At 43.0% G+C, this 61,341-nt stretch overlaps 1 protein-coding gene across 2 annotated transcripts; it reads left to right on the top strand.

Moving 5' to 3' along the window:
* Positions 1–22,648: 22,648 nt before the first annotated feature.
* Positions 22,649–60,685, top strand: LOC115314824 (monocarboxylate transporter 13). Of its 2 annotated transcripts, XM_029973920.3 has the most exons (6): positions 22,649–22,968; positions 38,640–38,799; positions 46,934–47,158; positions 54,374–54,517; positions 59,521–60,381; positions 60,482–60,685. In XM_029973920.3, exons 3-6 carry the CDS (start codon positions 46,948–46,950, stop codon positions 60,640–60,642), a joined length of 1,377 nt encoding a protein of 458 aa, XP_029829780.2. In that variant the 5' UTR covers positions 22,649–22,968; positions 38,640–38,799; positions 46,934–46,947; the 3' UTR covers positions 60,643–60,685. The 2 variants fall into 2 exon arrangements, with proteins under 2 accessions (XP_029829780.2, XP_040358057.1); XM_040502123.1 differs by lacking the exon at positions 38,640–38,799 and having other exon boundaries at positions 22,738–22,968.
* The last annotated feature ends 656 nt before the right edge of the window (positions 60,686–61,341 follow it).

Raw genomic sequence — 61,341 nt, forward strand, 5'->3', positions numbered from 1 at the left:
TGCCAGATTTGAAGCACGCTGCAGCCGGAGCTATTTATGGCAGATATGTTATACTTTTTTAAGAATGATCTATGCATAGCATAGGTAAGTGCCGTCTTAAGATGTGATTATTGTTATTCAACGTGAGTTTCGAAGAAATGTCCAAACATGTATCTGCATGCGATTATGACCTAAACTTGATATTCATTTTCGTCTAAGTTGTTTGAGGTGTCGCATTTAAATTAACACCACAGACAGTACATATCATTGCCATCTGCAGAATACAAAATAATATATTTATTGTTTTTTCACGTTAAGGAATAAATTAACTCATGGCAGAAGATTTCTAGTAGTTTCAAGTTCAGCACGTCATTTAAAAAAAAAACTTTTTTTTTTTTTCGCTTCACGTTCCTGGGACGTGTTTCTTTTAGCCTGTACACATTTTGGTAAAAGAAACTTGTTTCGAAGTTCTGAACCTCTGAATATGCAAGAATAGAACACTTCCGACGAATTCTTGATAGTTGTTTTTTTCTCCTGCTTTTTATTCCCGCATTTATTCTTTTTTTTTTTTTTTTTTTTGTTACTATCGGCACAGGTGTTTAGGTCGAAAAGACAGCTTTGAACTTCCGAACCACTAAGCATGTGACGAGCAGTGCCTTCTGACAACGAGTTTCTAACAATGACCATCTACGCAACCTTTTATGCAGTGAAGAGCGACAGTAGCTATACATATGCATAAATAATTTCAGATTAAAATAAGCACCGGATCGGATTACTACCAGTGTGCAAGGGGTGGCGAGCTAGTTTACCAGGTCGCTTCAAGGTTTTTCTGAGCCTCAACCTCCTGCTCGCCCCTGGCCGTTTCGAATGGATGAGTCTCGTAAAACAGTGTGTTCGTGCAATCACTACTGCGTGATAAAGACCCCCCCGGGGCTGGCGGTCACAATTCTGCACTGGCAAATATTCTAGCACGTCCGGGACACTCGTCGTCTCATCTAATTGCCTGACCCAACTTCGCAGAATCTAGATATCACACCCTTACTTTTCTAAACTTGATTTTGTGAAAACCAGTGAGTCGTGAAAACGTTATTTGAAACTGAAACTGTAGAAAAACTTGAAAATCGGACTTCGAACTTTGAAAACTTGGATTAAAAAAAATTCAAAATCTTCGAAGTTTTTTTTTTTTTTTTTTTTTTTTTAATTTAGCGTTAAAAGAGAATCGAAACTTTCGAACTTTTCGAACTTTATGCAAAAAGAAATTCGAAATCTTCGAATTGTTCGACCTTCATGTCTATAAAAATTCGAAGCGTTCGAAGTTTTCGAAATTTTTTTACAAAGAATTTCGAAATCTTCGAATTTATCGAACCTGAAGTAAAAAAATATTCGAAATATTCGAATTTGAAATTTCAGAAACCGTGAAAGCTTCGAAATTTTCGAATTCGAAACTCCGCTGTGGACAAAAGTTGCGAATTTTTCGAAATCGAGCCTCGGTCGGTGCGAAAATATCGAAATTTTTCGAAATCGAACCTCACTTCGCTTCGCAAATATCGAAACCTTTCGAAATCGAACCTAGGGTGGTTCGCGACATCCCTACTCCTAATAATGTTTTAAACTGCATTTTTGCCTATGGTTCAGTCATTTGGATCAATATTAGTAGTAGTAGTAGTAGTAGTTGGCATTTTTAAACTTTTTTGTATCACTGGATGTATTGAAGCGCACCTCTTTTTGCTGACTTCTTCGGTTATTGTTTCTGAACATGTTCTAATGATGGTCCATAGTGTGTTTTATCTGTTTTTGTATAGTATTGTTGCTTTGTGCTGTATATCTGTTTGAGTGCTTTTATAGCAACTCCCCTATGTACTGCCCTCTGGGCCCTTGAGGATTCTAAAAATAAATAAATAAATAAACTGTTGAAGAGCTGATGGGGCATAGAAGGCTGAACGGTCTAAGGTGCTGAAGATGTTGTAGGGCTCAGTTTATTAGGCTGAAGAGGTTTGAAGTGCTGAGGGGGTTAGATAATACATGAGGTTGAAGTGGTATTTTCAGTTGAGCAGTCTTGAGCGTCGGTGTTTTTCAGATTACGGATTGTTCTGACTTTATCCAATACATCGGGAACGTGGATAAAACACATTCTATAAGGCTTGACGCTTTATTGAATAAAAAAATCCGCTTGAAAGTGCAGACAACAGGACAATGCACATGTGTTGAGCAGCAAAAGGTCAAAGTATGAGTGCGGTGTCCTCACTGGAACTAGCTAGGAGAGATCTGCGTGTATGTGGAAGCTTTCACATAGACCCCATCACTGCGGTATTCGGCTCTCGATCAGACACCTCGCTCGTGCGGTGGAAGTTCTACAGATCATGGACGTCTAGAGTGCTTCCTACCGTAAGCATTTTTTAAGTATTTGAGCTTTTCCCTATTCGGCCTTGAAAGTCTGCCTTCGAAATATTAATAATTTAAAGGACTACGCAGTTCAGTTTTATCACGTAACTCTTCAGTGTAATATTGAATGATATGTGCAATTAAATGTCTATATTATTTTATAAATTTTTAAAATTAATATTTGGCTTCATAGTTCATGACTCCGTTAGTGCTGGAGAAAAAAATAATAAGTAGAAGTCGTATGACTATGTTCCTAGCCCCAAACTGCACTTCAAACATAATCAAATGATCGAAATTTCTTAAAGCAGTAAATAAGGACATACAGATATATAGTCCCGCCAAAGCTAAGAATACAGCTATATATGTAACAAAAAAAAAAAGGACACAACGAACAACACATCAGCCCATTCCACATTAAGCGCCCATATCCAAATTCCTAAGATATAAAAAAAATATGCACAGTACATTTATATGTAAAATTGATGACCGGTCAAGCGCCCATCCCCCATTTTTTCGCGATTATCTCTAAATTTTGGGTGGGCACTTGCCCGGTATTTTACGGTACGTATTTGTTGTGTTATGAAGGTCGGCGGTTTGGAAGTATGCCAGGGTACATCTCCCTGACGTTTGGAATTTTAAAATTTTTTAGCAGGTCAAGCATTTGAACGTTGAGGTATTGTTTAGTTCCATCATCAGCAGTGCCGAATATCATGAAAAAAAGCTGTTTATGCAACTTGACGAGTCCTCGGTACACTTTCAAGGCCACCGATGACGCGAGATTATATATATAAAAACATAAATCGATTACACTAAAAATAAACAGTAAACGCTTCTATGCCAGGTTAGGAATGTCATATTTGTTCAGTGTAGTATCGCTAATTTCTAGGTATGCAATATAATTTAATAGCTCAGGAAGTGTATGCTTAACTATCTGACGTCCAAAGCTAGTGCGTTATTGGAAAATATGGGATGAGTGTACCTGCCACTTTTCATAAGCTAAATCGTGCTAATAAAGGTCGGTGTGGTAGATAAATATTTTGAACTTACCTTTCATGCCACACTAGTTTGATTTTTATCAATTGTTGGCTATAAAAATTTCATAGATCTGTTATAGAATACTTGTGAAATAGTGGTTATGACGGGGAGATTGAAGAAACATTAGCTACGGCTTGGAGAATTTTTTTCTCTGATATTCTTATCATACCTATATAAGTTAGACCACTTGATTCCCAGATACGGTGCGTGTAATAAAAGCATAGATAAAAAAAATAATTTGCAATTGCGAAGTCCTATGGGTGTTTGAAAAATGTTTTTATGTTTATTTATTACGCGTCTTATGTTTATAATTTACTAAGAAAGTGAGCAACATGCTCATTTTAAGCCATTATATAAAAGAAAACATAAATAATTTTCACCTATTATAAATATAGTGAATGCAATCAGTACCGTATTTTAGAAAGATGGATGTCGAGTTGATTTCCTGACACTAGTTAAAATATTTCATCCTTCAGCTTTCCAGCATTGACACGGAGGAAATTACCTGCGCACTAGAATTTTTAATATAGATGGTTGAGCCTGTTGGTTATTAATTTACGATAAGGAAAGCGGGACATTTAAGACAAACAGACACGACAGGCTTTCGTTAAAATGTTCAACAAAACGTTTAATGGCTCGACTTCGCCTCCTGAATCTCAACGGCCTCTCTTGTCTGTTCGCCTTATATGTCCCTCTCTCCTTATCGCAAACAGAATTTTAATTTTATAATTCATGTAAATTTGAATTTAAGTCTTGTAAATATTATGAAAATTTCTCTTAGAAATAATTATTTTTGCATCGTCGTCATAAATAAGATATTCTACACTAGAATCAATGATAATAATGTTGCTTAAGAAAAGGAAATAAAGTGATCTAGAATGCTCCCTTGGTTAACGGTATAATTAATTCAGAGCACAGATAATCTACACTTTTTAAACACATATTTGTAGGAACGAAAAAAATAATCAAGGTGCAGGTGATCTGGTGTCTGTTGATCATAATGTTAAAATCCTGAGACTGGGAAAGAAACTTGAAAGGAAAACGTTTAAGAAGTCACAGAAATAAGGAGACAGGCGAACGTCTCAAACTCAGCTAACAAATTTATTCCGTCCACAGCTTCTCTAGCCCCCCTCTAAAGGTCATAGCAAAAGCACACCGATAAGCTTCTTTCTTTTCAGGACAACCACAAAGAAGATACACTATACCTCAAGAGCTCGCCATTGTACTCGGTTAGGACGTTCTTAACCAAACATTAGAGAACAACAGCAAAATGTCCAAAACCTAATCCAGAATTGCAGGCTTCATACAGGGTCCTCTGGAAAAAAAAAAAAAAAAAAAAAAAAACAGAGAAAGAACATAAAAAACGAAAGAACTACAGCGGAAAAATGGTAATACATTCACGTTTTGAGAAACATTTTGGACCGGTTTCCTAGCTGCTTTGAATATTGACTGATGCGATTTCCCGACGTATTTATTGTAAGCGTTTTCTGACTACACGTTTCGTGTCATTAGATTCTTTGCATAGCATTTCTGTTCCTGACCAGTCAACCTCATAATTGTTACATTCCTGAATAAGTGTAGCCAACTCCGAAGTCGATACTTTGTTTTTCACGTCGCGTTTGTGCTCAGTTCGTTTATCATTGAAGCATTTTGAAGTCTGACTTACTTACTTGGAACCACAGGCCAACGGTATCTTGCGAAAAGGGCAATTTTTTCGCAAGATACTGATTTTTCACGGTGCTCTTTTTGACGTCCTCTATGTCCGTTTTGAAAAGGTGTCAATCTAATTAACTTAAAGTCCGTAGTGAAAACGGTGTCGAAACCAAACGTTTTCCACACGCCTTCAAGTTGTGTGATATGTCATGAAAATATGCAATAACAGCTCTCTGGTTCCTTGATTCCTGCTTTTTCTTCACATATTTGATCTGTATGGACAGTTGTCTTTTAATGAATGCTTCTTGATACCCCGCATCTTCTAGTCTCCTCTACTGTCTCTGTACTGCTTGATTCATGTAATGGGTGCACGCCCTATCCAGCGCATCTTTCCAAAGAATTCTAGAAGTGGAAGGTGAAAAAATATGTGGAAAAATAAGGCTCCTCGGTCGCGCCCATATTAGTTGAAATGTACCTCAACACCTCGGACAGAGTTATGTATGACAAAGTTGAATGAAATGGCACCAGATGAAGGGTTTGTCAAAAGGTAAGTTGATGGCATCACTATTTGCACGTTTAAGGACGGTTTATAATAGTCTCTAGTAGGGCTGGACAATTAATCGATTAACCTACCGATTAATCGATTAATGCTTTAATTTGTTTAACCAGTTAATCGGTAAAATTTTGACGAACCAAAATTAAATAAAAATGAAATGCTTTCACTATGCAGACATGGACGAGCACACCTATATGAAGTGAAACATTTAGGTGAAATATTGACTTAAGGTAAACTGTAAGGTGGAAATTTGTAACTTCAGACAAGTGCAGAAGGCATGTCCCAGCGACTTCAAGGCCGTGCGAGTGTCCATTTAGCGCAGCAGAGACTAGTGGGAGCAATCAAAGGAGGTCGCAGTTTTCGGAGAATAACAACGAACATTTTTGCCTTATGGAGCTGAAGTACTATTATTTGAGTGTGAGTGTTTTTTAACTGTTCTCAACTGTATATTGAAGCTGATTCATAATTGAAATTATAGCGTCGTTTAACAGATATTCAGCAAAAAAAAAAGAGAAATAGATGCAATTTTTACTTTTGAACAATATCATTATTCATGAAAATGAGCGAGACCGATTAATCGATTAATTAATCGATTAAAGGCAGGCGATTAATCGGGTTAAAATGTTTAATCGACGCCCAGCCCTAGTCTCTAGAAGCTTTGGTAAAATCGACGGCCCTTTAACTACAGTTCACGGGGGAAAGACCCAAAGAAGAAATGCTACAGTTCTTGGGTATACGTGGATGGTTTGTGCTAGGAGTGCGGGACGATGAAGCAAAAACCAGCCCTTTTCAAACATAGCTGTCATTCAAAGATTGTCAAGGCCTGAGTAATCAAGCCTCTAGTTAAAAATGTGCTGGATAGGTCGTGCACCTTTACATGAATCAATCAGTACAGAGAGAGTGGAAGAGACTAGAAGATGCGAGGTATCACGAAGCCTTAATTAAAAGACAACTGACCATGCAGGTCAACGATGTGAAAAAAAGCAGGAATCAAGGAACCGGAGAAATGTTATAGCGCATTTTCATGACAAATCACACAACTTGCAGGCGTGTACGAAAAAGTTTAGTGTCGACACCGTTTTCACTATGAACTTCAAGTTCACTAGATTGACTCATTTTCAAAACGGACACAGAGGATGTCAAAAAGAACACCGTGAAAAATTAATATCTTGCGAAAATTGCGTAGTATAGGAGATGCCGTTGGCTTATGGTTTCAAGTATGTAGGTCGGACTTCAAGAAGTATCAATGGTATACTAACTGAGCACAAACGGAAAGTGAAAAACATAGTGTCAGATTTAGAATTGGCTACATATATTCAGGAATGTAACAATCGTGCGGTTGACAGGTCAAGAACAGAAGCGCTATGCAAATAATGTAATGACATAAAACGTGTAGTGAAATAAACAATTAGAATAAATACGTCAGGCGATTGCCTCAGTCAAGCTTCAATGCAGCTTGAAAACCAGTCAAAAATGTTTCTAAAGATGTGAATGTATTATTTTTTCACGCTGTACTTGTCTTGTTGAAGATGATGAAAATAATCCCTGGAGAAGGGGAGCAAGAGGGACAAAGGGCAAATACAAATCTCCAAACACAGCTAGTTGACTGGTGCGCGACCGAAAAAATCCGCCTGGTCCGGATATTAAACCCGGAAACTCTCCATTACAGGTGGAGCGCTCTACCAATTGAGCTAAGCAGGGGTTAGACGTCAGTAGAGCAAATGGTTTTTATCAGCTGCCACCAGTCTACCACCAACAATAGTGAAGTTTGTAATTTAAGGTTATGATTATAATGCAATTAAATGCAAAAGTGCAAGCGAGCTGGACAAGAATGATGAAAATATTCTCTGGAGAAGGAGAACAACTGTGACACAAGACAAACACAAATCTCCATACACAGCTAGGTAACTGGTGCGCGACCGAAAAAATCCGCCTGGTCCGGGTACCGAACCCGGGACCTCTCCATTACAGGTGGAGCGCTCTACGAACGGGGCTAACCAGGGGTTGGACGTCAGTAGAGCAAACGGGTTTTATCAGCTGCCACCAATCTAACACTTGTGTTCTTTTTTTTTTCCGTGTGGTTTGTTTGGAGCGTTTAAGGGGTTTCTCAAAATGTGAATGTATTATTATTTTCATGCTGCGCTTGATTTCTTTTTCAATGCCCTTTTTCTATTTTTCAAGAGGACATTGTATGAAGCGTGTGGTTCTGGATTAGGTTTTGGACATTTGCAGTTGTGCTTTTGTGTTTGGTTCAGAACGATGTCCTTAGAGAGCACAATGGTGAACTCTTGCGGCATAGAAGGTCTTCCTTGTGGTTGTACTGGAAAGAGAGGAGCATATCGGTGTGCGTTGACGGAGACCTTGGGAGGAGGTTATAAAAGCTGTGGACGGAATAAAATTTGTTAACTGAGTTGGAGACGTTGCCTGTGCCCTTATTTCTGTGATTTCTTACATTTATTTTTGAAGTTTCCTTCCTAGCCTCAGGATTTTAACATGATTATAAATATATGTAGTGGTTCCGAAAACAAGACTAACGGGAGAAAAAATAGGAAAGAGGCCCTATCATAAAAAAAATTAAAGTATGCCGTCGTTGTGAAAATCGTATGCTTTGCTGAATTCAAGGGACACCATTAGTTAAGAGCGTTAAATTCTAACGCATCTTTTTTGTCCATTAGTGAAATCTAGATGACCTGATTTTTAGAAGGCCGAAATAAAATTTTGTTCATAAATTATTTTTATAAGAAATATTGATAATTCTTAACTGCATAATTTTTAAGCCTTTAAAAAGGATAAGAATGACTGTAGGGTGATAGTTGCTCACACTATTTATATAATTTGTTTTGTACAATAATATTACTTTTGCGATTGGTACATCTATGGAAATAAGGCCAGACATTACGGCAGATTGTAAATATTGTCACGGGTGGTGACCAGAATAACAATAAATAAAGAGGAAGAAATAAACGTTTAATGTGGCGAACTTGTGGCAAAAATAAAAGGATACAAAAGATAATAACAGAGCGTCGCGGGCGTCGAAGTCGGCGTTACAGCAGAGTCAAACGCTGGGGCGAAAACTGACTCCGCTCACCTTGCAGAATCCCTTATCTACCCTCGTGGGTTTCTGGATTGTTCGGCGTAGAAGGTTCGGTGTGTAGAACATTCTAACCTCGAATCAGCAAGACGGTTCTCGAATTCACTAGAACATCAAATTACACTTTCAACAAAAATGTGTAGCCGCGGCCAGGAATCGAACCCTGGCCTTCTGCGTGGGTGGCAAGCGCGATAACCGCTAGGCCACGCGCGCGCTGCCTACTTGGCCAGCTGCGCGCGCGGCATTACTCCCCCTTTAAAAAGTGCATCGTCCCGATGCAACCCTAAAACAAAACGAAGCAAATAAAACAGAACGGTAAACTAAAGGGTCATTTGGAACACATAAGGTCCACAGTCCTATCGAGCGTAGTACCGCTTCAGTCGCACGACGTGGACGACCTCAAGACGTGGTGGGCGGCGTGACGATGTTCGTGTTCCGTCGGGCATCACCTCGTAGTTCAGCTCGCCGAGGCGACGAAGTACCTTGTATGGTCCAAAGTACCGTTTCAGCAGTTTCTCACTGAGGCCGCGGCGACGGATGGGCGTCCACACCCACACCCTGTCTCCGGGCTGGTAGTGAACGTCCCTGCGACGAAGGTTGAAGCGGCCCGCGTCGACGCGTTGCTGGTCTTGTATCATGAGTCGCGCGAGCTGGCGGACTTCTTCGGCGCGTTGAGCAACCGCCAGGGCGTCGTCGCTCTCATTGTCAGATGGCTCATGGGGCAGCATTACGTCCAGCATGGTCGTTACCTTCCGACCATGTACCAGCTGGAAAGGTGTGAATCCAGTGGTCTCTTGAACCGCCGTATTGTAGGCGAACGTGACGTAGGGCAACACCTCGTCCCACGTCTTGTGCTCAACGTCGACGTACATAGAGATCATGTCGGCGATTGTCTTGTTGAGTCGCTCCGTCAGCCCGTTGGTCTGCGGGTGGTATGCGGCGGTACGACGGTGGCTGGTGTGACTGAGCCGGGGAATTTCTTGGGTCAGCTGTGCCATGAACGACGATCCGCAATCTGTAATCAGAACTTCGGGAGCGCCGTGCCGGAGGACAATGGAATCGAGGAAAAACTTGGCGACTTCAACCGCAGTCCCCGAAGGAAGGGCTTTCGTTTCTGCGTACCGCGTGAGATAATCTGTGGCGACGATTATCCAACGGTTTCCCAGGGGCGACGGCGGAAAAGAACCAAGTAGATCCATTCCGATCTGCTGGAACGGTGCAGTTGGTGGAGGAATCGGCTGCAGGAGACCTGCCGGCTTCGTCGGCGGTTTCTTGCGTCGCTGACACTCGTGGCAGGATCTGGTGTAGAGGTGGACGGTTTTGGGGAGCTTGGGCCAGTAATACTTTTCACGAATACGGGCCAATGTTTTGCTGTATCCAAGGTGTCCGGACGTCGGGTCGTCGTGACATGCTTGAAAGATCTCCTCTCGAAGGTCGGTCGGGATTACCAGCAGCCACGGCGAGTTGTTGTCCCCGAAGTTCTTTTTGTAGAGTACACCTTGTCGAATGGCGAAGGTTGGCAGGGCTCGTGAGAAAACACGGGAAACGGTACTCACGCGCCCTTCCAGGTGCTCCATTAAGGCGCGCAGCTCCGGATCGTCTCGTTGACGTCGTGCCATGTCATCGGTGTTCACTGCCCCTAGGAAGCACTCGTCGTCATCGTCGTCGCCGCTGCCGGGAGGTGTTTCGACAGGGGCCCTGGACAGGCAGTCAGCGTCGCTGTGCTTGCGACCTGACTTGTAAACCACAGTCATGTTGAACACTTGTAGCCGCAGGCTCCATCGAGCGAGGTGTCCTGACGGGTCCTTGAGGTTCGCAAGCCAGCAGTGCGAGCGGTGGTCCGTGACTACGCGGAACGGGCTTCCGTACAAGTACGGACGAAACTTCGTAATTGCCCAGACGACCGCAAGGCATTCATTCACAGTCGTGGAGTAATTTCTCTCTGCCTTGGACAGTGTCCGACTTGCGTAGGCGATGACTCGCTCGGTGCCTTCTTGTACTTGAACTAGTACCGCGCCAAGTCCTGCGTTAATTGCGTCAGTGTGAATCTCGGTGTCCGCATCCTGATCGAAATGTCCAAGAACCGGAGGCGTCTCGAGTCGTCGCTTCAGCTCGTCGAATGCTTGCTGCTGTTCCTCGGCCCATTCGAACCTCTCGGCGTGCTTCATAAGGTTTGTGAGTGGTGCGGAAACCTTTGCGAAATCCCGAACAAAGCGCCGATAGTAGGCACAAAGTCCAAGGAATCTTCACACGGCCTTCTTGTCTGTCGGCGCTGGAAATGACGCGACGGCGGGAGCCTTCTCTGGGTCGGGGTGAACGCCTTCGTTACTAACCACGTGACCTAGAAACTTCAGCTCGTCATAGGCGAACCGACACTTTGACGGCTTGAGGGTGAGTCCGGCGGTCCGTATGGCTTGAAGAACAGCACGGAGTCGTCGCAAGTGCTCGTCGAAGTCGCTGGAAAACACTACGACGTCATCGAGGTAGACGAGACAGCTCTGCCACTTCAGTCCTGACAGCACGGTGTCCATGACACGCTGGAAAGTTGCTGGCGCCGTGCATAGTCCGAAGGGCATCACCTTGAACTCGTACAGCCCATCCGGTGTGACGAAAGCTGTCTTCTCTCGGTCCCGTTCGTCGACTTCGATCTGCCAGTAGCCGCTCTTCAGGTCCATCGATGAGAAGTATCGAGAGTGGCGCAGCCGGTCTAAAGTGTCGTCGATGCGGGAATGTGGGTAGACGTCTTTCTTCGTCACCGCGTTCAGCTGCCGGTAGTCCACGCAGAACCTAAGCGTTCCGTCCTTCTTCTTAACCAGTACGACTGGAGAAGCCCAAGGACTGCTTGATGGCTGGATTATGTCGTCGTTCAGCATCTCTTAGACTTGCTCCTGGATCACCTCCCTTTCTTTGACGGAGACTCTGTACGGCGATCGTAGCACAGGGCGCGCGTCGTCCTCGGTAACGATTCGGTGCTTCGCAACGGCAGTTTGGCGCACCCTCGACGACGTCGCAAAGCAGTCGCGGTACTCGGTGAGGAGGTTAATCAGCTGCCGTCGTTTTGGGGCCGGAAGCTTAGGGTCAATGTCAAGCTGCGCTGGCGACTTACTGCCTTGCTGAGGTGGTGATGATTCTTCAGCAATCGCGGCGATTTCGGCGGAGTTCCGAAGTTTCTCGACGTGGCCCACAGCGGCACCTTTTGTGAGGTGTTGCGTTTCATTTTGGAAGTTCGTCACGAGGACCATAGTCCGCCCATCCTGAAGTTCAGCTACTCCTCTTGCGACGCCTATTCCTCTTCCCAGGAGCAATTGAAGCTTGCCTTCAAGGACAACTTCGTTGCAGGTAGCTGTATCGGCCACGACGGGTACGACAACACTTGATCGCGGTGGCAGGTTCACGTTGTCGGCAGCGACTCGGATGGCGGCTGACGCTGTTTGGGGTTTCTCTGAAGGTGGCACAGGGGTTCGCAGCGTCAATCTGTTTTCACGAAGGTCGATGACGGCGCCGTATTCAGACAGAAAGTCCATGCCGAGAATGACGTCCCTGGCACAGTCTTGTAGAATGACAAATTTCACAGGGCACGTCTCCCCATGGATCTTGACGCGAGCGGTGCATCTTCCGACTGGTGTGATGAGATGCCCTCCGGCGGTTCGTATTTGAGGTCCATCCCGCGGCGTCGTCACTTTTCGCAGGCGGCGAGAGAGCCTCCCACTCAAGACTGAGTAGTCCGCTCCGGTGTCCACGAGTGCCGATGCGTCGAGGCCGTCAATAACAACGTTTAGGCTGTTGGACACCGTTGCAGGGACGTCGGTACGATGCTGGGCGTCGGTAGAGTGGGAGCGCTCCGGCGTTATTGGAGGCTGTTTGCTTCCGTCGTTTTCGGCAACGTCACCTCCAGGCGTTGCCGCACTTAGTTTTTCCGGCGACGCAGGGGAGATAGGCTCTCTCGGCGGGGTCGTTGCGCTGGGGACGCTGAACGTCGTGGTGATGGGGAGCGGGCTTCACGGCGGAGAGACGACACTGGAGAGGGCGAGCGTCGGAGGTACTCCTCAATGTCGCGAGGGCGTTTGTCGTATCTTGGGCGCGGGTCGCTCGGGTGGAACCCGCGCAGCCCCAGTTGTCTGTAGGGGCATCGACGGTAAATGTGGCCGGCTTCACCACAGTGATAGCACAGGGGTCGTCGATCCGCTGTCCTCCACACGTCGGTCTTTCGTGGCGCTGCCTGTTCTGGGTGGGCGTGCGCCCGATCTTCCTGGCGTCGCGGAAACTGCGGCGCTGGAGGTTCACGTCGGGTTGGCGCGGTGTACGGGTAGGCAGGGGGCGGTGGTCGTCGGGTAGCTGCGGCGTAGCTCAGCGTCGGTTGTTCGGGAGCGGCGTTGACAAGAGCTTGTGGCTGCAGCGCCTTCTGAACTTCTTCCCGGACAATGACGGCGATTGAGGGCGAATCCGGGCTTGCGGCAGCAGGAAGAAGCTTCCTGATTTCCTCCCGCACGACGTCCCGGATGATGTCGCGGAGGTCCGGGCCGGTGCAGCTGGAAGTCGAGAAGGCAGCGACGCCGGGAAGTCGCTGTTAATGGGAGGCCCGTGCTTGAAGGGCCCGTTCGATGTTTGTGGCTTCCTTGACGAAATCTTCGACGGTGGCTGGGGGGTTGCGGACAAGGCCTCCGAAGATGGTCACTTTCACCCCTCACATCAGGAACCGCAGCTTCTTCTCGTCAGGAGCGTTTGGGTCGGCGCGGTTCATGAGGCGGAGAACGTCCTCCACGAAACTTGTGACGCTCTCGTTTGGCCCTTGGCTTCTTGCTTGAAGAAGTTCCACGGCCCGCTGACGTCGCTGCTGGCTGGCAAACTTGCGTCGAAGTTCCGTCTGGAAGTCTTGCCACGACGAAATGGACGCTTCGTGGTTCTCGAACCAGATGCGTGCAGTGCCTTCCAGAGCAAAGTAGACGTTCTGAAGGCACAGCTCCGGAGTCCAAGCGTTATGGCGAGCAACTCGTTCGTAATGTTGCAGAAATCTTCAACGTCCTCGTGGACCTCCCCGTGGAATGGCGTCGGAGTCCGCGGTGCGACGGGAAGGTATACGACGGCGGCGGCGGACGGGTTCTGCGACGACTGGTTGTCCATCGTCGGCCTCGTTGGCTGCCTGGTCCGGGGTGGCAGAAGTCCGTGTTCCGGGGGTAGGTAGACCTTGGGTGCGGCGACTGGTCCGAGTTTCAGGTTCCGCGTTGAGTGGTCTTCTCACCGGGCTTGGAATCGGGCTTGCACTGCGGGCCCTGGGAGGGGAACGCTGCACGGGCATGCGGTACCCCGCACCTCCACCAAAATGTCACGGGTGGTGACCAGAATAACAATAAATAATCAGACAGAAATAAACGTTTAATGTGGCGAACTTGTGCCAAAAATAAAAGGATACAAAAGATAATAACAGAGCGTCGCGGGCGTCGAAGTCGGCGTTACAGCAGATTCAAACGCTGGGGCGAAACTGACTCCGCTCGCCTTGCGGAGTCCCTTATGTACCCTCGTGGCTTTCTGGATCGTTCGGCGTAGAAGGTTCGGTGTGTAGAACATTCTAACCTCGAATCAGCAAGACGGTTCTCGAATTCACTAGAACATCAAATTGCACTGTCAACAAAAATGTGTAGCCGCGGCCAGGAATCGAACCCTGGCCTTCTGCGTGGGTGGCAAGCGCGATAACCGTTAGGCCACGCGCGCGCTGCCTACTTGGCTAGCTGCGCGCGCGGCAATATGTGTTACACAAGAAGAAATGATATGAGTAAAAAGTGTCTTGGGGTTAACACTTCGGCGGTCAATATTGGAGCCAAAATTGATGCTTTAGTTAGTAATCGTGCGCAAAAATTGGAAATTCATCGGTAGGAAAGAGACAGTTTAGGCCAACTATAGTTATATTCTCTCTTGCATCACTAAGTACCAGACCCAACGTTTACCAAACGAAAATAAAAAGCATCTGATCAAAAAGAACAACACTTTTTCATACAATGAGTATTTAATGCGTATATTACACAATACTTAGCTAACTTTCTCAAAAGTGCATCGAGTCTTTTTCAAAGCAAGTCAGAGTTCTTCCTACAGCCGGAACCAAGGGTTGATTATAGTAGTCTCTTTTGCACGCCTATAGTCCTTTCCGAAAATCGCCGTCTGTGCGTTGTTATCCATGTTTGCTGGGCTGACAGCCTCCTGAGCACGCGCTATAACTCTGTCGTGCAGTGTACCAGACGCTGCGCACCCGTCCACATCAGCTCAGTGACTCAGCATTTTTCGCCCGAATGATAAGCGATAGAAAGGACTATACTTGCTTTTGCAATACAGCTTTTTCACAGGGGCGCGGACATTTTGAATGTCGCCACTTCTGGTATGCGGCAAAACATCACTTTGATCTCTCCACGCGGCTGGAATGTGTTTACCAAAAATGCGTGATTGCATTTGCATTTACCGAATATGCGCGATGCAGTCTACCAGACGCTGCGCACTTGTCCACAGCAGCTCAGTGACTCAGCATTTTTTGCCCGAATGATAAGCGATAGAAAGGACTATACTTGCTTTTTCTATACACCTTTTCCACAAGGGCGCGGCCATCTTGAATGTCGTCACTTCTGGTATGCGGTAAAACATCATTTGGATCTCTCCACGCGGCTGGAATGTGTTTACCAAAAATGCGTGATTGTCACACGTTCTAGTTTTTGCCGCACCGATATTTGCCCGCATATTCCAGGTTGAAATGATCCATTATTTTTTTATCCCGCAGACCAGATACGGAACCCACGTTACTGAGAACGACGGAAACAGAAAACGGTCCATAAGGAAAAGCTTTGTGAAAGGTGATGAGACGTGCGTACGCAGGCGTAGGGACTAAAAACGCTTAATCGACTAAGGCGGTTCTATAGTATGATTCATACCAAGTCCGACCAAAGCCAAGGCTACTTTCCAATAGAGCTAGTCAAGCATCTCAAAGTGTATATCATCGTGGTGCTCGCCTTCTTTGTGCGATTTCCATCACCTGCTGAAGCAATCGCGCGTAGAGAATGCGGCGTGATCCTGCGCCCTTTCTGCGCGCGATGGGCTTAGCCGATGCATGGACAACGCACGAAGAGGACAAGCGCCATGATGAAATACTTTTGGCACTGCTTAATTGACTCTATCTGGTTGTAGCCTCCGCTACGCATTAAATATGCGGAGCGCAAGTTCGTCTGCTCTTTGCGCAGGAGTTGCGGTGACGCCAGAACGACGCCGAGCTCTTATTGGCTGATTGAAAAAAAAATAGAGGGTAGGTTTTAATGCTAGGTGCCTTGAGGTCAACGCATTATTTTGTTCAATTAGCCAATAAGAGCTCGGCGTCGTTCTGACGTCACTGCAACTCCTGCGGAAGAAGCAGACGACTTGCACTTCGCATAGGCTGAAGCGAAGCGGAGATAATACTATTCTGGGTACATTGACTGCTCGGTAGAAAGAAGCACCTTGGTCGTGTTTATAATAACAAAGGTATGCAAGAAACAATTGTTCTAAAATAGGGCGCCCGTTTTTTTTCTGTTTTCCTTATTTTAAACGAAAGACAAATAAGAAAAAATCTTCATGTTCCTTAAGAAGCTCTCGTTTAAAAAAAAAAAAAAAATCACATTCCATGTTTTTGTTTTCGGGGGGAGAGGGGGGGGGGGGGTGGGGGAGGCTTGTACCCATATTTAATTTTCAATTTAACCGTTTTTGTTCTGGGCACTGAGAGCCGCGAGGAAAGCTAAGGCTAACACCGCTTGCATTTTTCTATACAAAATACCGTAATGAGCTTGCAGCTCGCTTTTTGAATGAGACAACACGGAGACATTCAGTTACAACTTCTCCCTTTTAATTTAAAGGCTGAAAATATTCGCATATTATTCCCACAAAAAACGAAACGCTCAGACAGGGCCATTGATATTTTGAAGAGAACACAGACCGAGTACGAAATTGAGCCCTGTCCATGAACAGCGACTTCACTGAGATTTAATCGGATCAAGTTCAACGTACCTTGAACTTGATTCATAATTAAGACCATGCACACAAAAAAGAACCTAAAGGATTACTTGATTTAAAAGCAGTTGACTGTGCTCGTGCAGTTCATTTCTAAAGCCTGCAGTGCAGAAGTCTGACAACTATATCAGTTTTTGGCACGATATTTTATTTAACAAGATGAAATCGAAAATGTTTTTGCACTTCAAATTCACTTGGGAAGACTGAAAATGATAGGACTTGGAGGTGTGCTGCCATCCTATGCAGAAAAAAGTTTGCAGCGCTGCCAAAGTGGTCTGATACCCGTGTTTCCCCCTTAAAGATAAAATGGTTCTTCAAATATGCTAGGGTTTACGACCTCAATCAAATATGACGTCATTAGTCCCCAAAAGCAAGCTGTGGATACATCGCATCCTCAGGGAATAGCTTTAATATTTTGATTATGCTAGCCTTCACATATTCAATACTGCGGAAGCGCCTCTTCAGTTTATGGAAAGCCTGAAGTTGCATTTGAAAGATGTAATAGGATAAACTGTACCTGCTGAACCCTAGTTAATTCTGCAAAACGCCGAATGACACGCTGTGATAGTAATTTATGCTTATTTTAAATACTTTGACACGAAATATCTTTATCTCGCGTTTTGCCCAGCCACTCTTTGTAGAAATGGCAATTTGTACAAATGAAAGTGTTTAAATAAAATTCTATAGAGCACAAAACTCCAGTCTAGCGACGGGTTTAGTCACGTTCGATGCAACCACTAGAGTGTCTCCGGTTGCCCTTTCTTTATGTACGTCATGATGTCGAGCAACGAGTTACTAAAATGTAAATCGTTTATTGTCGGCATTAATTTTCATCACATGGGCTGATAGCTAAGCAAGGTGTGTAGTTGGAGGAGCCGGCGCATGATAATATTGCCGCTCGCGCAGCTCGCCAAGCAGGCAGCGCGCTCGAGGCCTAACGGTTATCTCACGTGTCTTCCACGCAAAAAGCCAAGGTTCGATTCCTGGCCGCGGGTGCACATTTTTGTTGACTCTGGAACGTGAAGCTGTGGTAAATTCGTGAGCAGTGTGGCTGATTCCAGGTTAGAATGTTCTACGCGCCGAACCTTCTACGCCAAATGTTCCAGAAGCCCACGCGTGTACAAAAGGGCGAGGCAAGCCGCAGTCAGCTTCGCCCCAGCGTTCGATCCAGCTGTTACGCCGACTTCGACGCCCGCGACGCTCTGTTGTTATTCTCTTTTTCCTTTTTATTTTTGGGCACAAGATCGCCCCATTAAACGTTCAGTTTAGTCTGCTTTTCGCCGCCTCATCAGTTGTCATTCGTGACAATATTAAATAAAACCGTGCTAAAACAAAAGAAAAAGTAGAGGTCATACACAAACACAGCGCTATCTGTCGACTGTGATTTTCTTTCATTAAAATGTATGAAAGCAAGTCTCTAGGACTTTTTCTCTCCAACAGCTTGTAGTTATATGCTAGTCTTTACATTAACCTCTGAGGTTATTCCTGAACTCTGACCTTGTTGCATCCTTATTTGTTACATATAGTCAACGCTGTGTTTGTGTGTGTCTTAAATTGTTCTTGTCGTTTTGTCCTTCCTTGTGCTGTTTTATTTATTTCTAAAAATTAAAATATGGGACAAGTCAAACTATGGTGCTTCTACATTTCATCAGTGATTTGATAAAAAAGGTTCAGGCTTTGTAACCATTGTAGATTCCGTAACCTCTCTGTATATCTTCTACTTGAACGCCTGGCACGTGCCAACATTCAGTAGGATCTAGATCTACTGGTCCCTTCGAGTAATTTTATAGTGGCAATACACCTTGTGTAACCATATCAAAAAGAGTGGTGAGATTTGATACAGGAGAACGGAAAATAACAAAACAAAATAGGATGTTGTGTTAGTGTGACTGCTCAGATAAAGATAAATTCTAAGTGATGTATGGTGCTGAAAATCATAGACGTCCACGTCAATGCCATTGCTTCAGCAGGATACAAACTCTGCCTTTCTTCTTTATATAATGGTTACTCTTGATCGAACTATGAAACATTTGAACCACCTTTCTTATAAAGCGGTCAGCTTGTACACACCAAATGCTTTTTTAGGGTAGAATAAACATTACGTCCAATGACGTCTTCCGAGAAATAGTATTTTTTTATGCATGCACTGACATAATCTGAAGGCCGGAGCATAAACAACCTATCGCGTTCGTTATCGTCCTCCTTCCTCTTATTTTATTTATCATTTGTAATAATTCTGTTCCTTTCGCACTTCCTTCGTCTTTTGCTTTTTCGTCTGTGATCTAGTAGCCCACCAGTATAGAACTTACCGAAATTTCTTTTATTTTTAGCCGTGCTTTTATTAGCTGACTTGGAGGTTTGTGCACTAACGTTTCGATAACCTTAGTAGACATTGACGTAAAGTGCCTTTTGTTATTAATTTTTTGGATACCGGTTTCTTTGAAATTTTCCGGAGCTGATTGGTAAAAAGAAAGAACAGCTACCTTAGCCATTGTTTGTGATATAATTGCCCTTTAAGCACCGGAATAACATATAACATCCGGAAGGACGCTCTGCGCCGCACCTGCATATAATGCGTACTTCTAATTAAATTTTCCCTCAGATTTACGCAAACGTAATTTAGCCTTGCTAATTTAAAATAAATTTACTTTTTTTACTGGGAAATAGTATAGTATGATCGTAATATCCTTTGCTTTATGCTTTTATGTCATGCATGGGTAAATTACTTCCAAAATGTAATTTAATTACAATTACATTTACTTAGCTTCAAAAGTAGTTTAACTACGATTCCAATTACTAGTAGATGAAATGTAATTAATTACAATTACAAATTACTTTTTAAAAGTAATGCAATTACTTTACAATTACTTGTATCTGTGAGCGACCCGATTTGGTTCATGTAACTTTAAACGAGTTGTATAGAATTCAACGGATTTGTTCATTCCTTGCCCCAATGTTTGAGGCCGTTTAAGCATCGCTGAATAAATGCCACGTATTGTACGTTCCTTTTATTAATTTTGTTAAATTCATGATAGAAAATTATAGTTTGAATCAAGGAAGTACTACGCTCTTATATGTTTAATAAATAATAATAAATTATTTCATATGCTGGAAGACGCCAGATTGCTAAAGAAAAAACTTGTGTTGAGACTGTTAGTCAGGCAAATAGAAATGAGACAATTAGTCATATATGAATATCTTAATAGTGTTATTATGAAACTAAAATTCTCACGCTCTAATACGACCGATCTCACATACAAACATCTTGGTATTGTATTAAAACTTGTGTTTGGGCGAGTTGGTTCATACTGATTTAAAAGGTTAAAAAGCGCAACACAACGAGGACAATGAAGACACGAAGACGACAGGACGGGCGCCCGTCCTGTCGTCTTCGTGTCTTCATTGTCCTCGTTGTGTTGCGCTTTTTAACCTTTTAAATTGGTATTGTAAATTATTTACATTGAGTTGAAAATATAATGACTCAGAAATATATAAGAATTAACCAAATCGGGGCTCCCGAATCATTGGTGTCAATATTCCCAGGTGGAAGGTCAGTCTCCCAAATGCTTATGCAAATAATATCCGAAGTAAAACCTACAGGAAATAAACTTGAAAATAATAAAACGATGTAAATATGTGACAGTACTGGAAGAGGGACGTAAAAAAACTATCAAAAAAGAAAGACAGGTAACTTTATAGATAATTAAAATTCGCAACCTCAGCTGAAAGCTGAAGCTATTTTTTTATCTTTCAATATTTTGGCATGTTTGCGCCATTGTTTTCTGCTCGCACCACAGACGGCGCTGCATGGCGCCGTTGAGGTAGGCTCCAAAGAGAAATGTCTCTCAGCTCGCAGTGTAAGCAACAAAACAACAAACAATGTAACTCTATTTATGTTGTATATGTGTGTGAGTGCGTGTCTTTGTGCGAGCGTTTCACCGAAATCTAGGCCGCTTCTGCGGGCGCTGAGGCTTTCATAGAGGTTCTGCCGGCGCCACACAGTTTAGAAAAAATAATTGTAATGGTGCCTGAAATTTTGCAATTACTGACGCTGACAAGTAATTAAATTACAATTACAATTCCTTTTAGCCGAAATGAATTAATTACAATTACAAGGTACCAAGAAGAGTAATTAAATTACCGTAATTCAATTACTGTAATTGAATTACTACCCAAGTATGATTTCTGTGTAAGTTTTAAAAACAATGCCCTATAATTTCTGCTGAGAGTGAAGCTACGTAAGTAAATTTGCTTACGTAATAAACAATACAATCACTTTCATTTTTGATTTCGGGGTCAATAACACCCCTGATAAAGTGGCATAGAAAGTAGTAATGTAAGCCTGTAAGGTAGCTAATGCAGGAACAAGAAAGCCTGGATTTAGACTTGTAGTTAAACAAAAGCGCAGGCGTTTATCAACCCAGAGCGCTGTTTACTATATCACCAGACAATGAACTGAAAGGTATAAGTTTCTACATTTACCTGTAGAAAAATTCTGAAACGTCTCAGAGAAGATGTTTAGCACAAAATGCAATGTTGCTTTCAAGTGAATTGCCTTGCTTTTCAAAATTTAGACGTAAATGGAATGATTGATTTTCCGGATAGCACTTCTTCCTATTTGAATAAACCATTTTAGATCAAAGACAGTGCGATTTTAGTTTAAAATTCAAACATAATTTACACAAATACTGTTTTTTGTGTGTTTTGTTATCTTAAAATACAGTTGAGGATCTTCGACCTGAATTAAAATTTAAACAACGTAGGCCACATTGCAGTGCCCATCACACGTGGAACATGTACCTCTCGCCGTTCCACACATGTCTTCTTTGAGGTGTGACGGGGAGGCGTGCTTTCGCACATCTCGATCACTTTTCACATTCTGTAAACGCAGATAAAAAGATAGCAGCAATAGCAAGAGTAATTGTATTTATAATATTACTTCCTTTAATTTTCGTTGCGTGCAATATTTATGCGCACCGCAGTTTGTCCTCATTGTGGTGCACATAGTATAACTTGCATTCTGTAAGACACAAAGTCAATGCCACAAAATATATAACAAACGAATATCACAAACAAAAAAAGCTTCAACAATCCCGCCCTGCAACATGGGAAATATATTCATTCGCGCGCATGTAAAATAACTTCAAGAGGGCGAATGAAAATAATATTGTTATGTTCATGGATATCATTAAACATAGGTTGAATATTTATTTCTGAAGCAGATAAAAATACAAGAGGCTAAGACGTCAATGTGTTCTTTTTGGTACTTCAGAAAACATGGAAGCGAAATGACCCCAATAAATCCTTCGAACTCATATTACCGGAAACGTAGTTTAGAAGAAAAATATCTATATGTCCTCTGCACACTTCAAGCTTTTGTAGTACATATCTGTAAGGTAGAGTGTCAAAACGATAATGATACGCCCTTTTAAAAATTGTGAGACCTTACAATCTGTGTAGGTGGTTGGCCAGCGAAGCTGTAGAGCACCACCATAAGTGATTTGCCAAGAGACAGGCAGAAGCACTTCACCAAATGTTTATTTACAGAATACATATATCATTTTGAAACGGTAGTGGTGATTGCTTTGTGATCACTATGATGTACACTAATGGGTTTTATCAGAATTTCGGTGAGATGCTTTGCTAAATTAAAATCTTTATATATGTTTTACGTATATAAAAGCTGATGTTTTTATACATGTAAAGCATTATGTGTACAGATTTAGCAAAGAAATTCACCGAAGTTATGATGGAACTTTAGCCATATACAGCGTCGCTGTAAAATAACCTGTAAATGTCTGGCAACCCTGAGTCTAATGTTGCTCGGTGCCACGGTCACAGATGCACCGTTCAGCAGGCTCGTTGTCTGCGCTGCTGTAGGTTCGAGATTAGCCACGCTTGCCAGAGGAGCCAGCTATCGTTCCGTTGAAGCAAGAGATTCTACGGACCTGCACTTGGCTAAAAGAAACAGCTCTCTCTCTCTCTCTCCCTCTCCCTGATAAGAAACACTTGTCGTCCCGTGAACGCAGCGCGAACGGGAACGTCCGAAGCGCCCTTGTCTCTGCACGCGGAGCGGGGGCGAAAAGGCCATGCAATTATGCGCCGACGGCGGCTCGCTTCACGAAGGCTAGGGACGAACATCTTTTCCTTCTTGCCGCTGACGGAAGTCCATGGTCGATGCCAGATGAGCGGGAGCAGACTTTTCTTGCAGCCGTTTACGACTGCTTTCGCGGACCACCGTAGTTCACATTGTGAGGTAAGAGCTGCCGTCGCTGGCTGTGCCCCCATTGTCAGGGATTTGACTCTGTCGGGCGAAATAGGAACGTTTCCGGATTGTGAAAAGTATGGGCTCTAATTCATGTGCATCTTACTGTCGCACTTGGCAAGTGGTTCCTTTGTAGTTGCTATTACCAGATTAAGGTGCCAAAGAGAATATGTAACAGGTTTTGCCAGCATTTAATGGGATACTTGTCCAGTAAATAGCGGTGGTAAAACACGCCTTGCAAAGCCAAAAAAAAGGAACACAAAAAACTCAGAAAAGGAAAAAAATTTAATGCGGGTCGCACTTGTTAATTAGAAGGCTTGTTTAAAATAAAATGCATAAAACTAGTGTTTGTAAATTTTTAGTGCCTTTATTTCGTTACCATTTACGTGCATTATTTAATTTAATGTTTTTCCGGTAAAGCTTTTTGTTTGTGTATATTATTGGTTCTCTTTTGCCTTTTTTGCGCATGCATTGTCTCCGATAAACCAACCGACCCAACCAGAAGGGAAAAAAAAACAGATGATTTAAATGATATGTGTTTGACTACGTTAATTTCATCCACATCTTAAAAATACTGTAGATTTTTTTTATTGAAGTTTTGAGTCTTCACCATTCAGTACTTTTGATGACGGCACTTATTTTGTAAATTACATCGAAAAAAACAACGTTAAGTAAGATCTTACCGAAGGAAGTTGTCCACATGTAAGATATACAAAAAGCTGAATTTATACCTTTTCCATTTGCTCTCGGTAGCTCAGTATTGTTGGGAGCTCCCAGTTCGACAATCAAAGTAAAAGTCGACGAAGAAGCAGTGTGCGCCCTTCCTCCTCGCCCTTTCCTTTTCTGAACCATTTTTCCGTACCAATGGTAGGTAGAAATTATCGGCAAGCCGTGTCAGTGCTGACGCTATTTTTCTAGTACGGCGTGTCTCATACATGCGGCGACCTTCGCATAATCGCAGCTAGAATAATTTTGACTTACCAGCACTGGGCACTGACGTATGTTGACTCCATTGGTCGGCTGCATTCCAAGAATAAAGTGCGCATCTCTATGTGAACCTCGGTATGACATCGATTCTTCTCATACTTAGATGTGAAAACGTTTCTAATAAGATTTAATGGTTCATCTCATGTGGCTTATTTTTAAGTAGGTCGATGCATTAGGTTAATTAAAACATAATAACTGACGTTAAAAACAGAAATAAGATTGCATCATTAAAGAAGCACAGAGTGGTCTGAATCAAAAGTAAAGAGTATATGTGTGAGTAATTGATAAGTACAAGCTTTATTGTCAGCTTTACGGTGTGGACGGTGCGCCCGTCGCGGTTCTCGGTCCAGGAACAAGTTCCCGAGCTCTCGCTGGCATGCAATTGTCACGAGGCTCGCAGCGTCGGCTGCTTAGTCCACCTGTCGGTGGCGTCGGTACATAACACCTCTTCCCCCTCAGATGTAGCTCCCATAGCGTTCTGGAGGGTGCCTATTTCTTGGGGGTTGCTCCCTTCTTCCGCTTCCGGCGTCTGTCGTGTGTTTCGGTGTCGTCTCGGAATTATCTTGGAATGACGATCTCTCGCTAGGGTGATCCTGTTGAGAGTCGAAAACATGAGCAGGAACAGGCCGCTCAGCCGATGGAGTTGATGTCGTTAATCGACGCCTGATCTGATCCACGTGACGGCGGGTTGATCCAGTTGCCGTCTCCACCAGCCAGGAGCGACTTCCAAGTCTTTTGGTGAACTTTTCTTGGATCCATTTAGGAGTTCTTTTGAAGTTTAGTACATAGACTGCCTGTCCCTCGTGGAACACCCTGGACGGCGGTGACTTTTCCGTAGCTCGTTCCTTGTGACTACTTTCTGGATGAGGAAAGAGTCTACTGATGTTGGTAGTAAGCTACCTGCTGAACATCAAGAATGCTGGTGTTTTTCCTGTCGAGCTGCCAACTGAGTTGTGTTGTTTGTACAGGAATCTAGAAATTCTCAGTGACAGCGATTCCGTTTTCTCTCTTGTCAAACTTTGCTGAAGTTCGTAAACCATGCGCTCGGCTTGGCCATTTGTCACTGGATGGTACGGAGCGATGGTCACAAACTTCACACCATTCTTGTCAAAAAAGTCCGTTATCTCCTTGGATACGAAGAAGCTTCCTTTGTCGGAAACAATCTTGCGAGGCAGTCTAAAAGTTGCGACATACCTCGGAGTTCTTTGATGACCGCTGCAGATGTGGCATTAGTCATGCTTCGAACTTTTAGCCACTTCCTGTAAGCATCTACAACGACAAGGAACAAGTTTCCTTCCAGAGGCCCTGGAAAGTTCAAATGCAGCGTGTCCCGAGAAAGTGATGCGTGATCCCACGTAGGAAGCGGTGCCTTGCTTGGTGTCTTCCTTGACTCTTGGCAGATGGGGCAGCTGCCAACAGCTTCCTCTATGCCGCGGTCGATGCCAGGCCACAACACATAGCTGCGTGCAGATTATGGCCACAACTTCCATGTGTCCAGCATGCACTACGTTCATGGCTTCAGGACGTGCCAAGGCTGGTATGACCACCCGGGATCCCCATGTGACACATCCTCTTTGAGTGGACATCTGTGCGCCTTTTTTTCTGTACGCGGTAAAGTTTCCTCCGTGAGCTCATGAAGCTTGCCTTGCTGAACAGACTCGTCGACGCGGAACAGAATCGAATCCGCTTATGTCATGGCTGCTATCTTCTCTGCTGTCGGCGGAGAGCTTCTCAAGGCTTTAATCATCAGGACGTCTTCTGCTGAGCAAGGCTCGTCGTCACTGTCAGGTAGGGGCAGACGGCTTAGAACGTCCGCGTTCTGGTGTTGTTTCCCAGGCCTGTTCACGTGTTTGTAATCGTGCGCCGATAGTTTGACGCACCATCGCCGCATTCGGGGTGACAAGACTTGTACCGGCTTCTGCGGTCCCAAGATGACAAGCAGTGGTTGGTGATCGGTAATAATAACGACACTTCGTCCGGCGATGTATTGGTGAAAGTGCATCGCCCCAAACACGACAGGTAATCCTTCTCGATCAAGCTGTGAGTAATCTTTCTCGGCATCCCGTAGAGTTCTTGACGCGAATGCGATTGGAGCTTCCCTGCCCTCGTGGTCAACCTGCACAAGAACTGCGCCGACGCCATATGGTGACGCATCACAGGACAGACGCAGTGGTTTTGACTGATCGTAGTGAGCCAACGTTGCCTTGCGAAGTACCATCTTTCGACTTCCGGAAAGCGAGGGCATGGCGCCCTTCCCAGTGCCAAGGGACGTTCTTGGCTAGTGGTCTGTATAGATCGCAGGCTACAGTCGATCGGTTTTCTAAGAACCTCTCGTAGAATGCGAGCATTCCGAGAAACGACTGCAGCGTAGCTTTTGACGTTGGTTCTGGCAACTCCCTGAACGCCTTGATCTTGTCGTTGATTGGATGAACACCAACCGCATCGATCGTGTGGCCTAGGTATGTTACCTCAGGAACGCGAAATAGGCACTTCTCACGGTTTGTTCGCAGGCCAGCTTCTTGAAGTCTTGACAGGACAAGGTTCAGGCGCTGGGCGTGTTCCGCGGTTGTGGCACCACTGAGAATGATGTCGTCCAGATACTCGCTGACACCGGATATCCCAGCAAGTGTTGTCTCCATGCATTTCTGGAAAATGACTAGTGCTGTTGAGACGCCTAAAGGAAGTCGATTGACACGATAAAGTGCCTTTATCGTGTTGATGGTCAGAACTTCAGCTGTGTTCTCGGTGACTCGTAACGGCTGGTATGCTGGAGCCAGGTCGATGGTGGAGAACACTCCCTCCCCGCAGCTTTGCGAGCACCACTGTCACTGTCGGCAGTGGATATGACGTCTTGAGCGTCACAGCGTTGACGGTGCTCCGGTAGTCACCGTAAAGTCTGATGCTGCTGTTTTTCTTCCTCACTACTACAACGGGAGTTGCCCGACTCGAGTGCTGAGTCTGTTCAAGGGTGCCTTGTTCACTGAGACGTTGCAGCTAGTCTTCCACCGCTGGTTTGAAAGTGAATGGCACAGTGCGAGCTCGTAGGAACTTGGGTGACGCATTGTCTTCCAGTTTTAGGCTTACCCCTGGCCCGTTGTAGCCGTTCAGGCTCCCGTCAAACACTGACCCGTACCTTTCGATGAAGGCTGTCAGGCTGCCGTCCACTACCATTTGGTGCATGCCACTGCGGCCAATTCCCAGGCTGCTAACCAATTGCGCCCAAGAAGGTTACATCCGGGGTGCTTCATCACAAGAAGAGGCAAGTTCACTTTCAGTTTCTTGAACTAGACAATGACGTGAATTGTTCCCAGAGATTCAATTCCTTCCCCAGACCAGGTACGCAGAGCGATGTTATTGTCTGTAAATTCCGGAGGGTCCTTGGCCACGCTGCTTGGAACGTTTGTTTGCTGATCAAAGAAAACGCAGCTCCCAAGTCCACCTCAAATCTGAGAGGAACACCCTGAACTTCCAGGCTTATCATAACCTACTCTGCCGGCTCCCGTCGCGGTTTTACGGCGTACAAGTCATCCAGCGTGCCTGACGGTTCCGTAAAGGGGCCATGATTTTCCTGCCGGTCGAGTGCCTGTACGGAGCTTTGTGCATTTTTCTTTCTTTTGAAGAAAGCTTTCCCGATGTGTGCCGTCTTTTATCAGTACCGACAATGTGATGTCCGGAACTCGCAAGAACTAGGACTGTGGAGTTGCTCGCAGTGATAGCAGGGCGTGGACGATGGCGTCGTCTTCTCCTGGCGACGATGTGCCGGACACGTTTTTCCCGCTTTGTTTATTTCTTGAAAATCTGCTTTTACTTGCCGCTGGTGGCACTCTCGGCTCTCGCTCTTGCCGCTGGTTACGCTCTCGGCTCGTACAGCAATGTCTAACGCCTTGAGAAACGTAAGGTCCCGCTCTGCAAAAAGCCGCTGCTGGAGATTTTCATTTTGAAGACCGCAAACAAAACGATCGCGCAACATTATGTCCATGGGTAACATCGTCGCGTTGCTGGGAACCACTGTTATGACCGTGCTGACAGTGCTGTCGGCTGCCCCAGCAGCTGGCGATGAGGCGGGAGGGCTAGCTGTGCTAGTCGTCGGAGTCACTGTAAAGTTCCCAAAATTGCAGTCTGCTGCAAGTTGCATAAGAGTAGCGACGTAAGCGGTCACTGACTTTTCGGGCTGTTGATCTCGCCGTTGGAGCTTGCAACGGCTGAACAGTTCTGCCGGTCGGGGATCAAAGTGTGCTTGAAGCAAATTCACGATCTCCTCGAAAGTCAACTCACTCGAAGATTTGGGAGCCACCAATGCCTTGACCGTTTGAAATGTGGACGGACCGCACAGAGTTAGCAGAACGGCCCGCTTTTTGGTGCCATCATTGGTGCTGTTGGCCTAGAAGTAGTAGATGAGCCGCTCCGCCCAAGATCACCAACCCTTTCCCGAGAACGCTTCCATGGTGCCGTGAGTCGCCCTCTTCTCAAACCCGCAGGTTCGTTTCTGTCACTCGTCGCCAATTGATAAGTACAAGCTTTATTGTCAGCTTTGCAGTGTGGACGGTGCGTCCATCGCGGTTCTCGGTCCAGGAACAAGTGCCTGAGCTCTCGCTGGCACGCGATTGTCACGAGGCTCGCGGCACCGGCTGCTTAGTCCACTTGCCGGTGGCGTCGGTACATAACAGTGGTGTTAAAATGTGTAAATATATTTAGAATAAATAACCTTTCATGGACAATTGTTCTGGAGGTTCATACCCATTGAAGCAACCGTTAATGAGTTTTTCATACAAAGTAAATATAAAACGACAAGAAATATTTTTTTTTATATCTGACTTATACGATCTACCTTTGGTGTAACCACCTAAGTGCCACTTTCTTTTTTTCTTAAGTAACCTAAAAGTGCCATATATTTTTATTTGGGCGTTTTATTCCTTGAGTATTACACATAAAATTTGAAAAGATTATTACGCGAAAATTAGCGGAGGCGAAAAAAATTGACCACTAAAACGAGTGCTGCCATCTATGATTCGCATCATAAAACTACTCGGACGAGCCTAGCTCGTCCGTGGAATTTGGGCACTACCGAAAAAACCAGTGGACGAGCTGAGCTGGTCCATGGCATTTTTAGACAGAAATTGGCCGACGAGATCAGCTTGTCCAAGGCACTTAGAGGGTAATAAGATGAGCATATAGAAATAAAATATTACTTTTATTTCTTTAAATCATGTATGTTTTACTCCTATCTCACTTATGTATGTTGTACTGGCTCCACCTAATTACATTCCCCCAAAAAAGAAGTTTGTGAGTTAAGCCTAAGTGAATTGTAATGTAATGCCTAAGCTACATTGATTGCTCTAACTATTATTCCTACATATTATTTGATTTGAGGATTAGCTCAATATGTTTTGCATATACAAATGCCCCACAAGAACACGGAAGAAGTAGAAACTCATCCGAAATTCTAGGGGCGAAACTTATATCAGAAGCAGAAGCCAGCGCTAAGCTCGGTCATTGGAGGAATATAACTAAGCATCAATTAATAAATAAATTATCAAACCGCATTACTATCTAACTTTTTTTTTTCAAAAGCAGCTTCCCAGAAGCAATTTAGTCTTCATTTAGAAATTTCAACGGACTACTTCAGCAGCGGTAAGCGCTGTGAGATATTTTCGCACACGTAGAAAATACTGAAAGATTAGCCGAGGGACAAGCACATGTCAATAAGCTGCGTCAAATGTCAATAAAGCAACATTGAGTTGCTATTTTTTCTGCCTCCCCTCTCCAAACGGAGAGAAGTAAAACTTTCTGACTTCGACTTTTGAAGATGACATTGCAGGATCTACATTTTATTTAAACACGTTGTTTTTACCGGATGCTGGATAATTTTTGATTGAGAATTGACTGGCGAACCATGTATAGCCACTAGATATTTTAACGACATCGTGCGAACGCCGACCGGCCGGTAGATCGCCGCCTTATCCCGGCGTGAAACGGCAGGTCAGCGAGACAACGCGCCTGTGGCAGAATGCACACGCCGACACTAGCTCCGTCTGCCACGTTGCTTCCTCAAGCACGATCCCTCCCCTGGTCTCCTTATCCGCGCGGCCCCCTCTCCATCACTAGCCAGTGATAAGGGGTTTTGTAAAAAATAAAAGGCAAATCACATTTGCCAATGGGATTACCGTATTTGTCTTCCGCGGCCAGGCTTGTGTGTAGTGACACGACACTAAGAGGCAGTCTGACGTCATATGAGCACCCAACCATGATGCTATTTAAAAGAAAAGCGAATTTTAACTGAAGGGATAAGCGCGGCGCCCTTATCATTGATTACAGGTGGCGAGGAAGCTTCGCAGATAACGAGACCAAGGGAGGGGTCGTGCTTGATGAAACAGCCTAGCAGACGGCACTAGTGTAGGCTTGTGCCTTCCCCTCACGCGCCTAGCCTCGCTGACCCTCTGTTTCAACCCGCGATAAGGCCCTCATCTACCGACCGGTCGGCGTTCGTGCCATATTGTTAAAGCTTCTGGAGCCTGTACTTCTTGGTGGAAGGGGGCGAGTTCAGGCCCGTTCATACACTTGCGCTGGGTCACCACCGACTGAGACAGTCAGATTTTTAAAGGGATGATAAACCGAACATTTCAGTGTCTATATTAAGCGGCGCACAATCTTTTTTGATAAGTCAGCAGCCCTTGGTGTGCGCGAGGACACGTAACAAAATTGACGTCATCATATACTTCATTAACGATTAATAAGCTCGAATGGGGGATATGATGACATCAATTTCGTTGCGTCTGCTCGCACACACCAAGGGTTGCTGACTCATCAAAAAAGATAGTGCGCCGCTTAATATAGACACTGAAATGTTCGGTTCGCCATCGCTTTAAGCCTCTCGTTACGGCTTACGTCCGGCTCAGTGTTGCGCAGCCGGTTGTAAGCCGTCGCAAGAGACTTAAACAAGCGGTCCTTTTTCAGTCGGTTGTACTCAAGCGCAACTGTGTGAACGGGCCTTTAGACTTAGCAAGCTTAAAATGTGCATACACTCAGGCTGACAGTTTCCCAATTACAGGATCTGATGCAGACATGATCGATTATGATGGAAGGTACAAAGCTTCGGTCAGTTTGATAGGAGATGTTGTTATTTAAAGACATTTTTCGTGTCATTTGAGGAATGGCATGTAAAATCAAATGAAAAATCTTTAATTATACGTCACTGGCATAACACAAATGTGACACTTTCAAGGGTTATCCGGGACTCAATATTATATATTGACATAATACCAGCGAACAAAACAAAACGATTTCTTCATATTTATTTTCGGCAAGAAATACGTTAGGCTGTCTCTCCTTCGCGCCACAGAACCTACGAGGAGTGACTTACTTAGGATCGCAATACCCGCTGGTGTTCTACGGTTTTCTTCTTTGATTGCTGTATTTTTCGAACTACAGTGTGCACCTGATGCAAAGTCCGCAATGACAATTCCTGCTAAAAAGTGTGTTCCTTGGATAGTTCACAACGGTGCATGATAAGCACTAGGCGTTGCCTTCGTCCATATTTGGCTCCTGTTGAAAATATTTGAGCGCCAGTTTTCATCAAAGATAATATTATACAGTCTAATTAAAATATATATATAGAAATTGACTGATTTAAAAGGTATGGTTTTTATATTTTGTATTGCTACATTAAACAAGAAAGCGAGAGCACTTTTTAAGACAGACAGAATAAACGATCGTTTATTCTGTCTAGCTCGCCTGCAACTTTGCATTAATTATACTAACACGTCACCTGTTACCTGGCGTCAGCTGACACCATGACATGACATTGTCAAGTCACATTGCACAGTGATGTCATGCGACTTAACGACGTCAGGTGACACTGTGACGGCAGGTGAGAATACATTGTCATGTGGCATCATGGCGGCATTTAGAAACGTAAACCTGAGACTGCTGATAATGGGAACTATAAAAACAATATGTTTTCGCTAATTATGCAAGGGGCGATCAAACGAATAAAGCTAGGCGGGTGTTAAGCGGGCGAAACCATGGCCGTGAAACTAGGTGGAGCTTCACGCTCGAAACTCGATTGCGCGATTTTGGAAGTTGTTGTTCAGTGACCACAAGGCGGTGTTAGTTTGTGTCTATTAACATTGCATACGACGTTCAGGTAGCCACACCAACGAAAGGGAACGACTCATGCATGCACATGCAGTTTTGTCGTTCCATGGACTTCGAAAGTGGGTGCGCTATTTTCGAAGTGTTCTTCACTTCGAAAATACGCCCCCCACAAACGGGTTCACGAAGGGCTCTCTACTTAATACACCCCCATTGGTTCCAAATCATTATGGAATGTTCGTCATGTGTGTTACTCGGTTAATTTCGGAACGCCCATGGCGACTCTATGGTGCGCTCGCATCTCTACCATTCGTTCGGTCTATCTGCTCCGAAATGACACCTTAGTGGCTCCGGTGTCACAACCCAGCTGTCGCTGTGTTTCTTTTTTACGGGTAGCGTAAGTTTTTACAAATTTTATTCACATTTTACGCACCTGGGATAGTGCTGTGGTTTGTAGGTCGGGGGGGGGGGGGGGGGGGGGAGGTATGGCGGTATGGGGAGCGGAAAGGGACTCTGCCTTCATTTTTAATAAGATTACCCTTCAGAGACGTTGTCGCTGTAGCTGTTGGTAGTGTCTTGGGGCAGAATCCTAAGCGTAGGTTTCTGGCGCTTCAAGTCTTGAAGCCGGGCCCGGCGCCGACCGCGGGAGCTGCCTGGTTTTAGTGGAAGTCGAACAGAGACTGCCAGAGGTCCACGGCAGCCGCTGAGGTGGTGGAGAGTCCCGGGCAGGCCCACGCTTGAAGCGAGGGGGGTCTAATTCCTTGCTCAAGTCTGGCGAGGAGTCGGGTCTGGGGTCCTCGGGGACATCGAGAACAAAAGTAACACTCTGGTAGAGTGAGCGCTTCCTCACTGACTAACGGCTAGAGTAAAACAGACGTTATTCGTACAACTAGACGGGGACAGCCCCGAGACAGCATTTTATAAGCAAAACTTGTATAGTCCACACCCGTAGATTCGTTCATGCATTCATTTGTTTATTTTCCGTGGTTATGAACGGCGAGGAGCCTAACTAAGGATGCACAGAGTCAAAAGGAGCACACACAAGAAATCTACGGCACTTGCAAAAGAGAATATTTATTATGGGGAACACGAAATAGGTAACAGTTAAATATCAGCCATTGAACGCCTAAACACATGAACACGAGTTGAAAATGTCGATGCTGGTTGTACTGAACGTGTTATAAAAATGTTGGATGCGTTTCATGGGACTGGAAAGGTTGGTGCTGTAAGTGAGAAGGTGGGATTTACCATCAAAAGCACTCGCGGTACATACATATTAATAGCTGATGTGAGGGTTGAACAATTAATGCCGCCATGAACGCATTTATACAAAAGCATTAGATCACGCTCAAGTCTTCTATAGCTTAGTGTACTACAACCACATCGTCGTAAAAGCCTTTAATACTCATAATAAACGCTACGGCTAATGTAGCGATCATAAATATTACGAAGGAAACGTCTCTGCACGCATTCGATGTTTGAGTAGATTGCAGTACCAATACAATTCCAAACAAAATAACAAAATTCAAGCTTGCTGCGTACTAATGAAAAAGTACAAAATGATTATACAAGCTAACGAAGGGAATTGACGCGTTGTTCTCGAAATAACACCTAGCGTCCGATAGGCAGCATTAGTGATGTTGGAAATATGTTCTTTGAATGACAATGATGAATCAATATATACTCCTAAGTCTCTTGTGCAGTCAGCCCTACGCAGAGGTAGGTTCACAAGACTGTAGCAAAAACTTACGATTTCAAATTTCTTAGAAAAGGACATAACTACAGTTTTTTTTTGGATTCGGTGTTAAAAGATTTTAGCAACACCAATCGAGCACAGAATTAACATCCTCGAGTATCATTTCACGGTCATAGATGGATGACACCTGCCTAAACAATTAATGTCGTTAGCATATTGGAAAATATGTGAATGGCGGACAGAAGACCCCAGATCATTTATAAAAACATTGAATGAAATTGGCCCTATAGTATGGACCCCTGTGGTACACCAGAAAAAGACACATAAGATCTAGATTTATGTCCTAATACTTAAACGAAGGTTTTCCCTTCCATCGGATAGTTTGAAGAAAATTTGCAAAGCTGGTTATTTACTCCACATGTCCCCAATTTATGCACAAGAATTGAATGATTCACTAAGTCACTTCGACAGATCCAAGCATACGCTATCCACCTGCACACGCTGATCGGAAATTGACGAAACAAAGACTGACACTAGATTGGTCCTTACGAACCTGCTAGGGAAGAAACGATGTTGTGAAATGATAATTTTACATTTAAAAAATTGTGACAAATGTTCAAACAGAACGATTTCAAAAACTTTCGAAAAAAGCACAGAGAAAGGACACCGGTATGTAATTCTTTGCGTCAACGGTCTTGCCACCTCTGTGAACGGGGACAAAGACAGAATTTTTCCAATACTCGGGAAAAGTAAAACTTGATAGAAACAAGTTGATAATCTGCGCTAATATTGGCGTAAGAAATAAGGAACAACATTTAACAATAACGCTTGGGGTGCCATTAAAAGTCATTGATAGCTTGTGGTTTAGACGCTTCATCGCAATCTCGATTTCAGCGTTTTGAAAAGACGTAATCGAGAGGTTACCATTATGCCTGTTTCTATTATCTGTCGTGCATGACGCGGCTCGGTTTGAGGAGTAAACAGATTCGAAATAATCAGCGAATGCGCTTGAGACACATGCAGGTTCATTCAGTACTTTACTAGATGCGTCACATAGGCTTATCGCAGAAGAGAACGTGGTCATGCGATCGTTGATGTACCACCAGAAATACTTGGGGTCGCGGTTTAAGCTGCGTTAAACTGACCCTCGATAAGATTCTTTGTCCCCCTAGATAATACCTTAGCTAACGCTCGTGATTTGCAAAACTTACTATAACAGAACAGTGTTTGTTTGACCTTTAATTCTTATGATAGTACAGTTTTCTTTCTAAGCTCGGACCTACGCTCGTGCGAAAACCAAAGAGGATAGCGGGTTAAACTACGACACTTTTTTGGGCACCAGCGTTGACTGGTGCCCAATCAACGCTATCTAAAAATGTGAAAAGGCGAAGCTAATTCCCCCTATTAAAAGCGAACAATTCATGGCTTGCATGCTTTGCTCTCCCGTAGGAAGCGTTGTAAGAAGCGTTGAAAGAAGCGGAGATGGGGACGTGCCACTGATTGGGGTGAAAAGGGGGCTTAGACATCGGTGCGAGGGTATGTACTTGAAAGTTCGCTAGAGCCAGGTCCAGTACATTTCACGCCGGGTTCTGAAAACTGTTTAACTCTTTCAATCCTAGATAGTACACAGAATAGAGTAGATAATTTGCGCATGGTAAAGCATTAACTTTTATGCATGTCTGCTGCACGGCCTATACTCCCGAAAATTTGTATACCTTTGGAGGTAATCACCCGCGACCAGGTATTTCACTTTAAGGAATAGACACTGTGCGCAGTAGATTTATTTCTATTTTTCACGAAACTGAAATTGCTGTAAGCATTTAAATGCTTTAAATTCTTTAGTGTCCCTAAAATTTAGAACCCTCCCATCGAACGGTTCGTTTATATCAAAATAATTATTTATAAGATTTGAAACCTCCTTAGATTTTTCTTCAGCGCGCCGTGAGAATAGAAACAAAATATGCATCCGATAGCTCCATTTCTTGAGAGGAAGGAATATTGTAACTCCTAAAGGATAACGAGGAAACGTTCATTGACATTGGGCATAACAAATAAAAACACAGACATAATACTTACAACCCTTTTACGCATACCTACTATAAAGTTTATAACGTGCGGAACCCAAGTAAAGCTTTTGTTCTGTTTGCGCTGGCGCGTCTTAGACACATGATTTTCACGAGCCCTGCCAATGCAAAGTCAACACAAGTGACTATAGGAACTGAGTCAAGACACATTGATGCAACTTTCGTTTTGAGTAAGGGAAGCGACAATTTATACCTAGTAGTCACCCGCTAAAAAGGGACGCACGAGGCCAAAACATCAGACCTGTACAAGTTACTCAAAAAAAGTAATTAAGTTACTGAGTATTTGCCTCAAAAGTAATTTGAGTACAGTAGAAATTACTCAAATGAAAAGTAATTGAGAAAATTATTAATTACCGAAAAAAAGTAGCGATTTACTTTGGTAGTTGCGTCTGAAGTTTGTTTTATATGTTTTTTTTTATGGGTAACAAGAAAGTAAATAGATTTTGATTCGTTAACGGAATTGTGCTAGTCAAGTACGAATCGGCTTGTTTTTTCACAGAAATGATTTACGAGCTGGTTGTTTGTTTGTCTAATTGTTTTGTACTTCTTTTTTGTTTTTTGGTCAATGAAGTACTGCGAATGTGTAATTTCTACTTTGAGGTTTAGCACTGCCTCAGCTTGATTTTTTAGAGAGTGTTTGCTTGTTTACAGTGTTGCGTGAAGTACATCTAAAAAGTTCTTGAAGTAATGTACAAAGTCAATTAGAGGTTAGGTACTTCAAGTAAAGTAGTAAGTACACCGGGTGAAATGTACTTGAAGTACCTTACTATAGATGCAATATATTTTAAGGTAAAGTACAAGTCCTTTTGACACAATTTTCGTGATGCACTCTCATTCCCTACATAGTGTTTCTGTTTAACTGGTATGCATTGCCCCAGGTGTGATCGGAGGTTTATCAACTTTTTAACGGAAACCGCAGCAAATATTGTATAAAGTCAAACTGCCACCGAGTAGTTGTTTTACTCTCGCTGACGAGCTATTTGACACATTCAACTTATAAGGAATTTGTGTCGGTCTTATAGCCGCCATTACTTCACTAAGGGAAATGACCAGATAACGCTTCGAAAAAGCGCGTTTTGACACGGCAATATGTCATTTCTTGTTTCTCAATTCGTGGGATGTACATTCAAGCCGGAAGTTTTACTTTAACTACGAGAAAAATAATTTAGTAAAGTATAAGTCAATGCTCAGAAAATGTACTTTAAGTAAAGTGCAAGTTTTCTAAACAGTGGTACTTTATGTACCATGTACTAAGAGTACTTCCCAACACAGCTGGTTTATTATTTTTTATGTAAAAACGTTAGGGAAATTACTAACGTTTCTCGAACGATCTTCAAATCTTTGAGTTTTGACAGGAAAGGCACACAAAAATGTCACCTTCGCGTTGCCCTTTAGCACGCAATTCTGGGAGTACAGCACAAACTACGGGAGCACCAGATGAGCTTCAGAGCAGGTGCTGCATTTTGTTGCCTCCTTTGAGTGAGGAGGCAGTATGCATACACCTCCAGTAGTGGGCGAGAGTTCCTTCTTTGGGGAGAAGCGGGGACAAGCCCTTTCTTCAAATGGGTCAAGTCTCCTTGAGATTCGGGACACAAAGGAACGCCAGTCTTCGTCGCTAATCCCACAGTTAATTGGCCTTTCTTGCGTCGTGTCTTCGCTCCCGCGCCTCGCAGCAGTGTTGTTGCAGAAAGGGGGGGGGGGGGGGGGGGGGGCTCGTGAAAATTTTAAGGGGTTTCGGACTCTCCATACCACTTTATTCCCCCCCCCCCCCCGTTTCTACGCCACATGCTTCGCCCTCTTCGCAGATACCAGCTGATCTTCCATCTTATATATTTTGTGCAGAAATGTTTGTTTATAGGCAAAAGAACCACTAAAATTCGAAAGTAATTTGTAATTTGAGTAGAAGTTACTCGAAAAAAGTAATTAAAGTAAACGACTAATTACCGCAATAAAAATATATTTCAAATTTACTAAACTACTCACAAAATTAGTTAAACTACAGTAACTTGAGTAGAGTAGTTGAACAACGTACAAGTCAGCAAAAAATATTAATTTTTCGAGTCCCATCAACGGAGATACTACAAATAACACAAATGTAAATAAAAAGAACCATTTCGTCAAAAACACCAAAACTAGCCTGAGTATCCAAAATAACTGCACATGCGCTTAGACAGGGATTACAAGATAAAAATCCCGCATGAACCAGAGATGGCCACCCCTGTAGATACGATTACACGTGAACCAGTCAAAACAGCGCGGCCTTTTATGACTTCTAAACATAGTCCCTCGTCCACCGCTGTCTTTGACTCCAATAAACAGAATAAACAAAGGTACAGCCCCTCCTTCCCCCCCTCCCGCCCAAAGAGATGTCAAAATACTCTAGTGGCTTAGCAAGAGATCAAACCTGGGACTTGCTTTTGTCTAATCTTGGCATAAAACGCACTCCAAAGAATGCTCCCAAGTGTAGGCGTTCAAAAGCTTCATCGAAGCTCTCCCGGTACACTATATACACAAGATATCAGATTGCACAATGACAACTGAGGCGCTTGTTAACGAAGCCGCCTCCTATGCGTCTAAAAGAATTCCTGCTGTCAGCACCGTGTGCAGCACGCACGAACGAAACACTTACCGGGGAGCGGCTCGTTCGGGAATCCATCTCTGACACGCACCCCGCTGCGATAGGAGTGTTCTAAAAATATAAATATATATAAAAAACGCGGCCTCTCGAAAAAAAAAAGAAAAAAAAAGAGGTGCACACACGTTTTTCTTCTGAGATCGACGCCGATGTGGTTGTTCTCGCTCAGGCCGTCAAAGGGACATTGACAATGAAGGGTGGTCACCGAGGCGTCTGCTTTGGCGAACGCGCTGGTTGCTGCCGAGAATGAAGCCCACTGCTCGGTGAAAATTACCGCGAGCCGGACGTCCCTCGTCGACGGTTCACTACTAGGAAAAAGCGTTTCCCAGGTAAGCGGGGGTTAGCCGAACGCGCTAATCGCTTAAGGACGTTTTAGCGTTACTGAAGTTGAGTTGTTCCATGTTGTACAAAACACCGCTTAGCAAATATTGTGCAGGATTATAGTGCACATTCAATCATTATAGCAGTTTTATTGTCTCTGGGTGTTGAACTCGTTCGGTCGTGCCAGAAAGTTTAAACACAACAATTCCAGATCCAAAATTCAAATTGATTAGTGGGGAAGCATATCTTTGACGGAATAATATACCGACAACCTAGTGTTTTCCCAATACTTAATATGTCTAGATATATAAATATACGAACATCTCTACGCCTGAACAAAATTCCCGTTTTTCACGTCGTCTGAAAACCCAGCGAAAACAAATCTTCTGCCGACTCAGGGTCGTTTTAGGAAGGTCTTGAGATTTTTGTTGGAGGTTACAACGATTGCTTTCCCGTGTACACCGTAGATATGTTAGTCTTGTTCAACTTAAGTACTTCTTGAGTTTTAAGAGCTTATGCAAAAAACACTGAATGTGAGATATCAACGGAGGGAATGCTAATGAAATTTCGAAAAGCTACGCCGGTATACCTGTATGACATATCGGCGTGCCGAACGTGATACTAGGAACCCGTATAGATACCACCATTTGCCACCGGTGGCTAGTGTTATAGCGGTCTCGGCAAAACCCATTGGCAGAAAAACAGATAACCAAGACAATAGGACGGTGTTTCAGGTACTAAGATCTGAGCTTCGGTCTATATTAGGTAAGGACTTTATCCGGTTTGATATTAAGGGACTTCACGAAAGTGAGACAATTAAGAAGTAGAATGCAGCCGAAGAATGTGATGTCATTTGTGACCGATAAAACAGACAGGTTTGCAGAATGACCAGCTAGTTATGTGAAGTTGAAGGCTCAGTTTGCCCCTTTTGTCTTGTTTCATCCATTTGTTGAAAATGTTCAGACGGTTAGGAGGGTTGTTTTTAATGTTCTTAATGACTGGCAATTAGATGCATTGACGTGTGACTAACTCAGTGAGGGCAGTTGTATTAGCTGTTATGTGCCTGTCGAACAGTCACAAACTACAGCTTCAGCTCGTTACCCTGATCAATCAGAATAGAGCGCAGCCATTACGTGTTGTCAGATTTCTCGAAAACCTAGCTGAAGGTCCTGGCATTTGAGAATTTGAAATCACTCAAGAATTATGAGCAGTTGATTGAATTTATAAATCCGTTTCACTCAAAACACTACATGTTGGCCTTGTTGTAAATCGATTATCCTTATTACTCGTCTGACAAGTCCCTGCTACGCGTAGAGTGCGGTATTTGAGAAAAGTCAGCCTAGTAAAGTCCCAAGGGGCTCCAGGCACACACAATGGTTCTTTTATTGTCCTTGTTGAGCTTCCCGAAGGTCGACAGGTTTTGAGACTTTAAGGTGGTCTTTGCGCGCAAGGCTGTGATATTATCCTAGATTGATTAGGGAGTGTCTTAAGGAGATGCGCACGTGATGATGGTTTACACAAACATGTACAATAGCGAGGGGTACCGTAAATGATATTAAGTGACAAGTTAGAAGGACTTGGTGTGCTGGGGTGGATTATTTCATAAACCAGCCAGCTTCTGTTTGGTCCTACACAACTAAAATATGCACAATTATATTCCCATTTTTTATTCGAATGGTCTTTTGATGCTCAAAGTTCAGCCTGAAGCTATTATAAAAGCCTCATCTCTGTTTTCAAACTGTTACCGAAGGCGATAAATCAGGAATTGGTGTGTTCTTTTTCTAAAGAAGGTTTGCAAAACTTGTGTTGCCACACCCTTCAGGAGGCACTTGCTTTCTGAATTCCGAGGTTGACTCATCATGTATGTTGTTTGAACAGTTTGTCGAGTGCGCGAGTAATATTCCATAAAAATTAAAAAAAGGTCCTTGATTTTTATGACTTTCAATTTGTGTTAAATATAGTGTTCAGGGGCAGGCTACTTTGATGAAAAGGATCCTTTTAATAGCCAATATATAGCAGTTACTTATTTATCCCAACTGGTCGTGGAGGCGGTTAGTCAGTAATGTGTGGCGGCTTGAAGCTGAGCTAGTTGGTTTATTTCCATATGTATATCCAGGTACAGTCGAAGGCGGAAATATTTACTGTGATGCGCTCCAAACTGCCCTCAATAAAATTCGGGCGGTATTTCAACGTGCTTTGTATTCGACAAGCATAGAAGATAATGTTCGAGAGCTAGTCTCGTATCCCTTTTGTATAATAAGTTGCTAAAATCACGAACTTTCTAGACGCTCTTTTTTGCTGTTTCTTTGCACCAGCCTTTTTCTGGAAAATGTTTATGATATTTCCACACAACAATCCGTGCGGTGCTTAAGTCTGGATTTCTGACTGCATAGACGTTTTAAGTGCCAGTCCGTTCATTTGTTTTTTAGCAGATGTGACTTGGAGTACCGGACATCACGAGCCAGTATTGCACAAAAATTCCTAGTTGAATTCATGCAGTGGAAGATACCATCGCACCAAGCACTGGTTTCCCTCGTTTAGCAAAGAAACCAGCAGAGCGCGTGATAATCCCTTAGGAACTAAAGCTTCCTGCCCATCACGTAAGGACGTAACGTCTCCAAGGGCCACTTAACCGCAAGAGCTTCGAGTTCAGTTTAGGTGTAGTTCACTCCTGCTTTATGAAAAGAATGGCTAAGGTACATAACTGGCGTGTAGTCTCCGGCGTCACCTTCCTGGAGGACTTGTTAGTGAGCGCGCTGGTAATGATGTAGGTTTAGAAAGAGTTATATACGTAAAGACTGGGGACGCGACAACACATTTTTGTGTTGTCCCTTCCCCTAAAGGTCAAATTTGGGGTTTTTTACGTGCCAAACCAACGACGGGCATCTGGCACGCCCCAGCGGAGGACTGAGGATTAATTTGGACCACCTGGGGATCTTTGGACGTGCAACCGAAAGTTCGGTTACGCGGCGCCTCCTCCGCAATAAGCCTCCGTCAGATTGCGGGCACCTCGGCCGGGATTCGAACTCGCCACATTGGGATCCGTAGGCCAGCGCTCTCGCTTCGCAGTCACCGAAGCGGCGTCCCGTCTCCTGTCTTTACGTATATAACTCTTTCTAAACCTACATTGCTGAACGAGTAGGGCCCCGAGGCCGACTCTGGAAGCATCAGTGTGGACCTGGAAGCCTTATCTGGAATCTTTGGAAACATGATTGAAGACAGTAGGCGCACACAGCGCAAATTTCAATCCACGTAGGCGTGCCCTCGTGGGGCACCCCACATGAAGGCTTCACTTTTTTTTAAGAGCCCTCTTAGGGGAAGTTGAAATGGCGCTGTGGTTCCAAATGAAATTTTGGAAATATGATGTCAATTTCAGGAACGAGTGAACTAGAGCCACGGTTTGAGGAACACAAAATAGCTTTAAGGTGTGAAGTTCTTCTGGCTTTGGTGCAATGCCTTCCTGGAGGAAAATATGACCATGTTAGGCCACTATGGTGCAAAAAGATGGCACGTCGGTGGCTTGAATTTGAGATATGCTGCCTTGAAACGTGCGGAAACTTCACTAAGTTGTCGGAGGTGCCCCTGAAGAGTAGTACTGTAGACAATGCAGTCATCCATGTAGACTAGTGAGTTCCAGTACTTTAGGTCATAGGCAGTGTTGGAGGTAATGCGTTGCAAGTAACGGCGCTACCGGTCACGCATTACTTTTTCCGGTAACGTGGTAAAGTACTCGTTACATTTTCAAAACGGTAACGGGTAACGTGCTTACGTGACTTATTTCGAGTGACGTGTGACGTAGTTACGTTACTCCTTGCATATTCTTCACAAGACGTAGAAAACTTACACTTCATATTTTTCGTGTTTCCAGGTGTTTTATTAGCGTTTTTTCGTGAGTATTTAGGTGGGACCGTAAAAACGATAAGGTAATTATGTTAACTTCCACATGAGATGATGTTTTTTTTTAAATATGGCTCTAAGGCATATCTGTGACGTCAAAGGAGTAAAACGCTTTAATACACAATTAAAAAGAGTAACGCGTTCCTTTTAGCATGAGTTAGCGTAGGTCGATAACGTGTTCCTTTTATTTGCCGCCAACGAGTAACGTATTTTGTTACTTTTTCTTAGGCAACGCTTGCAACGCTGTTAAGGCGTCTACAGTTCGCTGACACGTCGCAGGAGTTTCAACCCTAATTGCACTTTTAGTAATTTATGCAGACCATACTGCGTATCAGAAGCAGTCTTACGAGTGTCCCATTGGTCCATCTCTATGTGATAGAACCCTTAAAAAAGGTCCAACGTCGAAAAGTACCTGCGTCCATTTAATGCCTTAAAAGTATTACCAATTCTCGGTAGAAAGTTTATGACGTTTTCGGTAACTGCATTAAGGTTCAAATAATGTCCAAAAATTCTTGTCCATTTGTCGTTTTTTTAACCAGAACACGAGGTGATGTCCAAGAGATTTTAGAGGTTTGGGTTATTTTTTAAAGCATAAATTTTTTTCTGATTGACTTTACCCGATCTTTTTGAGCAGGTGAACTCCGTCTTGAGTACTGGGCTATTGGTTTTGCATCACCAGCTTTAATAGACTGCTTCTCTACTTTACAAGACCTGAGCTGTGCAGTGTCTGCATCAAAACTAGAACGGTATTCTAGCTCCTTAGCATTCATTGAAGCTTCCACATTAAAGCTCATACCATGCACTGTTATTCGCTGGATTTCTTTGCGAACTGCAGTATCCTCCAGGTTCTCTAGATCCCAAAAACTGGAACATTGGAGGAGTGATTCTCCTTCAGATAAAATAATTCAATTGTTTCGGCAGCTGCTAGTTTTTTTCCCTATGCCCAAGGAAGCCTTCGCAGGGATATGAATGACTTCAGAGATGAGTTTATCGCCAAAAGTTTAAAAAACACTTGTTCTTGCCTTGATGAATGTACGCTGTAGATCCAATGTGTGCCTTCATGGCTGCTTTAGAGATTGTCACGTAGATATGTAGTGGGCCTCGCTGCTTGCCCTGCTGGTAGGGAATCTCAACTTCACTTCAATCCCCTCCATTAAGAGGGGCGGTATCACTTGTGTAGTTGTCGCATATAACTTGAGTGTTTTTTTTAGTTCGAATAAAGAAACGGTTGGCATTCCAGTCGATAAATGCCATTGACAAGCGTAAAAGGCCTTCTCCGAGCAGGACAGCTCCTCTTCCAAGTGCGTAGCAACCTCAGAAGTCCGTCGGCATGACTCTTCGTCCAATATAACTTCGACACTCACTCCTCTAATATTTTAAAGTGGCTGCACATTTACCACACCTCGTTTAAGGGAAGATTTGAAAGGTGCCAGATGATCTCCTTGGCAAACGGTTTCCTTCACGAAACTTTTGTAAAACCCGAATCCAGGGTCGCAGTGACCTGACGGGTTTCCATGAAGTCTGCAAAAAGTTTATGGTCCGGTGATGACTCGCAGTTCGATCGCTGCACAACTGGTGACTCCCTACAGAGCCTTATGATCCAGACGGATCATTTCAAATAAGGTCGCAACGTTTGCTACAGCTTAACTTGGAGGTTGGAGTTTAAGAATGTTTTGCGTAAGGGGCTGCGGAAAGAATGTAACAAAATGTCCTTACTGCTTGCAATTCAGGCAGAGCTTGATAACTTTCTGAGAGGAGCTCCGCTATCTAATTTTTGTTTTCAAAATTAAAGCTGGCCATCAGTCTGTACTTGTGCAGAATAAATATACAAACTATAGTATTTTAATATACAGACACCTGGTGCTTGAAGTGTACATAGCATTTTCAGTGAGGCACATACATATGTTTTGCAAGATACATGATTTTAGCATAATTGAAAAAGTGATTGTCTCAAATAAAAAAAAGAAAGCATTTGAACTTTTTCATTACTCAAGAAACATACCATTTTCATGTACTTTTTTTCTCAGAAAACAATAAAGCACAAACCTATTTTAATTATTTAATAAATATATTATTTCCCGAAACACCAGGGGAAACTATTTTTAATATTCCTGATTTCTTTAGAAAAATACAAGGCAAGATACGGGCGCTCGACTACACAAAGACACGCCATGGAGGGAAATAATTACTGATACAAATAACATTGCTGTATGGCGAAATTATCCACGTCTTTAATATTAATTTATTTTATTCTCGAACATGCCTTTCGCTTTTTTTTTTTAACCTAGCGCATCAACGAGAAATTTTTGAAATGTATATGTTACATTATATCAGATGCCTCTCTCACTCGATTCATCTCGGCCTTTCCTAAGTGCTCGCTTGAGTTAAGTTCCAGAGAGCAAAAATATATCATAGGTAGCATAGATACGAATCTCTGTATACATTGTATGATGAGAAATGCACCAATATAATTTTACATATGCTTTCAGCTCGAGCATGCTGTCTTGTCTTTCATTTATTAATTTAAAATATCGTGGACCTTCGGTCTACAAAAAAGGGGAAAATACAACATACACAAAACAAATTCAATCCCGAACTTACCGCCTGAAGCGAGCGCAGGCAGGTTATAGCTGCCCACGCATGATCAAGATATCAAGGTCAAGAGCGTTCCACTCAATAATAGCTCGGCGAAAACAAAAATTAAGAGCATCTAAATACATAATTTCTGTACAGGTAGGGTAAAATCACTTTAGTATTGCTCGTCCTTTTAGAGCGCGATGCTGAATGTAAAATGTACATTTCAGGATTAATCTTCGTCAAGCCATTGGCCATAGAATATAATGACTTTATTCTACGCACTTTCCTTCTTTTTTTCTAAACAGTCAAGACGCACTTTATTTCTTATTGCATAACCGCTTCAGTGCTTCTGTCCTCAGAAAAAGGAAACCGAAATGCCAGATTATGTATGCGTTCTATTTGCGCGACCTGCGGCTTCCTGTATGTGTCCCATACGCACCTCACATATTCCTATATCGTATGTACATAACATTTATATGCAGCTAATTAACATCTCTATTTGCATGTTTAAGGTGCCTTCTAAGAAAGCCTAACATATGCTAAGCCTTGGCGCATATATAATCAACAGGACAATTGCAGCGTAGGGTATTAGCTAAAATAACTCCTAAGTACTTAAATTATTCTACTTTATTAAGTTTAATGCCTCCTATAAAATAGCGGAAGAGTAAGATTATATTCTTATTTGTAATACTGGAAAAGTCTGTTCTATAAACATTATTTACTGTACCCCATTTCTTACTGCACGAGAAGATTTCTTCCAGGGACAGGTTGAGAATTTCCTGGTCCTGAACTGCAGCCACTTAGGAAAATACAGTACGGTCGTCTGCGAACAATTAAACTTGAACAAAGGAAGGAAACCTTTTGCTATATAATTTGTTATAAATAAAGAATAAAAGAGGCCCTAGCTCGGTTGCTTGTGGTATTCCTAAGTAAACTGGTAAAGGGGGAGGTCAAACTTTATTACAGCTAACGTACTTAGTGAACATACGTGCGCGGCAGACTCTCCCAATAAGTTATGCTTTAAACTTGTTTCGTCTTCATATTCAAAAAGTGTTTAATTCAGAGGAATGTATTCGCTCGTCCTTAAAATAAAACGGAATATCAACATCGTCACCCATAATGGCACGACTAAAGCCAGCGGCAAAAGACGCTTTGAAATTGTAAGAATAATGATTATTTCAATAAATACGTTGGGGAAGTTTACTACAAATAAAATAATAAAAAAAAAAAAAAACGCACACGACTCAGCTTCAGAAAGGTTCAAAGGTTTTGTGAGTCTGCGCACCGGAATATTTTAGCGAAAAGGAATCAGCAATGGGGCTGTTTGTACCTTTTAATACAGACGTATTGTTGTGGATCAAATGAGCAGCGACAGTTGTCCAGACACCTTTTGAGTAGCTTCTGACTCTGAAAAAGGCTGCGGTCTAAACTAATAAAAAAGCGCAATGTTTAGGTTGAATTGCTTTACCTCTGACAGGTCGAGAGATAATATAACTCGTGTATGAGAGCAAATGCAGAATAATCTCAAATTGACTTTCATAGCTACTATGGACTGGCTTGAAAGTATTATATCAAGCCACAGACGACCTGTATGGCATAACGTTTTTCGCGTTCTTCCCTTGACACCCGGCTCCACTATTTGGATTTTTACGAGCCGTATTTTCGCAGACAGAGGCGTACGGATGGTTCGCGGGTCCCAGTGCTACGTCTGCGGCCCCGACGAGCCACGCAGCTGGCTCGTGGCTCTGGCCGGCAGTGCGGTCATGAGCTGCATCACCTGGACCTTCCGCTGTTCGGGCGTCATGTACGTGGCCTTTCTGGACGAGTTTCACATGTCTAGGGAACAAGCGTCTTGGCCCGTGTCTCTCTTCAGCGTCTCCTCATGCATGACAGGTGAGCAGACCCGTATTAAGTGACTTCGTGTTTCTTTTTTTTTTTTACATGAAGCGGTATTTTAACAGCTGCATCACCTGGTTGTACCGTGAACAAATCTATAAAGTGTGCCCTCTAGCACTGAGCATGATATTCTTTCATGCTCAGGGTTTCAACATAGACGGTTATATTAACGTTTAACCCCGATACCTTCGTTAATTTGAACTCGAGCACGGATGTCTAGGTACGTATTTAGACTTGCTTAAGATAAGTTAAGTATCAAAACCCCTTCTTTGCAATGAACAAGCGCACTTTTCTAAAGTTTATTAGAAAAATGCTTTTTTTTTTTTTTTTTTTTTACAAAATGTTTGACGCTGAGCAAGGCTAGGTGTTACATCTGGGTTGCTTGATTGCTGTACCCAGTTATGTCGGTTGTTATAAATAGGCAAGACAAAAACACTGACAGTGAGCTTTTTAATACCAATGTATGACGCATAATCTATTTTTGTCTTTAGACGAAAGTGCTTTGGCATGTTTTATGCCAGAAGTATAAAAAAGCCATACATCGCATCTTTGACGTTTTGGTGAGATATTTGTAGCCTTGTATCTTATAATTCATCATATATTTTACACTTAAAACACTAATTCGTGTAGGCTTATACAAGTGCTATTGACTGGAGCCGCTTTGTATAATTTATTTTAATGAAACAATTTATGTGTCTATATTTCATCAAACATAAATTTACCAATGACGCAAACTAGTTTTAGTTAAAAGGCAATTACTTTTTTTATTTTTTTATTGTACCCGATGATGTTAAATATTTTCAGCCCATAGTTGAACTTCCCCCTCCTTGTTGCGACTTCTGTAGAAGTGATTAAACACAGATACATGTACCCGAATCGGCCAAAGGGTAGTATCGCAAGTTGGCTTTACTACAAGGTCTTTTAGCCTTAAAATGCTAAAGGTAGGGGGTCGGACGGGTTTCGGAGGTGAAAGCGTAACTGAGTGAGTGAACTAAAACATGTATTTTTATCAAAGAATTGCCTGCGTTGGACGAGTAACCCTCTATAGACGGGGTGATGGAACCCGGATCTTATGGAACCTACCAGTAAATCAAGGGTAGCTTGCCTGAGATTTGATAAGTGCTTGAGTCGTAGCCACTTGCTTCGCGCCCATGATCTGTCGTCTTTTTGAAAATGGCGGTGGAGATGGGTTTAGAGAGAGGGTTATGTGTACGTGCTGCCATTGGGAAAAAAGTGTCTCCCAGTACGTACTCTTCTGCTTTATGGCGTTACTGGCCGTTCATGCGTTTTGTATTATTATTATTATTATTTTTGTTCATATTATTGTTTTATTTAAAATTAATATTATATTTTATCATTATTATTTTATTACTCTTATTAATATTATTGTTATTGTTATTAGCAATATTACAATTACTATAATTATTAGAATTAACACACATGTCTTTTATACCAGTTTATTATATACCATAATTGTTACCCTTACTGTTGCTCGTGCTCTTCGGTTTGTCATGTTCGCTTCTATTCAAAGAACTCACCGACTCAATCTTAACGGTTGTTAAAACCAGATGATATCTAAAACAAAAAAATAGACCTGGTGGTGTCGCCAGCATTACAGTCCCCTAGCTGCTCCAACATTTTATACTCGAACTTACTTTTGTCCAGTTTTAACAGTGACTGGTCTAACGTTCACAGATTTGGTCGAGTCTCCATAGGATTACTAACATAAAAATAAGATATATCAGAATGAACGTCCCTTATGAAACATCTGAACACGAATCCGATAGGGTTAGAGTTGTAAAACGCTCATGGAGAACAGTTTTTGCTTTGAAATTTATTTTTGAGTTAGTACCAAAAAAAAAAGACATTGATATAGCACGCGCAGGAACACTGCTTGCTTTCAGCTGATCTTCATTCATTCTAGACGGAGTGAAAAAATTGTTGTAATTTCTGTTTTGGCATTCCAAAGCATCAGGCAGATATTCCAAACATACATTAATATGTATATCCTGATTACGACTCTCCTCTTTCCTCTTGAGAATAACACTTGAGCCTTGATATGTTGTGGAACCTTCCAGCGATTTGAACCTCTTTAGCCCATCAAACCCTTCAGGCCGTTCAAGCCACTTTCTCCCTTCAGCCCTTCAAGCCCTTTAGCCTTTCAGACTCTCTCAGCCCTTTAGCCCCGGAGACGCGAAAAGGACTGTGGATCGTAGACCAAAAAAGGCAGCTTAGAAGGTCATTTAACATTTATTTTGCACATTGGGTTGTACATAAACATTGTAAAAGAACAAGACGATAAGAACCACGTTTACTCAAACCCGAGCGCAAACAGGTGTAGACAAAGGCGATCAGACTAAATAGGGACACATGAGTTCTTTGTCACAAAAAAATATATTTCAAGGTACTCACAATTCCGCAGGCCCAATTCACGAAATGTACAGTAGCTCAACGAATAAAACCGAGCAGGTGCACCGCACGCACAGATAAACATTGTAAGTAGCACCGTTTAGCGAAAACCACGAAGACGCAGCTCACATCCGCCGCCGTTGAGAAATCCTGAGCGCAGTCACGGGGTCGTCCCATGGTGGCGCCGTGGTGGCGTGTCCGGCGTCTTTTTTGATCGTTGGATGCTCCTGAAGTCGGACGGACGAAGAGGCCAGGGAAACAGGGCACCGAGAGACTTCTTGATCCGCACACCCAGCTGCTCTAGATGATAGGCCTACGCATGGGATGGGATGCCAACACCAAGCGCCCACTCGATTCTTGCGCATTTAGTTTACGCTCGTTGTCGAAGGAAAAACAGAACGACCAGCTTCTTACGAAGGCTGTATTTGGACTGACTAAAACAGGGTATCGGTATCTTCAAACTAGCAACAAAAAGTCACCCTTTCATTTTTGTCGCGCACCTTCTCTCTCTCTCGTGGGCAAGGATTGGGTGTTCTTGAGCGTCTGGAAAACGGCAGCTCTCTCGCTGTCTAGTCCAGCCCGTGAAATCCATACACAGAACACACAGACACAGCAAATAGGTACAGGGAAACGACTCCTCAATTTCAAACGCTCGTCGCGGACGCCCGATACGAAACGGCCAAGCGGCCTCTCCGACGTACATATCCTGAAGGGTCGCGTGATCTTTCCCACAGACCCGTTTATACGACTTTGATGGGGGCTGTGGTTTTACGAAAAGGATTAAGAAAGACCCCGTAGACCCCTCAAAAACTGTCACGGTTCTTGTACACCCTTGAGGAATTCTGAAGAGGTACGCCAGGCCCCTTAGAAAACTTCGGCAAACACCTCAAACCCCTTAAACATTTTCGGAAGGTAAGTCAAAACATTTGAAAAAACTTGGTGGGCCCTATAGACGGATTTTAAGTAGGTTACAATTCTTAATTACTTTCACGACATGTCTCATATTTGGAATTCGAATGAAACACTGCAGATTATCTTTCTGCACTCTTCAGTGGCCAAGTCCAATACCTAGAGGTTCACCTTCCCCGTACGGTAAAAGTTCACAAGTTTTTATGTACTGAAGTAAATCTGGAGTTGTGCCCATTTTTACAGCAGGTAGTAAAGTAGTTAGCTGGGCGAGTTGGTAAACGTTGAACTTGGTTAAAAGTCGCGCACAAAAAATAGCGCACATCTTTTCCTAAAGGGGGCTCATCCGCACAACTTTCTCGCCTTGCCCCTCTCCGCCGCCACTTTCCGTCGTGTCCGAAACACTTAAAATTTTAAGGCTAAAGCACCTAGCAGCAAAGCCATCTTTTGAAACTACTTCAAAATTCCGATATGAGTGAATGTTTCTGTTTTTGAGCAGTTCCACCGAAAATACAACAAAAGGGTACTTTGATTAGGTCCAAAGCAAGTGAACATCATTGGGAGCTATAGAAGGATTACATCTTTACCACGTGGGTTAAGATATGGCTGAAATTAATTTTGTTACGAAAGTTTATCACATAATTTAAAACAAGTGGCAAGTAGTTATGGTGTGCCTGCAGTATTATCAGCCCCTAGAAATGCGACCAATGTGTTCTAAGGTTCGTGAGAAAGAGGAACATTTATAAAAACACACCTGCCACTAACATGTGCGACCTTATGTTCCCTGTCCATCGGGCGTTGTATATAGCCTTCCTCTTTCCTGTGGGAGATGCTATGTTGGACAGACGGGACGGTGTCTGAATGACCGGCTACGAGAGCACAAACTTTCTTTAACATCCACTGTAGGAGGTCACCTTTCGGTGCATTGTATGACCTGTACGTGCACGCCATCCCCAGAAAAAACATCAATCATTGGCCGCTTTAAAGAAAAGCAAACGCGCGAGGTGCTCGAGGCGTTCACCATCTTGAGCCTGGCCGATCGCTGCGTTAGTCAGACGTCGATAGCTTTGAGCGAAAAAGAAGTTGCCTTCTTGCGATCATTTGACTGCAACTGAACTGTTTACCCCCGAATACCGTTGTCCGCTGAAAAATTGTGCGTCATCTTCCTTTTCTTCACTTAATACACCAGAGTTTTGAGTGTGTGCCTATCTGTGTTTTGTGTTCCTTCCTCGTTTGTACTCGTCTCTTTGTGCGCGGATTTTAACCAAGTTACAGCAGGTAGTATAATGCTTAGGGAATTAATCGGGAATTACCGTAATGCTGACAGAAATGAGTATCTGAAGCTGGCATTTCTCCCGTCTGAGCAGTGATGTTACAAAATGTTTACGTACATTGAGCCACAACTTATCACACGCGAAGCATAAGCAATAAGCGGGAAGTATCACTTGTTTGGTTTTGTGTAAGACGTAATGGTTAGTTTCGTAAAACAAAATGTCACCTGAACGCGGCCTCTAGTTTCTCTTACTTTCTTTTCAGCTCCGACTGTTAGGGATTTTTTTTATACGCCGACAGGATTCTCCGTGGAGTCGTGTTTAATCTGCCGCCAGGAATTGCTTCTTTAACGTACCTGGGCATGTCATGCTTGGAAATTACACTTAGGCACAAACTTGAGGTCCACTTACTGGCAGCATGCAAATGTTTCAGCCAGGCTTGCGAAGCAATTTTGGCCAAAGCACGTTAGTATAACTCATTGCACCAGCGCCGTAAGGGGGCAAGACTGACCTCAGCAGATCCACGTCGAGGTGCTTTTTCACAGAGCGAAAACGTTCACTTCCATTTCGGTATATCTTCAATTTATATCGACAATCCTAAGGAGATATGTTCAAATTTGTGAAAGATATTATAGTCATTTATAAAACTGCAGACAAGCACCTTCCAAATGCTCAAGGGGGGGGGGGACTGGAATGATAGCCGTAATACAAAGACTACCGGTTGAAGATCTCTTCTCAGTTGTTTTTTTTACAGCAGAGGGAATACAGACGAGATGATAAAGAATTACTATATATACTAGCTGAGATAAACAAAAATGTGCAGCCCGACTCAAGTGTCTTAGTTAGAACTACCTCCCCCCTCTTCTCATCAAAAGCAAAAAAAGAAACATGCCTAGCCCTTGGCGTTAGAACAGCGGACGCATAGGGACAGCTATTTTTTCCTAATGGGGGCTCGTCCGCACAACTTTCTCGCCTTGCCCCTCCCCGTCGCCACTTTCCGTTGTGTCTGAAACACTTAACATTTTAAGGCTAAAGCACCTAGCAGCAAAGCCATCTTTTGAAACTTCTTCAGAATTCTGATGCGGGTGAATGTTTCTGTTTTTGAGCAATTCCACCGAAAATACAAAAAAGGGAACTTTGGTTAGGTCCAAGGAACGTGAGCATTATTGGGAGCTATAGAGCGATTATATCTTAAACCGCGGGTCGAAATATAACTAAAGTTAGTTTTGTTACGAAAATTTAAATTGTTATACAAATTATTGTCAAAAGAAACATAATGTAGCGGCAGCCGATAGAACATGTGTAAACCTAAAGGATTATAGTAGCTAATAAGCAATATATATATTGAATGTCAATATATAAGGTTCCAAATATGTCACCGAAAGGTTGAGGGTGCAATGTTTAGCCTTTTGTATTTCGGTCGTCAAGTATACCAAAGCGCGGAAGTTTAAACGAAACATTGTCTATGCATACTGCATTTACAAGAAAAAGTACAGTGAGTGTATTCTTTCAACCTATTTCTAGGAACCGACAGAACTGGGCACAAAAATTAAGCAACCTAAATGTACCATTTCACCTTGTTCCTCTTCAAACGTTTTATAGAGAAAAATATTATTTCCACAAAACTCTTAAAAGGGTTTTTGTTGATTGCGAATATGAGGCTATAGTATGAGGCTATAGTATATAATTTGTTTTAGGCAAATCAAAATGACCCCCCTGACACGCGTGTTCAATTTCAAATGAACTATTCAACATAACGTCGGCATCGTCATTCGCCTACCTCTCCGAGATTAAAGTCGCAACGATTGACTCCCCAAAGTGCTTTGTGAGAAAGTAGATGCACCAGATTTCTTCAAGTTTTGTGATTTGCACTGAACAGTCTAATAAGTTGAAAAAGTTCAAAATGTGCGTAGCAATTTATCAACATTCATGTTGAGAGGCATGGTAATCTTAGAAAGAAATATATATAAATTGAGCCCTAAATTCTAAAAAAAACTTATACGTTTAGGAGTGCAATCGCGCGGTCTGGTGGTGTTAGCATGACGATTTGTTAACGATCATAAAGTGGGGCCAGAGGACACTACAAATCACTGTTTATAATGTTTTATATTAATAACTTATGACATAAAAAAACTAGAGTGCACTAACACTTTTTCCTGCTATATTTCAGTTTCAACAAGCACTAGTCACAGGCAATAGCATTTGTTGGCACTGATGTATTGAATGTCAGTGTTGTCGTTTTTTTTTCAATGGCTTTTTCTTTTCTTTTTTAAATTAACCCTTTGATAATATTTTAAATTGCCTACTCACGTTAGCGAGAGAGTTAGACGTAATCTTTAAGAGGTTTTTGCAAATGTTAGGAACCATGCCTGGATAAGCTCTGCATTATACTAACAAGTGTTTCTACCAAATAAAAAAGGCATGATTTTGACTTTATTTTTGATCTGTATATTGCCTCCTTACGTTAAGTAACACGACGTTTCGTAGCTTTGGTGTTTAATGCGAAATTCGACAAAATTGTCAATAAGGCTTTTGACTCTTTTAGGCCGGCACCAACATACAAATGCAAGGCATCCAAGGCTATTAACATAGGTTTTGCAATAATGAAGCCTTTGTGCATTTTCAGGTCCTGTCGCTGGACTCCTCGTACACTATTTCACTATGCGAACCCTTTGCATCTGGGCGACTTTACTTGGGTTTGCTGCTGTTGCAATGTGCCAGTTCGCCAGCAGTATTTTGGAAATCTCGATTTGGCTTGGTGCGATACAAGGTGAGAAATTGTGAATATTTCCAGGGATGCTAGCTACAATTTTACCATTGTGCTCTAACGGTATTATCACTGACTTAGAGCAAGATTTTTAATATAATTTTCAGTGTAATGTAACAGCAATTTCGGTTAATTAATCCATCTCCAATAATAGGTCACATCAGTAATGCTTAAAATAATCACTTAACTAAAGTAGGTTATAGCAACACGCTAAACTTACTTCGCAGCCGTTTCAATTTTATATTTTCTACCATCAGCAGTTACCACACTAATTGGGATCTTAAAATAAGTTTATAGCCACAGAATTTTAATTAAATTTGGTATTGGGAGTAAGCGAATTCCTAAATGATTTGAAAACAATTGAACCCTTTATTCATTAAAAGTCTAGTCTCACAAGAGCCAGAAAAATAAGTGGGTTTAAATGTTCATTATTGTATTTATAAGTAGAAAATGAACGAACGAATTACAAAAAGTTATAGCAGGTAAGCTATGCCATATGAAAATGTACAATTGGTAAAATTGCATGACAACAAAGCCCTCCGCGGTGCATATAGCTTTACTGCGTTCGGCATAAAATTTATTTTTCGCACAATAGAAAGTAGCATGGCAGTAATTTAGTAGATGCGTTCTGTGTTCTCAAGTATTGCCGCAGCGAAGTGTAGAAGTAAACTTAATACAAACGATGCCGTGCAGTGTGCATTCTTGCCTTCATGTTGGTTACGTTTATTGTTTCATAGATGACTATTCTACCTTGCTCTCAGATATTGTTAAGAAATATTTAGATTCACCTTACTTTTATTAATTGTTTCGAAATTAATAGATCTCTCCTGGTTTTATTGGAAAGATAACTAAGGACTTATGTTATTCTAGAATAAAATAAACGGACGTGAAGAGAAAGTGCTGTCACGAGAACATCAGCCCAGTGTTTTTTTGCGTTGTTATGTAAAAACAAATGGTAAACCAAATAGCATCACCAAGATATGTGCCTTATCAGTTCCCATCTAAACTAAAACCGACATTTAAGTGTTCCTATATGATTTATAAAAAAAAAGCTAACTTCGCAACCAAGTTAGTACAAACACAATTGAAAACTTTTTTTCTGGAGGGCCATTTTTAACAGGATCTGTTATATGTGGTTGGCAGGTGGCGGGTTTCGGTTTTGCATTCTAGTGACTGAAGAGCTTCACAGGAATACTACGTCAGGGTTTGGCCAGAAGGGGCGTGTCACTGACCGATCACGAGTCATGCCGTATAGTGACGCAACGCTCTTGTCCGTTCTGTACTACGTGATTGTCCCTCAAGTCACCGGCACACCCGTGCTTCGCAGACCGCGTGCCAAGCTAGTTGTCAAGTTTCACACGATGTATGAACGTCCCGGCGACTCGAGGTCGTAACTAGAATTCTCGTAACTAGGGTTACGTGTTCACGGGGTCAATTTTTATTCAAATTTCGCGAGGTGTTTCGTGTTTCATTTTCTCCCCGAGAGTCGGTTTTTTTTTCGATACTAATATTTGCTGACAGTGAAAAATGAGGATTTATCAGGACTTATTATGTTAAAGAAATGCAACACGAACATATTTGGAAAACGTCCGCGTACCAATAAAGAACAGAAAACGAGATACGATGATTTTGTTATGAAGGAACACGAAAACTTGGAGAGTTTATAAGAGGCCGCGTTCAGAGTCAACAGAACATATATATCTAGACAAAACGTGTCTACCCCTGGAGCTTGAGTTTTTTTGCTTTTCAAGTACAGCTTGGGTTTTTTGCTTTTCAAGTACAGCTTGGGCTTATCGGTTTTCCCCGATTTTCCCAAAGGCGGTTCCTTTCAGGTTTGATCGGTATTTAACGAAACCACGGAACCCTTCTCATAACCTTAGGCTAAGGGCAACTGAATAAGCTACGCCTCAGAGTTATCGCACTTCAGTCATTATGGTGCTTAAAATCAGTTGCCAGTTGTATCAAGGTTTATCTCAACCAGCAGAAAATGCTTTTACGTCCTCCAATAAGATTGAAACAGACCTCGAGATAGCGTTACGTCACCCGAGTTTTATGACACCGTTTAAAGCACCAACATTTGCATTCGCAACTCTTAACTGTCGGTAATCGCACCCGCTCAGCACTAACCAACAAAATGCCGGTGCCCACAAGACGATCGGGGAACTCTAGTAACAAAAAAATCCTTCAGGACTGATATGTAATGGCAGACTCTGCCCCTCAACCCTTTCAACCCGTCAGGCCTTTCAACCTTTCAGACAATCTCAGCCCTTGAAATGTTTAGACTTCCAAAATAACTGTGGAACACAAAATCCAATTAGCAGCTGTTTACGATGTCATTAGAAGTCTAGTTTAGACATTCAGTTTCGCCTAATGTTGAAACTTAGAAAAATAATACAAACCAACGTGTGTGACTCAAACCTGGGTGCAAGTAGGTGCTGCTAGGCAACCAGGCCAAATAACGGCAACCGAGTTCGTTGTCCCCCAAAATATGTTTCGAGATACTCATCATGTTGCGGGGACAATTTTTGATGTATACGGGTGTTAAATTTTAAGACTGAGGGGTGGACCATGCATACACACACTATCAGTAAAACAATTTAAGAAGACCACGAACACGAAAATAAAGCCGGTCGCCATTGAGAAAATCGTGAGCATGGCCACGGTGTTATCACGAGCATATTTTTCGCTCACTGCGAAAGCAGGACGAACCAATAGGCGAAAAAAACCGGACATTAAGAAATTAACTTTATCCACACACTAAGCTGCTGCTGGAAATATATTTCACGTGTGGGAAGGGAAGACGACATTGAGCGACCGTCGTAGCGGCTGCCCGATTCAAACTGGCCAAGCGGCTTCACCGACGCATACTCGTATACCCTGAAAGGTCACGTCATCTTAAGTCAAAGTTCAAGTTTATTACCCTCAAATACGTTCGTTCTAACATATTTCACGAGGGGGAGTGTATTAGTTCCGTGTTGCCAATGAATACATTGGCAACACGAAAACACTAAGATTTATTCACTCTTAAAAGAGATATAGAGAATTGAGCATTAATTATTTCATTAAAATGTAGTAATCTCCCCCAGACCCACTAAAACTATTTTTATTGGTCACATACTTTGCATGAGAAAAGCCGTGGCACAACTCACAGACACATCAAAAACTATGTTGATGGGGCACATACTTTCCCGGGAAAAGGTTGTGACAGGCCCCACATGCCGCTTAGAATGATGCTATTACGGATGCTTAAGACCCTTCGGAAATTCTTGAACATTTCGTCAAAACTTCACAGAAAACTATGACGGACCTCTACACAACTGGAAATTTCTTAAATAGTACGTCAAGGAATTTAAGGTATACTGAAATAAACATTGCAATATACCTCTCATCTTCAGGGATAAGTTAAACACGACCAACGAAATCTGTGAATGACAAGCGCACGTTCATATTTTGAACGGATGGCTGTTTTTAGTTCCAAAAGGCCGGCGCCTTCAGCACCTTCTAGGTCAAGTTTTTCTTTACTGGCAAGGTTACATGGAAACTTCCGTGGTTGTGAGCTTTGCCGCTTGGTGACGTAAACGCGTTAGAACGTGGCGGTTCGTGATGCCCGCTCCCCGATCCCCGCAGGATGTAAATAGACGCGGGAGAGAAGAAACATCAGGTTCGGCCAAGTTCAACAAGAATAACGCGCACGCAGCTTGCCGCGTGTGCGCGAGTGTGACATGGCGACATTCGGGTTTTTAGTTTTGATTAATGTTTTGGTGTCTTTTCGAGCAAGCAATTGTCGTCTCTGTGATATGGCCAGAATATGGTTAACATTTAGACAATAAAAGAGGCTAAAGAATTTCGTTTCAGTACCCTTTAAGAAATTCCTGTGGGTCTCACATACGCCTCTTAACTACAGAATACAGTGCCTATAGTTAAATCGTATATTGAGTGAAGTTCAGATAGTAACGTTCAACTACGATTGGCTACATCATTGTTTGTCAAAACTGTGGGTCGCGACCCAATAAAGATCGTGGCAGGTTCAGTGCGATGATACGAAGCAGCCCTAGAACTTGAATAATTTGATGTTCACTTTCCTGCGTTTGCGAAGATGAAAAACTTACATGTCACAGCTTAACATTGAGCTGGAACAAAGAGTTACGGTGACCAAAGTCCGCCCTCGTTTTGACAAACTGCGCTCTAACAAAAAGGCTCACTTTGGTGATTGATTTGATTTTTGATTTGATATGATCAGGGATCTGTCATACCTGCTGGTATGTGCTTTTTGTTCCATTTATTTATGGTTAATTACACCGGCTAATTTACTCTGACCATATTACCAGTCAAATCTATCTTTAGCGTTAACTGTGTTTATGCAGTAAAATGCAAAAGCGTGTGGAGTCGGGAAGGTCCCGACTCAACAAGCTATTATAAATATTGCATATTTCGGTGGGTCGCAGGACAGAAGACGTTGATAAGGACTGGATGACGTTATGAAGACTTACGCCAACTTATTATCGCGAATAACTGTTGCATTTATGCTTGGTAGACAGCGTAGCAGCCAAATGAACGAGTGGATTTGCACGCGATATACGAAGAGTGGAGAGCCCGATGACTAGCGGTCATACCACAACCTGGTCTATGATATGCTGATCGAGCGTGTTCGGACGTGTGTGCGAGTGCGTGCAGAAATCGATAGCGACGAGAACGAATACATGCTTCGGAGGATACAGGGAGCGCGATGTAGCGGGAAAAATTTGGACTGTGCAACCGCAAAAGACGCGAACTTAGCGTACCATGATGGTGTGCAAGATTTGGCAGTGCTTTCATTCAGAGACGTAGCACACAACAATGTTCACACCGTTGAGGCATAAAATGCGTAGCAAGTATCTATGTGCAACGTCACCAGGAAGAAACGCGCAATAAAGTTTGTGTTACCGCTCCTTTTGCCAAAGCATTGCGGGAAAGAGACGACCTTTTCTATAAGATATGCTTTGTTTATTTTCTTTGCTTTATTACAGGCATCTGCATGAGCTTCCACTACACACTCACATCTCCTCTTGTGGCAAGCTACTTCGATCGTCACGTGACAACAGCGATCGGCATCCTGTACACTGGACCAGCCATCGGGTCCTTTGCTTTCATTCCTCTTTTCAACTGGAGCTACAAAGAGTACGGGCTTCACGGGAGCTTTTTAATTTTTTCTGGCGTTGTCCTTAACGCTCTGCCATTTCTTCTGCTGATGCGTGATCGTTGCACGGACTCTACTGCCTGCAACATCGAGCTAATCACAATTCGATCCAACGGCGATCAGCCAAAGCAAGAGTTGTGCTACGAGTCCTGCAAAATAAACAATGCACCCAATCATCTCCAAGACACGGAGGATATCATGGGAGATGCGATGTCCGTTGTAGCCAAGGCATCGTTCGTGTTCAAGCAACCCATGTTCTACGTGATCGGTGTCTCGAACATTGTTGTCGGATACTGCAACACAACGGTACTAAGCGTCATTATGGACTTCGCTCTTGACCAGGGCGTGCCCGAAAGAACAGCGGTGGTTCTCCTGAACGTCGTCGCCGTGGGCGACCTTGTAGGAAGGCTTTGTTCAGGATGGATTACGGACCACGGCTATCTATCTAGGAACAAGATGATGGTGATCGAATACTTCCTCCTAGCGACGCTCCTGGTGGGGTTAGCGCATTTAAAAGGAACAACCGCCCTCATGGTCGTCATGCTTGTGTTCGCGTGCGTTGCCGGTAGTACCGTGGTGCTCTTCACCAACATCATCAAGGATTACCTGGGATCTGAATGGATTGCTCTCTCGTCGGGCTGGATGACGTTCTTCGGCGGGTGGGTCCTGCTCAGCAGACCGGCGCTTGTCGGTACGTTTCATCAAGGTGTCACGGTCTATACCGTCGACACTGATGTCAATCCCCTCAAATGCGCTGATAGTGTGCTTTGCATTTTCCTTTTATTTTACAGGTTACTTCAGAGACAAACTTGGATCGTACGTCACCATGTTCACGTTCCTTGGAGCCTCCTGCTTCCTGTGCAGTGGGTTGTGGTGTGCGGTGACCACGTACGAATACTGGAGAGTGCCGAAAGATTCAAAACATGAACCCCAAAGTAATACTATGACATAAGTAATGTTGAAGTAAATAAAAATATCAACAGTGGAAGGCGAACAAATGTTACATAAAATTTAGGATTTTTGTTTCAGACACATGGGGGATTTTATGGAGTTTATTTTCGGCAAGTATAGACGGCAATTTCCTTTTGTAATGTTTTTACCTAAATATACTATTTTAAATGGTAAACCAAATATAGTACGTTTTGCGAAATGGGTTCGGAAATGTGCTGTGCATAAAAGTCTCAAGTGGGAATACATTAGTACCCGCTTGACATTCGTCTCGGTGGCTCCGAAGAAAAGCGAAAGTTTGTGTATTGGAACCTGAGCGAGGTGCCCCCTCGAGTTGACGAATGCTTATCGCGAAGAAGTCGCCGTGCAAACAAAATTAAAATACGTGTAAAAAAAAAAAAAGAAAAAATAACTTCACTTTGTTTATGATTATTTAAGTGTTTCTGGCTAGGGTGTGCCAGATATGCACCCTTTGTTGGTTAATGCCTAATAGCCCACGATTTTCTTGTTATTTTTGTTTATTGTATTCATATTGACAGCGTGATGCAAAGGGATCGATGGCTGTTTGGATTGACCGGATAAATTGGTTTGAGAGCGTAACAAGTTGAGATTTTGTACAGAAGTGGCCGAAGAACGTTCATTAAGGGCACAAAACTTTCATTTCACAAACTTAACTGAGTAAAAAGTTACAAATAAAACAAAA

The sequence above is a fragment of the Ixodes scapularis genome, unplaced genomic scaffold (genome assembly GCF_016920785.2).
Source record: "Ixodes scapularis isolate PalLabHiFi unplaced genomic scaffold, ASM1692078v2 PGA_scaffold1__304_contigs__length_218370807, whole genome shotgun sequence".
In the NCBI taxonomy this organism is placed as follows: Eukaryota; Metazoa; Arthropoda; class Arachnida; order Ixodida; family Ixodidae; genus Ixodes; species Ixodes scapularis.

What these genes read in the sequence shown, in the direction of transcription:
- LOC115314824 (XM_029973920.3), top strand. Translation starts at nt 46,948, where the DNA reads ATGGTTCGCGGGTCCCAGTGCTACGTCTGCGGCCCCGACGAGCCACGC. An exon ending in TTGGCTTGGTGCGATACAAG is followed by an intron (nt 54,518 to 59,520) that starts GTGAGAAATTGT and finishes GCTTTATTACAG; the next exon opens with GCATCTGCATGAGCTTCCAC. An exon ending in CAGCAGACCGGCGCTTGTCG is followed by an intron (nt 60,382 to 60,481) that starts GTACGTTTCATC and finishes TTTATTTTACAG; the next exon opens with GTTACTTCAGAGACAAACTT.